This window comes from Diceros bicornis, unplaced genomic scaffold (genome assembly GCF_020826845.1).
Source record: "Diceros bicornis minor isolate mBicDic1 unplaced genomic scaffold, mDicBic1.mat.cur scaffold_625_ctg1, whole genome shotgun sequence".
Taxonomy (NCBI): Eukaryota; Metazoa; Chordata; class Mammalia; order Perissodactyla; family Rhinocerotidae; genus Diceros; species Diceros bicornis.
In genome coordinates, this window is record NW_026691497.1 from 25,662 (window position 1) to 90,666 (window position 65,005).

At 49.8% G+C, this 65,005-nt stretch overlaps 1 protein-coding gene across 1 annotated transcript; it reads left to right on the plus strand.

The window, feature by feature from the left end:
• Nucleotides 1-17,222: 17,222 nt before the first annotated feature.
• On the plus strand, nucleotides 17,223-58,542 carry LOC131403273 (myelin and lymphocyte protein-like). Its single transcript, XM_058537526.1, has 4 exons — nucleotides 17,223-17,288; nucleotides 30,032-30,199; nucleotides 56,564-56,686; nucleotides 58,480-58,542. The coding sequence occupies exons 1-4, from the start codon at nucleotides 17,223-17,225 to the stop codon at nucleotides 58,540-58,542; spliced, it is 420 nt and encodes a 139-aa protein (XP_058393509.1).
• The last annotated feature ends 6,463 nt before the right edge of the window (nucleotides 58,543-65,005 follow it).

Sequence of the window (65,005 nt, forward strand, 5' to 3'; positions counted from 1 at the left end):
AACATTGGGTGGAAAAAGGACAGGGGGTTCGTTGTGAACTGCATGTTTAGCAACACTGTCTGCCCTGCCATTTCCCGCAAAAATGACATCAGTCTCATTAGTATGGGCTGAACAACGGACAATGGCAATTTTAGAAGGGAGGTGGATAGCTTATAATAAGGCTGCAATGAAGTGTCCATTAGCAATAAGAGTTCCTGCAGAAGTTAAGAATCCACGGGATTTCCAAATTGTGCCAACAGCGTGGCAGACTCCAAAGGCAAGGCATATTTGGAGTCTGGGTAAATAGTGGCGGTTTTTCCTTTTGCTAATGTGCAGGCTCTAGTAAGAGCTATGAGTTCAGCAGCTTGGGCTGATTTTACAGTGGGCAATGAATAATCTTCAAGAGTTTCATGTGAGGAAACTATGGCATAACCAGTTATTATGTTTCCCTGGAAATTTTGTTTACAGGAACCGTCACAAAACAGAAGAAAGTCTGGATTGTCTAAAGGGGTGCCTGAAAGATCCTCTCGTGGCTTTGAGACCATTTCTATAGTTGCAAGGCAATCATGTGGAATGGAGTGGGGCTCTCCATCATTAGGAAGGGGCAGTGGAGTAGTTGGATTTGAAGTGTTACACGATGTAAGATGATGGAAGGGTTAGTAATAGAGCCTGCTCGTAGGTGGTCTGTTGCTGTGTAGAGAGGTGTTGTGTCCTATAAAGTCACAAAATAGCGGACACAGCATGGGGAACATAGAGATGAGTGCGAGAGCCTAATGTAAATGTACTGGCTTTGTCAATCAGGGTGGCAGCTGCAGCCACCGCACGAAAGCATGGGGGCATACCTGATGCCACAGGGTCTAGTTGGCATGAGAAATATGCTATAGGACGTATTTGAGAGGCATTTGAGGGTTAGCTTTTGAATGCCTTGAGATATCTCACGGGTAAGATATCTAAGCAGGTAACGTTGCTTGCACCCACTGAAGTTTAGATCTGGAAGCTTTATGGCCTTGTTCAGCCAGTGCCTTCAGAAGAATGAGAGTCTGTAAGAGCTCCCTGCTTAGTTTGATTACAGAGTAGAAGGTCATCCACGTATTGAAAAAGAGTGAAACCTTGAGTAAAGGCTACAGAATCCAAGTCAGCTTTAAGGACTTGGGAAAATATTGAGGGGAACTCACAATATCCCTGAGGTATGCGAGTCCATGTTAATTGTCTCCCTTTAAGTGTAAATGCAGAAAGAAGTTGTGAGTCAGCGTCCAGTGGGATGGAAAAGAAAGCTGAGCAGAGGTCAACTCCTGTAAAGCAGGCTGCATCAGCAGGAATTGAGGTCAGGATGACAGCTGGATTAGGGACCACAGGGCGCTGAGGAATTACAAAAGGCTTTATGGCTCTGAGGTCTTGTACAGATCTGTAGATTTGGTTCCCATCTGAGTCAAACTTGCCTTCTTTTTTTTACTGGCAAGATTGGAGTGTTACAGGGTGAGAAGTAAAAACTAGTACACCCTGTTGCAAAAGGGAGTCTATTATGGGTGCAATTCCTCACTCAGCATTTCTGGAGAGTGGATGTTGGGCTACTGATGGAAACGGTTTATTCTTTTTCCAAGTAATGTGCACGGGTTTTGCACTAAGAAACAATCCTACCTCATTTGCATGTGTAGCCCAGAGACTAACTGGGACATATTTTAAAGACTCATCCTCTTCAGAGGAATTTACATCAGGATGAGTTTTCAACATGGAAAGTAGGAGATTTGGGGTTTGGTTAGAGGGCAGGGAGATAAAAACACTTCTTTCATTACAGTTTATAGTGGCATTAAATTTACATAACAAATCTCTGCCAAAGAGGTTTGCTGGTGAACAGTCAGAGACGGGGAAGGCACGATGAGTGCTAAGGGGGCCTAAAGATACTGGGGTGGGCTGAGATATGGGCACTGAAATATTTTTCAAATATAGAAGCATTTCCAATTCAAAGGATCCACCATCTGGTCATTGAAGCAGAAGATCTCCATTTAAATATTTATTCCAATAGTGACTCAATCCAATAAGCCTTTTTAAGGAAAGGCCCAGAGGTAACTTTCCAGGCTTAGAATAAATCTTTACTATGGATGCAAGAGGTGTCCCCAGGGAGGCTGCAGATGATATGGTCCCCATGATCCAAAGAATTCATTCCCAAAGATAGAGAAAGTAAAGACCTTCATTGCACAGTTGGTAAGGATGGTGTAGTGAAAACAGTGTCTCTGGTCTCCCACAAGAGTGTGGGATGCCTCCAGTCACAGACCCACTAATCTGCGACACTGGGCAGGCGATACTGGAATGGGATTTTTCCAGCACTACCAAGCAACAAACGTTAAGATGACAAAAGCCCTTATGGAGTGGGCCCTTTATGACAAAACTCTCCTGAGAGCTTGGCATAGCCTGACAAAGAGAGTTTGGAACCCCAGTCTATTTTCCTGGCCACCAAGGTGCACCCTGGTAAATGTACCTTTGATATGGTGGAGACCAGGGAGAATATTCTCACTGGTCGAGAAGCCAAGTTCTCAGGACACAGAACAAGATGGAAGGGAAATCCTCATCCAGTTTTTTTTTCTTATATGCACAATGACAGCTTTAGCTAAGCCTTGGGTCTCTTGGAGCCAGAATGATACCTAGGGGCGAGGTGCCACAGGGTTGGGGATTGTTTGTGCTTTACAGAGTATCTCGTCATTGCACGGACATTTTCTTGAAGTTGGCAGGGGACCTGTGTCATCTACCCTGTTGTATGACCAACTGATTCTTTCACAGGAGACTTCTTGAGGTGGCAAGCACCCTAATGGCTTTTAACTGCTCGACCTGTGCCTACCAAATTTGTGGCCTTTTGGCTTCCAAGATGTCCTTGGCTATAGCTTCTCACTTCATGTGCATGTTAACCCACAGCAAAGTTTGTCTAAATAGACACCAGGAGGAAAAAGATCTTTAAAACCAAGAGTACTCTACCATATTTACCAGAGTCACTAAAAGCACAAGAAACTAGTTTCCCAAATATTTTCTCTTGCCAATCTAAATTTAGAAAAGGAAAAAAATTCTCACCACTTGCTTCCACTTGACCCCCTCAGACAGAGATTCCGGGAGGCTGACGTGGTAAGAAATGTTATCTTTTGACAGCTTTCATCAGGTGACCCAGGATCTCCTCATCTGCAGTAGTCCCAAGGAGAAAGCATTTCTTCCAGCCAGAAAAGGCAACTTGCCACCCAGTGGGGATTTTGCCAGACTACACCAAAACTGTTGGGGAAGAGGGAGAATTCCCCCCACCCCACTCTTTCCCTTAAGCTTCTTATGGCTGGCCAAATAATTAAAAAGGCATGTTAGTAGGAGAAAGTAAAACAAAATTTAATAACATGTATACATGGGAGAGACCCAGGGAAACTGAGTAACTTGACAAAATGGCAGAGGTTCTCATCTTAAACACTAGCTTCTGCTAAATACCAAGGAGGGTGTTGGGGGTTGGGGAAGCCAGCTGTGAGAAATTACCAGAAAGCACAGTAAACAAGAGTGAGGTTAATATGCAGATTTAAATTCTTGTCTTCGGCACTGATAAGAATTTCTAGAGATGAGGTCATCCCCCCTTCTTCCTGGTACAGAGAGAGATACCTTTACAAATGGAGATTTCCCTTATGAATGTAAATGTCTCCTAAAAAGGATAACTTCTACTTTTATTTGGTTTTCAGAGCTTTGATAAGAATGGGCTTAGCAAGGACCCTCCATGTCTATCCATACCCAGAGTTATCTATGGTGATGGCCTGTCCTGGGGACAGGCCTTCTATCTTAAATTCTTTTAGGTAGTTTTGGGGAAGGTCAAATGTTCTTTCTGAGTTTTCTGAGCTTTTATTGTCTTCAGCTCAAAATAATCCACATACCAGAGTGGTGCATCTTGGGGTGGCCTGCCCTGAACCCCATCAGGAGGAAGGGGCTTCTGGAGTGGGCATGTCAGGGAAGGTCTCTCTAAGAGGAGATCATGTGACTGAGTCCTCCAGGAAGAGGTGTTCCAGGTGGAGAGAGCACAAAGGCCGTGACATGAGGACAGGATCCTCAGTCTGAGGAGTGGAGAGGAGGGGTGGTGAGACCTGAACAGCCCAAACAACTGAGATGAGGTTGGGTGGGCAGGGGGGAACCACACAGTGCTGCGCAGGAGAGGTCATCAGAAGGTGGTCAGCACAGGCTGGAAGTGACCTGAGCATAGCTTGAGAAGTCTCCTCCAGACTAGGAAGGAGGCTGTGCAGTGGACATAGGCAGGGAGGCCTCAGGCTTGGACCAGGGGGGTGAGGGAGCAGGAGAGAATGGACAGATGGGTGAGATCTTTTGGAGACTCCATGGGCTTTGGTGCAAATCTGATGAGTGGAAATTATGCTGCTTGATGGGTGTCTGCAGGCCTGGTTTAGAGCAGGAGAGAGGTGACTTCTGGCTTCAATCTCACTTCTCCTTTATAGGACTCAATATGCCCTACTTTCCCACCACCCTGACAGTCCCCATGGCCCCCATATTTGAGCCAATCTCCTCATTCAGTGACATAAATGTACTCCTTATCACTGCCTCCCTCACTCAGAAGTGAAGACCTGAGCCAGTGGTTTTCAGGTTGTAAGTAGCATCAAATTATGGTAAGAAAAGTATTCCAATTTCAATTTTTTTAAAGAAATCATTCTTTTTATTTTATTATTAGTTCAAATGAAACCCAAAAAGTACAAAATAGTGTGTGGGGAAAAATAACGTTTCTTTCCCCCTATCTCCCCCCCAACCACCCACTGGGCCTCTCAGGAGGCAACTGCTGCTACCAAGTGCTTGTGCATGTGTCCAAAATATCCCAGGCATCTAACAGCAGGTTCTAGAGCAGTGGGGGAAGTCTGGACAATTCAGGGAATGTTGCTGGGACAATGATCCATCATCTGCAAAAATGAAATTGGATCTCTACCTTCACCACACACAAATGTCAGTTCTATGTGGATTGAAGTCCTAAAGGAGAAAAGAAAAACGATGATCTTGGGATAGGGAGGAATTTCTCAAGACACGGAAAACGCAAACCATAAGAGAGAAGCCTGTTATAGTCAGCCATTAACAACAAACAAACTTCTGTCCCAGGAGTCACAGACTGGGAAAAGACATTTGCAAAACAGAAAGCTGTCATAGGACTAGTACTTGAAAATATAAAGAACATCTATAAATATCATCTCAGATCCCTTGGATGAGCAAAATTTAAAGAACTTGACAATGCTAGGTGTTGAAGACATGGAGTAATAGGATCCCTAGCCTGGAGAGGGAGAGTCAGATCACCCCACTCCACAGGGAGCTGCAGATGAGGCTATACCATGAGGGCCAGCGGGTCTCATCCTTTTCATGCTGTCATTTTGGCTACATCTCCTCACTTTCTCAGGCCCCGATGGAGGCCCTGGTTTGGCCACAGAATCTTCTGAAATGTTATCCTGCTATTTGGTTTTCATGGTATCTATTTTCAAGCTCCTTTCTATATATGGAGAATGATGCTGTTTTTCCTTTTATAAAGGTGACAAAGTTTCACTTAGAAAGTAACACTCTTGGTCAGAGGATTCTGGGAAGATAGTGGAGTAGGAAGCACCAAGAATCTGTCTCCCCACCTGGACAACAACTGCAGTGGCAGAATCTGTCTGATGTTACTATTTTGGAACTCTAGAATCATGAAGGCTTGCAACTTCCAATGGAAGACTTGGGTAAGACTTCAATACCCCACTCACAATAATGGATAAAACAACAAGACAGAAGATAAGTAAAGAAATAGAGGACTTAAATGGTACAATAAACTAAACAGATCTAACAGGCATATACAGAGCACTCTATCCAACAACAACAGAATACACATTCTTCTCACATGCACATGGGACATTGTCCAGGATAGACCATATGTTAGGCCACAAGTTAAATCTCAATAGATTTAAAGAGATAGATATTATACAAAGTATCTTCTCTGATCAAAACAGGATGAATTTAGAAATCAGTAACAGAAGGAAAAGTGGAAAATTTATAAAATTGTGGAAATTAAACAGTACACTTTTAAACAATCAGTAGATCAAAGAAGTCACAAAGGAAACTAGAAAATACTTAGAGATGAATGAAAACTGAAACACAACATACCAAAAGTTATAGAGTGCAGTGAAAGAAGCCCTGAAGGGGAAATGTATAGCTCTATACAGTTACATGACAAAAGAAGATCTCAAATCAACAACCTACCTTTACAACCTAAGGAACTAGAAAAAGAAGAACAAACTAAACTCAAAGTTAGCAGAAAGTAAGAAATAATAAAGATTAGAGCAGAGATAAATGATATAGAGAATAAAAACACAATAGAAAAAAATCAATGAAATCAAAAGTAGCTCTTCAAAAAAATCAACAAAATTGACAAACCTTCAGCTAGATGGACTGAGAAAAAAAAGAGAGATGACTCAAAATACAAAAATCAGAAACGAAAGGGGGGACATTTCTACCAACTCTACAGAAATAGAAAGGATTATAAGAGAGTATTATGAACAATTCTACACCAACAAATTGGATAACCTAGATGAAATGGACAAATTTCTAGAAACACAGAATCTACCAAGACAGAATCATGAAGAAATAGGACATCTGAATAGAGCTGTGACTAGTAAGGAGATTTGATCAGTAATCAAAAATATCTCAAAAAAGAAAAACCCTGGATGTGATGGCTTCACTGGTGAATTCTACTAAACATTTAAAGAAGAACTACAACCAAGTCTTCTCAAATTTTCCAAAAAATTGAAGACAAGGGAATACTTCCAAACCCATTCCATGAGGTCAGCATTCCCCTGATTATCAAACCAGACAAAGACACCATGAGAAAACTATAGACAGACATCCCTTATGAACATTAATGGAAAAATCCTCAATGAAACACTAACAAACAGAATTCAGCAGCATATTAAAAGGATTATACACCATGATGAAGTGGGATTTATTCCTGGAATGCAAGGATGGTTCAACATCTGAAAGTCAATCCACGTAATACACTACATTAACAGAATGAAGGAAAAAAGAAAAACACATGATGATCTCAGTTGATGCAGAGAGAGCATTTGACAAAATTCTACACACTTTTAATGTAAAAATGCTCAACAATCTAGGAATAGAAGGAAACTACCTCCACATAATAAACACCATCTATGAAAACCCCACAGTGAACATCTTACTCAATGGTAAAACACTGAAACCATTTCCCCTCTAAGATCAGGAACAAGGTAAGAATGCCAGGTTTAACACTTTTATTCAATCTAGTACTAGAAGATCTAGCCAGAGCATTTAGGCAAGAAATAGAAATAAAAGACATTCAAATTGGAAAAGAATAAGTAAAATTATCTCTGTTCATAGACAACATAATCTTATATGTAAACAACTCTAAAGATTCCACCAAAAAATTGTTAGAACTAATAAGTCAATTCATCAAAGTAGCAGGATACAAAGTGAACACACAGAAATCAGTTGCATTTCTATACACTAACAATGAACTATCTGAAAAGAAAATTACAAAAATAATTTCATTTACAATAGCATCAGAAAGAATAAAATACTTAGGAATTAACTTAATCAAGGAGGTGAAAGACTTGTACAATGAAAACTGCAAAACATTGCTGAATGAAATTCAAGAAGATAGAAATAACTGGAAACATATCCCATGTTCATGGTTTGGAAGACTTGACATTAAAATGTCAATACTACCCAAAGTGATCTACAGATTCCATGCAATTCCTGCCAAAATCCCAATGATGTTTTTTGCTGATATTGAAAAACCCATTCTAAAATTCATCTGGAATCTCAAGGACCCTGAACAGCCAAAACAATCTTGAAAAAGAAGACCCAAATTGGAGGACTCCCACTTCCTGATTTGAAAACTCAGTACAAAGCTACAGTAGTCAAAGTAGCGTGGTATTGGCATAAAGACAAACATATAGACCCTTACCTAACATGATATACGAAAATTAACTCAAAATGGATCAAAGACATAAACATAAGAAATGAACTTCTTTGAAGAAAACATAGGACAAAAGCTTCATGACAGTGGATTTGGCAATGATTTCTTGGATAGGACACCAATGGTGCAGGCAATCAAAGAAAAAAAATGGGCAAATTGGACTTTATGAAAATTAAAAACTTTTGTACATCAAGAGACACTATCACAGAATAAAAAGGCAGCCCACAGACTGGGAGAAAATATTTGCAAATCATATACCTGATGAGGAATTAATAGCCAGAATATAGAGAGGATTTCTATAACTCAACAATGAAAAAGCAAACAACCCTATTCAAAATGAGCAAAGGATTTGAATAGACATTTCTCCAAATAAGATTTTCAAAAGACTAATAAGCACATGAAAAGATGCTCAGCATCACTAATCATTAGGAAAATGCAAATTGAAACCAAAATGAGAAACTACCTCACACTAGTATAAAAACAAAACAAAACAGAAAATAAGTGTTGGTGAGGATGTGGAGAAATTGGAATCCTTGTGCCCTGTAGGTGGGAATGTAAAATGGTGTAGCCAGTATGGAAAACACTACAGTGGTTCCTAAAAAAATTAAAATTAGAACTACCACATGACCCAAAAAATCCACTTGTGGGTCTATACCAAAAGAATTGAAACCAGTGTCTTGAAGAGATATTTGTACACCGATGTTCATAGTAGCATTATTCACAGTAGCTAAAATGTGGAAGGAACTCAAGGTCCATCCACATATAAATGGATAAACAAAATGTGGTCTACACCTACAATGGAATATTATTCAGCCTTAAGAAGGAAGAAAATTCTGATACCTGCTACAACACGGATGAACCTAGAGGACATTATGCTAAGTGAAATAAGCCAGTCACAAAAAGACAAATACTGTGTCATTCCACTTACATGACGTACTTAGAGTAGTCAAAATCATAGAGACAGAAAGTAGAATGCGGGTTGCCAGGGTCTAGAAGGAGGGGAGAATGAGCAGTTATTTTTTAATAGGTACAGAATTTCAGTTTTACAAGATGGAAAGAGTTATGGGATGGATGGTGGTGATGGTTGCACGACAATGTGAATGTGTTTAATACCACTGAACTGTACCCTTAAAAATGGTTAAGATGGCAAACTTTATGTTAAGTGTATTTTACCACAATAAAAAAAAAAGTGTCTTTTTTAAGTAGAGTTGTTGGGCAATTAATGAGACAATATACGTAAAATAGTGAGCACATGGAAACACTTGAGTAGAAGGGATCACATATTGTCCATATAATTAGTTAGCAACAGCGCATTCCCACATCTTATCACCAGAAAGATGTCAGCCTCTTTTGTGAACTACAAGAGATCCCTGGAGAGGGAAAGAGAATTTGCAACCTAGCAGGTCCTGCCCTGGCTGTAGACAAGGCGCCTGGGGGCTGGGAGGGGCTCCCACAGATGGTAGTGAGGGGAGGGGGCAATGGCAGGAAGGTGTGAACAGGATGTGGGGGGTGGGGAAGCAGAAGGGTAAGGAGCAGGGGAAGGTAGTCATGCTCCCCCTCCTCTACCTCCCAGGGCAGGACTCAGAGGCCAGCGGGGTGCAGTTGTAGGTGGGTGAGAGGACCCAGCCCCCCTGAGTGGGCGGTGCTGGAGTAGGAGGCAAGAGGTTTCCATGGAGGCAACATGGAGCCTTCTGGGCTGAAGGCAGCTACTCAGGACCCCAGGGAACCAGGCCTGACCCAGAGCAGAGCCCGAGGGGCTGCCAGTGGCAATTCTGCTTCTATCCCTACTTCACAGCTTAGTGGGCCCTCATTTACCCCCACTGGCCCAAAGCGTCACTCAAGGGTGAAATGTCCAGAGCAGGCTGGCCGGGTGACTAAGGCCTGACGAGGCAGGGGAGGAGGCACCCAGCTGCCACCCTGGGTGTCACCTGGTCCACGTTATGACGTGGTACCAGCTGATGGCACAGTGGGAGCAATGCAGGTGAACCACGGAAGAAGCGAGTCCCCCAAGGGCAGGTTCCTACTGGAGCTGAGACTTTATTTGCTGGTGAAGATTCTGGGACTTTCTGGAATTGGTTTTCCTTCCCTAGCATTGCAAGGTCATGAGGACCCCATCTAAGAGCTCAAAGTCAGGCAGGGGTGACTCTCACAAGGGTCATTCTCTGGTTTAGTTCTCAGCTGCCGACTGTGGGGTTGGCTCCCACGGCCTTCCCATCTTCTGAGTTACAGGAATTCACGGTTGGTGGCTCCTGCAGTGGCCAGAACAGAAACTTCCACTTGCTGAAAGAGGAAGAGACAGAAACATCCTCAGGCCCAGGTGGTGACCGCCAGGAAATGAGCTGGGATGCTGGTTTGTGAGTGAGAGCCAGAATGTTCTCTAATGGAATCTGTGTTCAAGTAGGGGAGTAGACTTTTCTTCTGAGAGTGAAAAGGCACTAACGCATGTCATGGTGATGAGTCCCGGGGGAATTCTGTGAGCATCTGTTAATAGCAGATTCCACGTGTTGAAGTTTCCCTCATGGCAGGCTCTGCAAAGGGCACTCGACACACATTGTCTCTTTGAATCCACGAATAGCCTGTGAGAGGGGGATGACTATTGCCATTTTATAGAGGAGAAAACCGGGGCACAGAAATCCAGTAATCTGTCTGAAGTTGCACAGCGAGTAAGCAGCAGAAGGGAGATTTTTAATCCAGGTCCTAAGTTCACTCTCTATAGTCTGAGGGCTCTCAAGGTCTCTGTTGTATATTCAACATGGGGCCAGAGGGAGGGTGAGGATTGTGATAACATCAGAGGCGCAGCCCTGACCCAGTGTGTAGCTGTCTCTGTGGAAGGCGATGTGCAGAAGAGAAAGCCAGAAGCGAACGTTCAGAATGACCAGATGCCCCAATGCTCAGCTCCTTCCTTCGGGAAGGAACCCAAGGCAAGAGGGCTGTCACAGCCGATGACCTGAGGGAGCCCAAGGGAGCAAAGAGCTCGGGGCGTCCATCAGCCGGGCCCCCAGGCAGGCCTCCTTGTCCCTGGTCCCAGGTGTGTGACCAACTCTGACAGTCACACCTCCAGCCTGACTCTGAGAGGTTGGGGCCACTTAGGGGAAGGGAGAAGAAAAATGACATTTCAGAAGTGGGGAGCTCTGACATCCAAGGTCTCCTGCCCCAGCTAGCTGGCTCTGCCTCCTGCGGGAGTCCCGGCATGGCAGAGCAGAGGGACCTCCACTGGTCAGCAGGCTGGAGCCACCAGGTGCTTTCCTTTAATGTGTTTTCCAATTACAAGTTCTGTATTCCATGTCCACCATTTAAGGGAAAGTGACATCTCTTTCCCACCCTTAGCCCCACCTCTCCCTCATCCACCAATCCTCATCCCCAGAGAGAACCACTGTGAAAAGTGTGGCTTCTGTCCTCCCAGGTACTTATTTATCTATGCATTTACACGCACATTTTCTTAAAAGAGAAACATGGATTATACCTTATGTAGTGGCCTCCAATTTCCTCTCAAAAAGATGTTCTCCTGGCCATCCTCCTGTGTCACCACATGGATCTCCACTACCCCTTTTCCAGTGCTGGCGTGGTCTCCCACAGTATGGACAGAGACCTCGTGTGTCTGGGTGACTTGTCCTATGCTGAGTGGATGTGGCCACAAAGCCTCTTGAGAATGGGTTGTCCTTTCCCTCAGAGTTCCTCCCTCTGAGCGACTGATCAGAGGTGGGGGAGCTGGGGAGAGGATGTCGTGTCTCAGAGAACATGGTCGTGCCAGGATCCTGGTATCTCTGATGTCTAAGGGGTTTAGGGGAGACGTTGGATCTGAGAGGTTATGGGGTCTGGGAAGCGATGGTTTGGGAAAATGGTGGGGTCTGGGAGGTCTTGGGTCTCCAAGGTGATGGGTTTGTGAGGAGATGAGTCTGGGAGGTGATGGGGTCTGGGAGGTGATGCAGAGGTGGTGGGGTCCGAATCATCTCCCATGATGCAATGGGCAGCTCTGCACAGTCAGGTCTGCTCCCAAACCAGCCTAGTTTGTCAGATGAGGGTTCAGCCCTCCTCCCCACAGGCTGTGGTTGCCATCCACCCTCTTCCACCAGGCTGTTTCCTGCACACCTCTGGGGTGCACCTCTCTGGAGCTTCATCCTCTATAACCTGGGTGAGGCAGTCATGAGTCCCCTCTCTTCCTTCCAAGGGTTTGGCTGCTCTGAGTCATAGACCAAGACCCAGGGAAGCCAAGAGCTTTTCCATCCTCTTCCTTTAGGACACACTTTATGTCACAGTTGGCAAGCTTAGGAAACCAATAGACACAGCCCCCATGGACTCTGAGGTTTCCTCAGCTTTCCAGAAGCCTGCCTGCATGCTTCACTTTCCCTCCCTCCTTCCTTCTCTCCCTTTCCTCCACTCTCTCTCCTTGTCCTTCAACACTCACTCACTGCTCCTCCCATGGACCAGGCACTGTGTTCAGCACTAAGCACTGAGAGATGAATCAGCAAGTCCCTACTACTCTCCATAAGAACATGGCATTCTTCTTTGTACCAAGTTCCGTACTCCATTTGGTTGAGGTTCTATGATTTTATTGTGTTTTCTGATCTCATGCTGTTCCAGATCTCCAGGCTCCCTGGGCCAATTCAGAGACCACTGGGCTGGTCCCTGGACCCCTGTTTCTTTTGGCAGTGTTCCAAGCTCTTGGCACTGACCAAGCATCCCGAGGACTGAAGACACGTGGGCACCTGCTGGACTCCCCTCTCTTCCCCCAGAGAGGACCTCACACTGGCCTTGGCAAGGGCCTTGATGGCCCCCACCCTGGAAAGCTGGCAGGAACAGTGGCCTCACTTCCACCACCGAGGGTCCCATATGCCGATCCCTCTCTGACCTGGTTACCTGTGCTCTGACAGCTTGGGTCTCTGAATGAATGGACAAATCTTGAGGCTGAATGAATGGACAAGTTACTAGGTGGAAATAGAAGGTCAGAGAGGTAACAAGTCTGCCTCCCCATGAGTTCTAAAAGATCGTATGCAGAGACAAAAATAGTTGCTTTGATTTGGAAGAATCAGGGGGCATTAGTACAATTTCCTTTTCTACATTTCTAAGTGTAAGTATATTATCTCCAACAGAAACCAGAAATGCTAAGAAAAAGAATAGACAGCCAGACAGGGCCCATTGGTGCAGTAGGTGGGAGGGTAAATGTTCCCCTCACTCTCTCAATGACTGGAGGGCAGGTGGCTTCTCTAGAAGGTGGGCTCCTGGTCATCCATGAGGGGTCAGTTCCCATGCGGAGGCCTTTTGAGGAAGCCCAGGTAGAAGGATGAGTTTGAGAGTGAAAGGCTGGGGCCAAGGCTGTTCCAGGATGCATCTGCTAAATTCTGATATTCACTCAACAACTGCTTCCCCGTCTAAGAAGCTTGCTGTGTGGCAAAGGCTCTCTGAAGGGTGTTGTAGATGAAACCTGGAAGGAAAGTGCTTAACGCGGGAGCAGGCAGCCCGGCCCCAACCTGCTGAGGCTGCATTCCGAGGACCCACTGGCCCAGCCCTGCTCTGTGCCTCTCATGTTTTGGGCAACTTGGGCCAAATTCCTGGTGCACCTCACTGGGCAGGTCGTGAGCTCTCAGGCAGAGGTGCAGGGTCTGGTCCCTCTCTGGGGCAGACGGAATGAGCCCATTACTCTCAGGGCCAAAGAGGGGAAATGACTAAGCGTGATGGATGCTTTATAGTCTTTGAATTTTGCCTCTTTCTCCTGAACCCAGCCTGCCCTTGCCTTTCCAGCTCTGCCCCAGGAGCCCCCCTGCTCCCCACAGAAATCAAAGGCTCTCGGCCTCTGGGACTCATCCATGCTGCTCCCCTGGCCTGGCATGTCCCTTCTCCCTCTTCTCTGCACAGGCCCTCCTCAGACTGCCCTGTGGGCATCAGCCCTGTCTTCTTCCAGAACTCGCTGTCTGTGCCCATTTCCTTCTGCTCTGGGCTCCCGTGGCTGCCCACGTTCTCCCTCTCGCCCCTCCCAGAGTGCCTCTGACTCTCCTGATGGATTTCCTTATTTACACTGCAGCCCTGCAGTGTGGGGAGCAGGGCCCAGTGCTCCTCCAGGAGATGGCCCGGGGCCTGGTGCAGGCTGCTCCTCTGTAGGGAAGGATCTCTCTCCTCCCCCTAGTTAACCACTGCTCACCCACTCAGGGGTCACCTCCTCCCACAAGCTCCCTGACCCCTAGGCCAAGCCAGGCTGCACAGGTGGATGCTCTTGGACCAGACGTCGTTACACATTTATTATGCGGGTGTGTAATTGATCCCTGTCTCCTTCCCCCCATGATAAGCTTCAAAAAGACAGAAGTCATGTCTGCCCTGCTCCCACTACCCGGCACTTACTGCACTGGCACTGATGGGGCATCGAGGGCTGGGGCCTCTATTACTGCTACATCTTCAGTGCACCCAAGAGGTGCTCAGAAATGGGGGCCTGTCCCCACCCCGACCTGGGTGTGGGATGACTGGCCGTGTGCCGCCTCTCAGCCTCTGGCTGCAGAGACGGGAAAGGGCCCAGTGCAGGCCCAGCCCAGGTGTCTACTGACTCTGATGTGCTGTCCCTTCTGGATGGAGCTGGCCTGGGAGCAGGGACTCTGTCTCCCCTACTCGCAGAACAACGCCACCATCATGTCCCTGAGACACCAGACAGTGCCACCCCCCTGCCGCGTGCTCAGGTCTCGAGCCTGTGATGGCTTTCTCGGGGGGTGGGTGCCGTGTGTCCCTGGGACTAGAGACATGAGCCTAGAAGAGGTTGGGAACAAGCGAGAACAGTCACATGTGGTGGCTCATTGTCACTGGGGGCAGCAGGGCGCAGGTGCCCCGTCGGCCCATCACAGGACAGCTCCTGGTAAGCAATCACTCATCGCCTCTGGTTTCAAGTGAGTGGATTTTATGCAGTAGAGACGGAGGCAGTGGGGACAGTCTGCCTTCTGGAGTCAAGAGGTCTGGGTTTCCTCCATGTGGCCTGGGCACATTCCCTTCCCATCTGAGCCTGTAGGGTGGGGTGACAGCTACCAGAAAGGCTCTGTGGGGTTAATGAGGTCATGCGGGCAAAGTGCCTATGGTGGGTCTGGGCACTTAGTAGGCCCTCAGCACTGCTGTCTCCCCTCTGCCCTCCTAGAGTCAAGGAGTGGGGACCATCATTAGTCCATCGTCCCAGCAGGTGCCCTTGTTGCTTCCTGCCAGGAGTGGAAATCCAGGGCTGCGGGAGACTGTTAAATAGATACAATCCCTCCAGGTCAGCACTGGCCCAGGGTAGCTCTCTGAACTTGGGCCTTCACCAAGCTTCCCCATCCATAAATGGGGATAATGACCTCCGACCTTGTGTCCCCAGTCAGGGGAGGGAAGGTCCAGAGCCCTGTCAGCCTGGCAGAGATGCCTCAGGGATCCAGTGCCCAGAGCCACGTTTGAGATGACCACGAAGGCTGGATTTGGGTGGCTGCCGATGGTCTGTACGGAACATGGCATTTGATTGCAATTGTCCATCTTCAGCACGGTTCTTTTTCTTCATTTCTGTATTGTTTGAATTTTTTGCCTGGGGAATTCAGCAACACAGGTTTGAAACAGCAGAAAATCCAACCAAGACACATACAAAAAACTTCAAGGCCGGGTGAAGAGATTATTAAGAGTTGACAAGACCTTTGTGTTTTGTTTTTTTTTTTGGTGAGGAAGACTAGGCCTGAGCTAACATTCTATGCCAATCCTCCTGTTTTTTTTTTTTGCTGAGGAAGACTGGCCCTGGGCTATCATCCATGTCCATCTTTCTCTATTTTATATGGGACGCCGCCACAGCATACCTTTGTGTGTTTTAACAGGTGAATACTGACAGAGAAATTGACGAACAGCTGTGGATGGATTTGCTTGAGGGTTATCTCACTTCTTGCCACTCGTGGCTTGTCCCCACTAGGGCCTCCTCAGGAGGAAGGAGATGGATACCCTGGGTTTCAAGCCACCAAGGCCTGCAGCCCCGAGGAGGCTCCCAGAGGTGCAGTGGGATGTTCTCATTTCAATCAGAAGGGACAGCTCATGGGCTCGGGTATTTTTTTTTATTTTAAATGTGTCCAAGAACTTACTTCTCTCCATAGGGACTGGGAAGGAAGAAGAGCTGTGTAGAGGGGAAAGGGTGAGGGTTCCACTGGAGAGAGGGGGGCTGTGCCCTGCTGTGGCTGTGGGTGAAGCCACAGAAGTGCTGGGGAGTCTGAGCTGGGGGCATGCCCTGGGCTGTGGGCAGATTTTTGGCTTTAGGACTTGTAGGAGAAAACTCAGCAATAGTGTCTAAATTAAAATAAACAGGCAAACTCCTGGAGTGTGATACTTGTTTGAAAATAAAGTGAAAAAAGAATAAAGACATTGTAGTCCAGATAACAAAACCCAGCAGCAACAGGCCATCACAGGATGTGGGGAGGAGAAGTCACTCCACCACAGAGGCGCAGGGCGGTGCCCTCTGAGAGAGGGCATAGATCTGCTCTAGGAGGCCCTTCCTGTCCCTTGGATTCCATGCAGATCCGCCCCAGCACCACCACCACTCCCCCTTGTCCCCGACTGCCAGGGCTGAGAGCAACCTCCTACCCGCAACCAGACAGACTGGAAGCTCCAGCACTGAATGGAGCCCGAGACCTCAGGTGCAGGGTTCCCTGCAGGGGTTCCGAAGGCGCGGGGAGAAGGGGTGGTGGCCAGAGCTGGTCTCAACGCCGCCCCTGCAGACCCCCAGCCTGCAGCTGCATGCTGGACGGGGACCTCGTCCCACCGGAAGCCTGGACCTGGAGGTTGCTGGTATTAGCGCACTCAGTGGAAAGATGAAGGAAACGCAACTTGAGAACAGTTAAAGCGATGGTCACCCGTGGATTGCCACGGTGGGGAGTTTTGGGAGCCTAGTCATTGATGGTTATCATTCTTAAGGGGCGGTGATCCCCTGGGAAGAGTGCAAAGCATGCGAAGCGCTTTGTCAGGGACTCTTCCTCCTCCCCACTGGAGATGGCACCGGGAGGTGGGACGCAGGAGTCATGTCTCCGCCCCGAGCTCGGCACGCCCGCTGGGCGCCCTAGGGGTGGTTCAGGGCGGCGCCCGAGGCACTCCGGCGGTTTCCTTGGGGCGCGCAGGGCTGGTTTCTGGCTTCGACGGGGTGGCCCGGGCTCCTGCCTCCTGGGCCCCGGGCGTCTCAGATCCTAACTTGCGCGGGGGGACACCAGTGCCACCTGGCTCCGCCAAGCAAAGGAGGGGTTAACGACCACCCGGATCCCCACGCGTCCCGTCCCAAGGCCGAAGCCAGGACGCCGGCATGACCCTGCCCAGCGGCAAAGATGTCTTCAGAACCTGCCCCGAAGTGCTCTTCATCTGGGAGCTTGTGAGTGGCTGGTGTGCCGGGACCGGGGAGGGGGCGGGATGGGCTGTGCCCAGCGCTATCACCGGGCTCCGCACAGCCGACAGGACCAGATCCACAAGTTGCGCGGGTCCTGGGAGCACCGGGATAGCGGGGCCAGGGTGAGGAAAGTGTCCCCCGACCCCAGTTGTTTGGCCGCTTCTAGACTAACGACAATGGGGGAAACAGTCTCCAGGACTTCGGTGGAAAAACCAAATTCACAGCATGGGGCAGATGTTGGAAGCGGGCCAGGGTCCATCCATTGCGCGCTGGTTCCAAGGCTGCGCTCCCCACCCGGTTCCCACCGGCCGCGCAGAGGAAGCCCTTATGGAGAGCGACGTCCTTGTAGAGGCGCCCAGCTCTGTCCAGGGGTAGGCTTTCATTTACAAAAATCAACAAAAGAAACCTGAACATCACTAACTGAGGTTTGGGGATTGGGTTGGTGTAGGACGAGCTGAATCCAGAGTATTCTCTTCTAGCCTTTGAACGTTTCTGGAGGGAGAAAGTATTTGGGACAACTCTGATCTGTAAATAATAAAACAGGCCACCTTTTGCTGCACCACAGTCATTCTGCCCTGTGTGTGGAGTGAGGGGAGGGAGGAGGCTGGCAAGGGCAATCCTATGCCTTGGCTGATCCTGAGCAGTGGGAAGGCCTCCCTACCTGCGGTTGATCTCTCCTGAGGTTGGAGCCACACAGCTCTGCCTGTGGGCGTGGGAAAGCACTTCCTACCCTGGGCTCCTGGTAAAGTGCTCACTGTGTCACGAAGCTTCAGACCACCCTCAGTCTAAATTCCCCAGGGGCCATAGGCCCTTACCTGAGAGGGGGTGCGCTGTGTGTATTCCATGGGTGCGGAGCCTTGCAGCCATGGAGACTCCTTTCCCTGCACCCCTGCTGCAGAAGAGTTGGTTGGAAAAGAGTACATCCAAAGTTGACTGTTTAAAAATGGGACCTCAACTTCTTACTGCCCGATGGAGGCGGGAGGGTGTGAACAGCAAAGGAGCAGGTTCTGTTATCCACGGAGGATTTGGGGAAAGGGTAAGGGGACTAAGGTTGCCTGGTGGCACCATATCACTGCATTTGTGAGAGTTGAGTTGAGTTCACACCTGCATGTATCCAGAGCTACTTCAAGTCCTGGGGCTAGAGCCAGAATCAAGGAGTGACATCTAGGAGAAACCCTGGACACCACAACCACCATTTATAGATAGGGACACCCAGGCCCAGAGTGGGGAGGGGCTTGCACCCACTGGAACATTCTTTCTGCAAATGGCTTATCTACAGGCCCACAGAGAGAGGAGAGCGCACTGTCCTGCTGGCCGAGGCCGCTTCTGCAGCCTCGGGAAGGGCTTGGCTTTGCTCTGGGATCAGGCACTTTCTTTGAGAGAAGGGCTGGGGTGGGGACTGGGACACCTTGATGTGAGATGGCCCAGCCAGTCTAGATGGGATGGGGCTGGGGCTGACTCCTGATGGATTCAGAACTGAGCCCTGGCTTCCACCTGTGACACAGCTCGTCTGGGGCTCCCTCCTGGCCTCTTAAGTACCAGGCCCTGGAAATAGTGTTTTGGACCAAAGGCCGCCAAGGGCAGGGCTGAGGAGAGAGCCCAGCAGGAGTTCTCCTCGGTGCTGATGGATGGGGACAGTGGGTGAGGGGCCCCCTCGTCCCTGAAGCACTAATGCCATGGGGAGGTGCAGGCCCACTCCTCACAGGTTTCAGACTGTTCCCGGGAGCACGGAGCAGGTCCCTGGATTCTCTGCATCACGGGGCCCTGACTTGCCTTCTAGATTCTGGTGGAAGGTTTGGTTCCTGGTCGGCTCCTGCTGGGCGCCAGCAGCATAATGACTTCCTAGGGTGACCTACTGGCCTTGGTTCTCCGCTCCAGGCTCTCGCCAGTCCCAGCTCAGTAATAGCTACTGTTCTGCCCACACTGGGGCAAACAACCCCGTGTTGATTCACTTCAATGCACCGAGGCCCTCGGGCCTGAGGAACTGTGTAGGAGCTAAAGGAAAGCCTTGCCAGCAGCCGTCACACGCGGAGAGGCACAGGCAGGGGGAGGAGGAAGGCCCAGGGCCACTCAGCCAGTCTCAGCTGACCTGAAACTCCACACCAGAGCCCCGCTCCTATTAGAAGGCAGCTGGGCTGGGAGGGGAGGGGGCAGGAGAGGAGGAGGAGGGGGAGGACCCCTGAAACTCCTGGGTCCAACGTTGAAGGAGGCCCTTAGAGGGCCCAGGGTACAGGCTTTGGGGGGGGGGTCACTCCAGGAAAAGAGCAAAGGAGGAAGGACGGAAGGTGAAGCCCACATCCCTACCCTGTTAGTAGGGGTCGGGGTGGGGGTGACAAGGGTCGTGTTGATGGTCCTGGGGATGAGGACCACAGCCCTGTGTCTGCTGAAGAGGGAGCCGTGTCCTTCAGGGTTCTGAGCTTTTCTTGTGTTTTGGTCTTAAACACAAACCCTGCTGTTCTTTCCTCTGAAGGAACGGAGCCTGTTGAGCCAGTGGAGGGCTGGGGAGGGGAGTCTGCCTCCCATCGCCTCCTCCTTTGTGATCTCCTCTCCTCTAGACCCAGGGCGGCTGGGAGCAGGATGACGGCTAAGGGGCTAGTCTCCTCTCCCCCCATGTTACTATTCTCATGGCCATTTCCAAAGCCGACCCTACACCGGGGAGATTTCATGGTGAACTGCCTGTGGGTCTGCTTGGGTACCTGACATAGGCAGGGATGTCCTGACCTGGCTCTCTTTACAGCCCAAGGTGGGGGTCTTCTGCTTGCCACGAGACAAGCCAGTAGTCAAGAGGCAAGGTGGTAGGAGAAAAAGACTTTTTATTACAGCTTGCTAGCAAGAGGGAAGATGGCCAACTAATGTCCAAAAACACCCATCTTACAGAACAAAAATTACAGGCCGGTTATATAGGGGGCTGGTCTCTGGGTGGGGGAGGCATCTGGTCTCTGGGTGGGGGCATCTATTTGATCTTCAGGTGGCGGCATATATCTGCTCTCCAGATGGGGCATCCATCTGACCTCCGGGTGGTGGCAGACATCTTGTCTTAGTTCCTGAGAGTTTTTGGTTTTACTGGATATGCATCAGAGACCAGAGTAATGCCCTATACCCTGATCTTTTACTTGTGCTTGATGATGGCTATAAGCATAGACACTCTGCTCAGGGGTCATCACATTCCTGAGGAACTCAAGAGAACAAAGTTATCAACTTATAGCAGCTGGGAGGGGCCATAAAATCCACAGAGCATGTCTGGGCTAGTTAATCAGAGGTCATTCAAAGTTACAACAGGGTTTCTTTTCTACAATGTGGTTTCCCTTATGTCAACCTTGTGTTGAGGCGGTATCAGCTCCACAACCAGCCTGTGAGAGCCGGCCCTCAGCAGTGTGGGAATGTGAGCAGGCCACTGTGCCTCAGTTTCTGCATCAACGAAATGGGCATAAGTAATAGATGAATAAAAAAGATAAATAAAAGAAGGGATACCCTTCTCGGGCAGGGTGCACGAGGCAGGGGAGAGTGAGACTTGGGAGTAGGTGGGGCTGTGGAGGGGACACGTGACCTGTCCCTGGGGTCCCCAAGTACTGCACAGACGCCACCGTCTATAGGGCTTTCCCAGTGGTTTGTCTGCTTGGAGCTACCCCTGGCTAGCCTGATGGGGTCGCCAAAGGGAAGAGGGGACATAGGAATCAGTTACCAGTACCTCCGGGACTATACCTTTCAAAAATGCTTTGACAGAGCCAGCCCTGATGACCCAGCAGTTCAAGTTTGACTTGCTCTGCTTTGGTGGCCATGGGTTCTGTTCTTGGACGTGGAACCACACCACTTGTCTGTCAGTAGCCGTGCTGTGGCAGTGGCTCACATAGAAGAACCAGAGGAACTTACAACCATACACAACTATGTACTGGGGCTTTTGGGAGGAAAAAGGAAGGAAAAAAAAAAAAAGGAGGAAGATTGTTGGGGGCCGGCCCGGTGGCGCAAGCGGTTAAGTGTGCGCGCTCCGCTGCGGCGGCCCGGGGTTCGCTGGTTCAGATCCCGGGCGCGCACCGACGCACTGCTTGGTAAACCATGCTGTGGCTGCGTGCCATATAAAGTGGAGGAAGATGGGCACCGATGTTAGCCCAGGGCCGTCTTCCTCAGCAAAAAAGGAGGAGGATTGGCGGATGTTAGCTCAGGGCTGATCTCCTCCCAAAAAAAAAAAAAAAAAAAAAAAAGGAGGAAGATTGTCAACAGATGTTAGCTTAGGGCAAAACTTCTCCTGCAAAAACAAAACAAAAACGATTTGTCATCTGTGTCAGTGCATCACTGTCTGGGCGGGCATTGGGGCAGGGAGAGGGCAGCCCCCACCCTGCCCTGCAGCTGCTTGGTGATAAGCCAGGGGACGGTTGGACTGAGGAGCCTGTCAGGAAGGAAACACCCAGCTTTTATGTCTTAGGACTCTTTCCAGAACCAGCCCCCCAGTCCTCTCTGGTCTCCATTTGGGGCGCTCCTTTGTTGCAGGCGGCATGGGGGCGCTAAGTCCTCTGTCCTTCAGGCCTGGCTTACCCAACACCTCCACCTGGAAGCCCACACTCACCCTGGTAATACCCACTACAGACCTGAACTCCCCTCCTCTCTCTTTGAATCCCAAATCTCGATCCCTCTCTTCACAAACAGACTCCAGGCCCCTTGAGTCCTGGTCTTGCCTTCAGTGTAGATGAAAGGACACTATCTAAGCTGGCCTTGGGAGGGATGATGGCACGATAGGTCCCCTGGAAGGAAGGAGTCTGCTGATGAAGTGCCAGGTGGGCAGAGCAACAGACATAGGTAAACTGAGTCAGGTGGCCTCAACACCTCTCCTGGTGTTCACCTTGGGAGTAGGCTCAGAGCTCAGACTCCCAATAATTGGGAGAGGGGAAGGGGTCCCCACGCAGGAATCTTCTGACTCCCTCCCAGACGCCTCCCCATGGCGTCAGAGTGGGGGATCCTGTGCAGATTTCCGGGCTCCCTGTCCTGGGCAGAGGTGTGAGCTGGTGTTCACCTTCGCTGGGCCCTGACACTTTCACCAGGACCTGACGCTGCCCGTGGTGGACCCAGAGCTGCTCCAGGGGGGCCTGGTGGCAGGACGGGAAGAGAGAGGACAGGAAGGGAGAGATGGGCTCCATTTATTAGTGTGTGTCTTTGGATAAGTCTGTCTCCCTGGATGTTCCTGCCTCAGTGCTGGCTGTGGCCATGGTCACTCAGCATCTGTTAGATGCATGAATGAATGAATGAATGAATGAATGAGTGGGTGAGTGAGTGAGCAGGTGAGGGAAGCCTCTCCTCTGACTTGCTGGGAGCTGAGTCCTCCCTACAAGGGCGTGGGGCTCACACAAGAACTAGAGGAGTTGGCAGAAGCCCCTCCATGTTTGCCTCCTGCTACCCCTGCCTCTCAGTCCCCCGCCTCCCTCTCAGCCCCGTTCTCTGGGGTCTCCGGGAGGCTCCAGTTGTTGGGGTCTTGGTCTTTCTCCTCTGACCTCCCTCTCCATGCATCCTCCTGCCCCCTGGTGCTTTTGTCCTCTTGACTCTACCTTGATGGCGTTTCCCTTCTCTGCCGTAGCTCATCCTCAACCCGCCTCTGCACACACACACACGCACACACACTCACACACACACACACACACATACACACACACCCTTAGAGCTGACTGCTGAGCCCCTCCCTGAGCACACAGTGGCTACGCTGGTCAGTCCCCCACAGCACATGCCCTCCTGGCATGGCAGTGACCCCTGACTGCTGGAAGAGGTCAGTGGGTGTAAACACTTCCAGCAGCAGAACCGGGGCTGCAGTCCTGGTGGCCTTGGGAGAGCACCAGAGGGCTCCGAGCTCACGGCAGCAGGGACGAGTCTCATCCAGTGTGGCCATCTTCTCTTTTCCTCCCTGGAGAGATGATTTTGCCCACCTGACCTAAGTGGCAAGACAGCTGAGTGTTGGGTGCACAGCCTGTGTCTGTGGCCATTGTCCTTTACTTCTCGAGAGTTCAAGGCTCAAACTCTCGTCACATGCACCTTCAGGCCGCACACCACGCCCTTGGAGCTGGTGGGAATCTGACTCTGGGCTCTGAGGGGCCGCACTGCCAGATGTGTGTGTGGGAAGTCCTCTGTGGGTCACGTCTTGACTTGTTACTGGAAGAGGGTCTGCTTGTGGAGACCCTGACAGAGAAAAATGGAGCCCCAGAGAAATTCCAGAGAATTTGGGCAGTTCGTCTGCACTGACCCCAATTTTCCCCAAACACTGGACAATTGTGGATGTGGAGCTCCTTCAGCCCTGCTCAAGAACGTGCTGGAGGATTCCTTTTCTCCTTTGGTGACTGAGGCTCACTGTTTATAGGAAGACTTTCTCATATTTTCATATTTTTTGTCTTTCCTTCTGTGGAGGCAGACACATTTTTCTCAACTTTCGGTTTCTGGGATATCATAAAAATTTTCTCTTTTTGATGCTTTTGAAGTTATTTTTAAATCCTGGGTCCCACCAAGGTTTGGAGGGGAGACTTGTGCATGTGGAGATCCTAGACCTCCTGAGGTTTTCACGTGGTTACAGGTGAGGCTTTGCCTCCTCACATGACAGTTGTGACAGCGAGCACTTAGAGTGCCCACAATGTGCCAGGTACTCAGGCCCAACCCCATGAGGTGGGCACCGTGTTATCAGTATTTTTCAGGTAGGGAACAGAGAGGTTAAGTAACTTGCTCATGGACAACAGGTGACCCAGCTACTAAGAGCTGCTTCAAACTCAGTAACTCTGGCTCTAAAGTCTACACCCTTAACCAACCTCACCAGCCTCCTTTGGATTAATTCAGAAAAAAAAAGAGAGAACCTTCTCTGAGTTTACATAAGAGCTCCCCCCAAGACTATAATCTGAGGAAATTTTTTTCACAAAAATCACTTGATCGGGTAGACCACAGATGTCAACTCTTTTAAGTAGTTTGAAATTTTTAGTCTCCTTTTACACATTATCCTCGGTTATTAGAGAACCACAACTCTACTCAGCGTCCAAAACTGGTCTGAATTAAAGATGAACAGTTTCCAGTCCGGAGACACCAGGGTGAGTGGGGCCTCAGATCCCCAGCTCCACCCCATTCACAGACACTGAGGCTGTGTCCCGGCGTCTAGAGGACACCCAAGGTCGAGCGAGTTTCATGTTCAAGGTAAGACAGGGATGGAAGCTTGAGGCAAGGAGAGGAGAGGAGAGAGGAGAGGAGAGGAGAAGTGAGGACGGGAGAGGGAACTTTGCAGAGCCCGGGCAGGACCTGGAGAGGCGTCTGGGCAGCATTGCTGGAGAGCCGGGCAGGGCATGGAGACAGCAGGCGTTTCTTCTTCTGACGGGAGTTATCAGAACATCATCCACAGGCTCATGTTGTGGAAACACATTCCCAGGCCTTTGGCAAAGAGCCCGGGTTGTCTGTCCCTTGTCCTGTAACTCTGCTCTCCAGTCTAGTCAGACCCTGGGCCCGAGACCTGGGCACTGGTGTTTTTCCAGGTGTCTCAGGTGATCCTAGTGTAGACTGAGGGCTGAGAGCCACAGAGTGTTAGCCCAGGTGCCACCCCCATTTCCCAGCCTGGGGACCTGGGGCCCAGAGAGAGAGCTCAACCCAGGTGACCCTGGGGCCACCTAAAGTAGAGACCTTTGTCTGAGACCCTCCTAGGCAGCTGCCCCCTCTCTGGTGTGGAGGATGGTGACCCAGGGGCAGGCAGGGGGTGGAGCGAAGTCCAGCCTGTACTGTGGACAGAGATGAAGGGAAACTGAGGCTGTACCTCCACTTGTGTGCCTGATGTCGTCAAGATGGTCGCCTCTGAGCATTTGCCGCCTGGAAGCTGGGAGCCACTTAGAGTTTTCTGTACGAAGGGAAATGCTTGACATCTCGCTACCCATTTGCTCTTGACAATATTTGGCCCGTGGCGTCCTGAGGCCAGGGTGGGTGGACTGCTCCCTGCCCAGGAGGCCTTCTCTCCTGGGGGTGGGCGCAGCGCCCGCGCTCTGCTGCTCTCTGCACACTGAGTGGGGGAGCGCGGCAGGCACGGGCTGTGTCCACGATTCACGCTGAGTCCCGGCTTTCCCCTGAGCGGGGCCTCGGAGGCCTTCACACCGGCCCCGCGGCCAGTGCTGTCTCCAGCTCTCCCTCCCTCGAGCCCCATCTCCTGCCACTCCTTGTCCCCCACCTCGTGCGCGGCTCCCCGGCCTTCTGAGCCCTCACTGTGCTTCAGCTCCTCTGGACGCGGCGTGCACTCTCTCCTCCCCCGGAGAGCTCCTTCCTGACCCTTTGGCCAGGTCAACCAGCTACGGCCACCTCTCCCCTCCAGACCCGATGGGGCCGTGCCCCAGTCCAGGCTGCTTTGCCCCCTCGGGGCTGGAGATCATCCTGCATTGTAACTGGCTGCCTCTGCATCTGTCTCCACCGGGCTGTCGGCTCCTGGGTGGGCAGTGTCTCACCCCAGTTGTTGGGTGGTGCTGGGCACGGTGCCAGAAGCTTCACACTCACATGCGTAGTTTCAGCCAGTTTGCACCAGCCCACGATGTGGGGAGACAGCTGCAAATTGCCATTTACGGATGAGGAGCTGAGGCCCAAGAGGCCGAGTCACGTGCTCCAGCCTCCTCCAGCACATTTGGAGGAGAGCCCCTCTCAAGGGCTCACGTGCGCCCCCAGCTCATGCAGACGCTGTGTGATGCAGGTGCTGCGGGGGCTGGCATGTGCCCGGGAGGACTGGAGCCTGCACATGTGCACAGCTGTCACAGCTGTTACCCCTTCCGACATGCATCTGCACTGGAATTCTCACAGCAGCGGGGTCTGTGTCCAGGGCACTGTCACAGACGTCTAGCGGGGAACACACTCTCTCTATTCTCAGCCTCGTCTTTTTTCCTTCTACCCCCATCCTCTCTCAGGGTTGTTCTGCACCCCCTCCCAGATGGTCCCCTGTGCAGGTCACCCTGCATTTCTCCCCTGGGCACCTGCTGGGCAGGGCTGTGAGGGGGAGAGGGCAGGCCCACTGCCCATCTCCTGGGAGCAAAACCCCCGGGTTTAATCATTTCATCTCTGCTGAGGACATTCGCTTCACATGATGTGTCACTTAAAATATGTTTCTGGAACCGATGGGGCCTGGTGGCATGTTTGCTATGAGAACGTCCCTGGGACCAGAGGTTTCTCAGCTCTTTCCCGTTGGAGGCTCCAGAGAGATGAGACACATTCACTCACTGTCCCCATATGGAGGGTCGGAATGGCCAGTGGGGTGTGCTGTGAGGGTAGAGATATTTTGTAAAAGTCCCCTTGAGGGAGAATTTCTCACCTTGAAAGATGTCAGGCTAAATGAAAGAAGCCCGTTACAAAAGTCCACCTTTTATTCTGTGATTCAACTCATGTGAAAGTTGAGAACAGGGGGATCTAGAGAGACAGGAAGTAGATCAGTGGTCCCTTAGGGATGGGAGGGGAGGGGAGCCATAGCTAAAGGGCGCAGGGTTTCTTTTGAGGTGATGAGAATGTCCTAAATTGTCTCTGGAGATGATGGTTGCACAGATCTCTGAATATCCTAAAACCATTGAGTTGTCACTTTAAATGTGTGAGCTGAGTAGTATGTGAATTATCTCTCGTGAAAGCTGTCTAAAAGAGAGAATCCCTACCATCTTACTATGAAATTTAGTGCTATAGATAAAACATACAAAGAAACAAAGTCAGCATGATTTTTAAAAGGACCTTTTCAGCCGGTCCTTTGGCATAGTGGTTAAATTCAGCACTCTCCACTTCAGTGTCCTGGGGGTGCGGGTTCGGATCCTGGGCACAGACCTATATCACTCGTCAGCTATGCTGTGGCGGTGACCCACATACAAAATCGAGGAAGATTGGCATAGATGTTAGCCCAGGGCGAAACTTTTACAGCAAAAAAAAAAAAAAAAAAAAGCTTGGCAAGGTGGTGCACCCAGAAGCAGGACAGGGTCCTCAGGTACCAGGGGGCAGGGCTGGGATGGGGCACAGGGGGGCTTTGCTCCTGTGGACAGAGATTCTTCCATAGACCCCGGGAATCTGCGTAAGAGTGTGTGTGTGAGTGTGTGTGTGTGAGAGAGAGAGAGAGAGAGAGAGAGAGAGAGAGCGAGCATTCCTAGGGAGCTGCCACACAGTCTTCATCACACTGTGAGAGCACACGCCCACAGCAGATGGAGAGTCGGGATTGACCTGGAAGCTTCCCTCTGCACTGGGTGCCGGAAGCTCAGGCCAGAGCTGGGGCCACACTCGCTAGTGCACACTCAGGACTCTGCGGCAACACTCAGTGTGGTGACTGTGCTCTGACTTCCCTCACTTTTCCTGCCTTTGATTCCTGACTGAGCCACAAGGGAGGAATTGAGCTGAAGGAGGTGCAGTGAGCTGAGTCTGCAGACCAGGCTCTGAGAGCCGTCGTCTCAGATTTTACCATTTCCAGGGACCACCTGTGCATTCATTTACCTCCTATGTATTCTACAGTTAATTTTTTCTAAACTACCACTATCACTGCCTTAAAAATAAAACCATGCCCTTCGCCAGATCACCTTTGCTGCCCGTTCTTGGAGCTCCTGTTCTAGCGGAGTCCGGACACCAGGCTCCACCTGAGCCCTTCTCCCTGCCTTAGTCAGAAAAACTGAAGACAATGACAAAGAGAACCATTTTCCCAATGTGGCATTCAGTGTCCCTCAATGCCATGTCCATTGGCCACATACAAGCACCTCGTCCCACTGGGTCCCACGCAGGATTGCATTCTGGGGGGATCCCCCCTCCACGTGCAAGGCCAGCTGTTCCTTTGGGATTTAGCCCATCAGTCACGTGTTTAGGCACAGCCCTCTCACAGGAGACCCTGAGGGCCAGGTAGCCAACTCGCACACTGACACACACTGGACAGGCCTTCCCTGTGTCCCACACCCCAGATCAGCCGTGAGCAGGGGGACCCTCACCCCCTCCCTCACCTGGTCAGGGGCAGTGCCATTTTGTAACTAACCAGATACACCTGTCTTGTGCTGAATGCTGCAAAGGAGAACACAGGGCTCCCTGAGAACATGTGAACGGGGACCTAACTCAGATTGGTCCTCTTTGGATGGTCACCGGTTCACCAGACGAAGGGCAGATAGGAGAATTGTGTCCCAGGCCCTTGCCTCTGACCACAAGACGGACATGCAATCCTCCCTCTTCTCCATGCCACACTCTTGTGCCTCCTAAATCCAAGTCGGTCTCAGCCATCAGTACACACATGTCCGTTGTCAGTGCCCGTTATGGAAAAGGCCAAGTAAGCTGTTTGATCTTAAAGGCGACTATGGATGAGTTGACACACACATCTTATTCTATGGCAGTCTGAGGATTTGTATTTAATGATTTTGCTCCAATTACCGTAAGTTGTAAAGTGTGTCCCACTGCCTCTGTCATGTGCCTTCCTTCAGGCAATCTCATATTCATCAGTAGAGGAAGTCTTCTGCTCAGAGATGCCTGTATCTAATTCATGAGGCCCAACTTGGTTTTGATAACTCCAGATGCTTCATTGCACTGATTTTTCTACCCAGATGTGATTCTCTCCTGATGCTTCTCAGCTAAGAGGCTCAGAGAACACCTGTGAGGACATTGGTCTGTCTTACCCAGCAGGTGGGCAGCAGGTACAGGAGACGAGGACAAGGTACCACTTGAGTTCACACCACAGGGGATGTAGGACTGGGGGGGCAGCCTGTCCTCAGCCCCCAGATGCTCGGGAGGATGGTGCCCAGGGTCACAGTACCTTGGAAACTCTGACTAAAGAGCCATCTCCACCCACGTCCCAGCCCACTCCTTATCCGGGTGGGGACAGTGGATGGGGCTGAGCTGATGTCACTGGGATGAAGAGGGACAAGGAGAAGGGAGAGAAGTGCAGAGAATCCCAGCTTGGAGTGTGCTTGTCCACAGGGGGAGCGGGACTGTGGCACTGAGGGGTGTCATGACCCCACGTCTGTCCTTACACTCTCCTTTGATTGGGGCTCACTGACCCTGTGAGCATCAACTGGGGTGTCTTCTGGGTAATGACGGGGGAGTGCTTCTCTCATGCCCATCCTCGGCCACCCGAGGAGATGGGGCTGACCTGGGCCCTCTCTCCAGCCCCAGCTCCAGCACTCAGAGCACGTCCTGGACTTGGGGATTTAAGGGGCCAATTTTTAAAAAAAATTCTAGTGACATAGTGTGACTAGTTTGTTTTGCCAATAAAGACCAAAAGAATCTTCAGGTCACTACCATTTCATACAAGCAAGGATATTTTTCTATCAAAAATACTAGGAAGATATAATCTCATAATTAGTCTTCTAATGATAATACTGGATGGCATAAGTCCTTTCTTGGGATGATGAATTGCTTAACTTCCATGTGCCTTAGTTTCCCTATCTGACAAATGGGTCAGTACCTTGCTCATAGGGTTGTGTGAGGACTAACTGAGTTAATATTTGTAGAGTGCTTAGGACAGTGCCTGGCATATAAATATGATCTAAGTGCTTGTTAAATTAAAAATAAAAGATTGTGTTTAAATAGCGAATAAAGGCAGGCAAGCAGAGGATTGGGAAAGACTGAGACTGGAGATCCAGCCTAGATCCTTGGGGGGATGAAAGAGTCATTTTTGGTGAGAAAAATGCCCACCGCTGTTCTCTGCCTCCTTCCTGTTTTTCTGCGCCTTGTGCCCCAGCGTGACTTCTGTGTCTGGCCCTTCCTGGGCGTGGGCTCTCCTGGTCCGAAGCTCACTCCTGCCCTCCTTCCCTCTGCAGGTCTTTGGGGGCCTGGTGTGGATCCTCATCGCCTCGTCCCTGGTGCCCCTCCCCCTGTACCAGGGCTGGGTGATGTTCGTGTCTGTGTTCTGCTTCATAAGCACCGCTGTCCTGTTCTTCCTCTACATAATTGGCGCCCATGATGAGGAGGCTTCCTGGGAAACCCTGGTGAGTCCCAGCCCGGGATGTTTGTGGGGATGGGTAGTATTGGACCCTCTGCGCTGGGAGGCTGGCTTCTCCAGCGCTGGGTGAGGCTGCCTTGTAGACGTCTCCCACCCGCGTTCCAAGGCTGGGCTGGCCAGGCCTTCAGCTCCGAGTGTGCACAGCAGCCCAGGGCTCCTGCAGCAAGGTCAGGAGGAGGTGAGGGCAGAGGGTGGCTGTCGCTGTCTGATCCCGTTGGGGCTGCTCTGCCTCCTCCTGCAGGACGGCCTTTTCATGGATAACCAGCAGCCCACCCCCCTCCCATCCCGCCTGCACCTGCCAGGGCCTGTCGGCACCTCCTGTCGTCCAGGAGGGCTGGGTTCCATCTCGGGGGAGCAGGGTCCTGGGGACTGGCCTTGGCTGCCCGTGTGAGGCCCTGCTTACTGCCCAGCTCCCAGTCACAGCCTTCTAAAGCCGGCTCACCAGAGAGGGGCTTGGTGGGGGAGAGAGATGGCCTGTGGTCTCTATTCTGCATAAATTCTCTCTTGAGGCCCATGAAGAGGGTGAAACTTATACATGGACTTCTGCCCCTTATGTCCCCTGGAAGGGGTGGGGGCCATTTGGCCGGGCCTCTTAGTCTCAGAAAGTCTCCTACTTACACTTGTGAAATCACTTCCACATTACAGCTATTCAAAACCCCATTCTAGTACTTTTTTGCTTGTAAACATACCTGCAGCCCTCTGCCTCCCCCCCAAAAAGCGAACAACAACAAAACAACAATGGAAAAGGCATGGGCCTCTCTCACCTACACTTGTGACTGAGGCCACATCTGAACCAGGTCTGTGACCATGGATGACACTTCTCAGGTCCAGAACAAATTTCTACCTATTCAATCCCAATTGTGTCCCTTGCTTGATCCCACCTGAAGAGAAAGCAGTGTCCCTTCTCCATTGAAGTCCTTACTCTGGCCCCCAAACCAGCATGATAAAACTCAGCAGGGCAAACAATCTCTGTGAGGAGGATGTTGGGGGGTATAGTGATGGTGGATGGAGTGGGGGAGTCAAAGGAAGTAGCAGAAGATGACCAAGGGACCTGATCCATGCTGGGCAGGGACAGGTGAACTGGATGGGCCCTGCTGGGGCCACAGCTGTCTCATGTCTCCACGTCTGGGCTCCCCATCTCTCTGATGGCCTTTTCTGACCCTGCAGGATAGAGTCTACCACTCTTTCGCTGCCCTGTTTTATCTCAGCGCCTCCATCCTGGAATGTTTGGCTGCTAAGATCATGGAATATGACTACTACTTCACGTATGAAGAATACCTTGAAAACGTCTTTGCTGCGGTGAGTTTCCCAGTCAACCTGCCCCTGTTCACAGCTCCCACTGCCCACTGACAGAGGGTCTGCTGGAACTCTCTTATCTTTTCTTAGTTCACTAACTTTTGTATGAAAGAGACCTTCTCTTCATTTCTGAAGAAACAAAGCCCTGGAGAAGGAAAAGGAAGTGCTAAGACTCACTTTGTTATCTGGTCAGTGCTGCGCTGCCCAGGCCTGGGCTGGCCAGGGGGTCCGTGTCTGGGTGGGCTTTGTGGGGGCAGATGTGTGAGGAGACATGAGTGCTGAGTGCCCGGCACTGCCTGAGCTCTCCGTGAACAATCATACTGAACCCTCACAACAGCCCTGGGATGTAGGCGCTGTTATCATCCCCATTTCACAGATGGAGAGCCAGGGCACCAAGAGCATGGATAACCTGCTCCAGATCACCGGGAATTGGTGGGGCTGGTGTCCAGGCCAGGTGCTCTGTCACCCACACTCAGCACCAGTTTGGAGCAGTGAGTCTGCCCACTTGGGTCTCCTGGCTCTCCCTGAGTGGTCTTCCGTGGAAGCACACAGTTGGGCAGGGAGCACTGAGGCCTGGGCTAGAAAATCGAGTGGCCAGTGTCTCCCCAGGCCCTGACTCTGGGACTGAGACTTGGAGAGGCCCTTCTGGGCCCAGTGAGTCCAGACCCCCAGCTGTGGGTGTTTGCTGCTGTGATTAGGCCTTCAGCTCTTCATGATGGTGTCTCCTGCCCCACAGCTCTGAGAACCTGTGGGAGGAGGAGGGCCTGGAGGTCACGTCTCCACCAATTCCCTGTGCAGGTCCCTGGTGCTCTCTGGGCCTCAGCTGTTCATCTATGAAATGAGACGGTAATTCCTGTGCGTTTCCCTCGAGGACTGCAGAGATATTAAACAGCTTCCTCCCGACGCCTCACCGGGAGCACTGGGTGGAACAGGAGCTTGAACCTAATTCACCCCATCAGCAGAACAAATGCGGGTGCCAACTGTTTGGGGGACACACTGTGTGCAGGTCTCTGAGCTCTAAAAGCAACATTCTCCACTTTGGGGCCAGACCCATTGGTGGGTGTGGTCATGACCTGGATTTTCTTTTTAATGGGATGCCTTGGAATGATAGGATAAGAGAATGTATTGTTTCATAAAACTTTTTTCCAGAGCTGTGCATGAATGGGCTTGTACCAGTGTGCTAACTCACCATATCAAATATATTTCTAGCCATGTGTGTTATTTGAAAAATAAGACAAAGTTTCAGAACTAGAAATCCTCAGATTTCTAGAGGTCACTCTATGAATTACGGAAATCCCAAGGTTGAACGTAGTGATGGATCACAAGACTTCAGCTCCAGGAGCCAAAGCTGCGCCGTCCCCCCATTTTGGAGAGGACAGAGCAGAGGCTGAGAGAAAACCCACAGGACGGGCACTCTTCGTCTCTGGGCAAAAATTCCTCAAAGCCTTGTCTGCTGGTCCCTGTGGGCCCGTCCCCTGCCCCGAGGAAGAAACATGCTCCTCTTAAGCTCTCAGCCTACTCCCCAGGTTATCAACATGGCCACCTCATGGTCCCTGCATCCCTCAAGTGTCCCACAGTGTAGCAATGTCTCCCGCATTGGCTCATCTCCCATGATGGCTGGTTTCCAAACAGTGGGACAGCCAGGCAGTCCCTAGGATGCCCTTTCTTCTCTTGGGAGGCTGGTAATCTGCCTCCTCCGCCATCCTTCAAATGACTCTGTTTCTTCTCCCTCACCTCTCCTCCTCATCAACGTTTAGGGGCTACGCTTCCGTGACCCTTGAAAATGCCCATAAACACAAGCCATCCCTGTGCCTGCTCGCTCCTTGCCCCTACATGGGGCGAACCCATCACGCTCATTGGCCACAGGTGATGAGTAAGCCCAGTTATATAATAACAAATTTAAGAGAACTATGCTCCCCCATTCCAACCCCAGTAACCTTCTCTCTGAACAGATTCAGCAAGGCATTTGACAACAACAACTTCCATAAAATTATTGCAGACAACGGTAATGAAATGTAGATGGAATGTGGCTAGTGGGTCAGCACTCGATGGAACAACCCAGATGGGCAGAATTAATGCCTCTGCCCGCTGGACAGATCTCTAGCTGAGAACCACTGGAATCTACTGTGTTCTGGCTTCTCCTTTACTTTTTATCGAAATGCAACATACATTCAGAGAAGTGAGCAGGATGCAAGTGCACAGCTTGATGAGTTTCCATAAAGTGAACTCCTCTGTGCAACAATCATCTGCATTAAGAAATAGAACATCATGAACAGCTCCCACAAATCCCCTTCTTGTCCTGCCCCCATCACTGTGCACCCACACCAAGGATGACCACGGTCCTGATTTCTAGCTGCCTCGTTCAGTTTTGCCTGCTTTTGAACCTCATGTGAATGGAATTACAGTGTGTGTATTCCTTTATGTCTGGCTTCTTTCTCTCCACCGTAGGTGTGTGAGGCTCAGCCCCACTGTTGGGTGGAGATGTAGAATGTTTATTCTCATTGCTGTGGAGTATTCCATTCATGACTACACCAGCGTCTCTTTATCCAGTCCACCATTGATCGTGTCCCCCCGTTTGTTAGTTGAGGTGGAGAAACATGAGCATGCCCAGGCACAGTCAGGAGTGCCAGAATCAAGAATCACGGTGTTCTCAGCAGGCAGGGGCGCTGGGCTGAAACCACCAAGGAGAAATATGAGCCCGGTTCACTGTGAAGTCTCGCCTTTCTATTCACAATATCAATTGTGTCAGTGCACAGGGGAGAAGGAGTCACGATTACTCGGGATTTAACCCCAGACCCTGCCCAACCATCACATGCCCTTCCCGTGGTCTCGGGGATGGCCAGTCCGGGGTGTGGGAGGCGTCTCAAGACCTTCTCTCACACACCCCTGGCCTTTGGAAGCGTCTGGCCTCCTCTCACCCTCTGTGGTTCCTGATGGGAACCTGCCTCAAAAGCTGAGCTTCTCCCCCTCCTTTGCTGGCAGCACAGTGTCTGCACCAAAGGGATCCCTGGGATTGGTGGGAGCTGACTGAGGGTAGCTGGAAGTTTCTGCAGAAATCTGGAGGTTTCTGGATCCTAACAGTGGTGGGCAATAGTGACAGCCACTTAGGGAGAGGGGCTTCTGAAAGCCTAAGGATGTCCGTTCATGTCCCTGGCTGTCAATGTCCCCAAGGTGCCATTTCTTGCCCTCACTTGGGAAATAAGTCTCTGTTTCCTGTTCCTCTGGGGCCTTCTGAGGTGCCTCTCCCAAGAGTTCTCACTGGGTCTGGAACTGCTCAGACAGTAAACTGCTCCCACCTGATGGGGAGAGGTGTTTTTCGGGGAGCTGCTCACACATGCGTGACTGCTCCTTTCAGCCAGTGTACTTCAGAGTTCCCGGATGAGTTCTCTTAAATTGTTATTAAATAACTCGGCTTACTCATCGCCTCTGGCCAATGAGGGTGAAGGGTTCACCCGTGTGTGGGGCAGGGAGAGAGCAGGCACGGGGACGGCTGGTGTTTATGGGCATTTTCAAGAGTCACCGAAGCATAGCCCCCTAAATGTTGTGCCTGCGTTGGAAACTCTTAACTCTACGCCCAAGGTCACAGAACCAGGGGCAGATACTGTACTTTGGCAGACAAGCCTTTAGGAATAGATGGTGCCCAAGTGAACACAGCACGCAAGGGGCTTGACAGGCACAAAGTGATGACTTGCCACCTTTCCAGGGTCCTTGTTCCCAGCACCAAAACAGCTGACTGGGTCTTCCCAACAGCTTTCTCAGTCAGCCCCCACCTTTTTGTGTAAGATCGAAATCCTCCTCCCTGTCCCTTTCCCTCAGTCCTGTGAGCTTGGGTCCCTTGCCCTGTGAAACTAAGAATCCTAGAAGAAAGTTCTGAAAGGGGTCTGAGGATGTCCAGGCAGCATGGAGACCTTAACCAGAACCAGCAAACCCGTGTGTTCATATTCTCCTCACCGAGGCTGCTGGGATCACAGCTGGTGGACTCTGGTCTTGCTTGTGTGGAGGAAGGCAGTTTCCCATGGAGAACACTTGATACTCACCTGTGAGCAACCCTTGAGGGGCCTCTGAGGGCCCCGGTTCCTGTTGGGTGGTGCCAACATGTTGATGTGAGGTGACAGATAGTTGACCTTGCACGTCATGTCCAGTGGATCATTAGGTACCCTTGAGCTCTCTGCCGACAGCATTCTGGGGCCATATCTGGGCTCAGCAAGAAAGGATGTCTGTGTGAGTGATAGGAAGCAGAGGTGGTCCACACGCTCTAGGTCTGTCGTCCCGAGGGCCATGTGAGCAGCCAGCCCAATGTGGGAGGCCCAAGACTTGCCCTCTCCCCATGTGTGCCAACTAATTGTCATTTATCTTTGTTTCAGGTGTTTTCATGCCTTGCCACTCTGCTGTATGTGCTCCATGCATGTTGTTCTTGCTGCAGATAGACTGAAGTTTAGCTGAAAACGCAGATGGTGTTAACTAATCGGCCTGCCTTCCAGCATAACTTCTTTTTTATTCTGGTGAGGAAGACCAGCCCTGAGCTAACACCTGTTGCCAATCCACCTCTTTTTTGCTGAGGAAGATTGGCCCTGGGCTAATTTCCCTGGCCATCTTCCTGTACTTTATATGGGATGCCTGCCACAGCATGGCTTGATGACCGGTTCATAGGTCTGCGCCCAGGATCCGAACCCTCAACCCTGGGCAATCAGAAGCAGAGCACACGAACTTAACCACTTTGCCGCCGGGCGTGCTACAGCCTAACTTTTTTTTTTTTATAATTTTATTTATTTATTTTTTCCCCCAAAGCCGCAGTAGATAGTTGTATGTCATAGCTGCACATCCTTCTAGTTGCTGTACGTGGGACGCAGCCTCAGCATGGCTGGAGAAGCGGTGCGTCAGTGCAGCAGCAGAGCGCGCGCACTTAACCACTAAGCCACGGGGCCGGCCCGGGGCTTCATATATTTTTTTTTTTATTGATGTTTTAATGGTTTCTAACATTGTGAAATTTTGGGTTGTACATTTTTGATTGTCCATCACCATATATATGACTCCCTTCACCCCTTGTGCCCACCCCCCACCCCCTCCCCCACCCCCACTGCCCCTGGTAACCACAGTCCAGTTTTCTCTGTCCATGTGTTGGTTTATATTCCACATATGAGTGAGATCATACAGTGTTTGTCTTTCTCTTTCTGGCTTATTTCACTTAACATAATATGCTCCAGGCCCATCCATGTTGTTGCAAATGGAACGAATTTGTCTTTTTTTATGGCTGAGTAGTATTCCATTGTGTATATATACCACATTTTCTTAATCCAATCGTCAGTCGAGGGACACTTAGGTTGCTTCCACTTCTTGGCTATGGTGAATAATGCTGCAATGAACATAGGGGTGCATAAGCCTCTTTGGATTGTTGATTTCAGGTTCGTTGGATAGATTCCCAGTAGTGGGATGGCTGGATCATAGGGCATCTCTATTTTTAATTCTTTGAGGAATCTCCATACCGTTTTCCATAGAGGTGCAGCCTAACTTTTTAGAATGCAGAAATGCTCTCAATGGTGGAATAAGAAACCAAAAGAAGAGCAAAACTGTGTGTCTCGTGGGTGTTATGTTGTCTCTCCCATATACCTTCATGTCGGGGTTAGGGGCTTGCTGCATTTAACCTCTAACTATTGAGCTGTCTTTCAGGGTCATTTCCTATTTGTGAAAGGGGGCAGTGGGGTGGGAAGCGGGGGCTGTGATCTGTAAGACCACGAAACAAAGATCCCTGCTGACCCCTGGACAGGATGTTGAGAACTCTCTACTGGAATTTTCCACAGGCTCTTTTGAGCACCCATCCTGTGGCGTGTTTCTGAGTCTTCATGGATGTTCTACATGTCATAAGGATAAAACTTGCCCAACAAATATTTGCAGATGTCCATGCTGGAAGATGATAAACCTTTGAAATACTCTGTAAAGTGCCTTTACGTTCAATACTTTTGTGGGGTGTTTTTTGCGTTTTGTTACTTCCGCAGTATCAGGATCACAGTCATTTCAGTTTCTTTCTGGGGAATCCTTTGGCTTAGATGGAATCTCTAGAGGCAGCATCAAATGGCAGTTCAGATGACAGCTGTCTGTGCTCGGCCACTGCACTCAGGGAGCCCGGTGCTCGGTCTCCCACCCTCCCAGCTACCAGGGGCGTCAGATGGCTTCACCCTCTCTGGAAACTTGCCAAGTACCAGCCTGGGGGTCCCTTCTTTTTACTACAAGACAAAGCGGTCAGTGTTCAGTTAGAAAGTCCTCAAGCCACAAGAAAACCAGGTGCAGAAGTTTCTTGTCACTCTGTGAAGCTGATCAGAATGTTCTGGGCGGCGGGCTGTGTGGTCTGTTCCAATTAGTGATGTGGATAATAAACTGTTTTTAGGGTTTCCTTGGGCTGCTCCAGAGGAGAGGAAGGGGACCAGACTACAGAGTGACAGGAAGTGAGGTGACAGTGATGAGGCCATGTTTCGGGGTGAGATGTCCGGGTGAAAGGAGAGGAGATAATAGGAAGGGGCCTCAGTTAGGAATCCTGAAAGTCAGCTCCTGGTGTCAAGTGCTCCTTCATCCTTCCCTCAGAGAACCCGTGACATTCCAGAGCTGGACACTAGAACAGGGGCCTCAGAACCCGGTCAGCCCTCAGCCTGGAGGCGGACGGGCAGGGTCTGGCTGACCTCTGGGGAGCAGCTGTGAGGGCAAAGCTTCAAGCCTCAGGCAGAAGTTTCACTAGGTGACATTTTCCTTCCCGTCCACCCTGGGGACCCATGACTAACTTGGGTCTCAGCGGTATCTCCAGGAGGTCCTCTGTTATCCCAGGATAATTATACTAGAAAACGGCCACTTTTAGTGAGTGCACTTAAAACAAAATTTAAGTTAAAAACTTCATAGTAAATTAGGAGGAAAAGGTTTGATTGGGGCTTTATCCTGAAAAATTAAAGTGCAAATTAAGAAATGGTAGGAAGTTTGTCATGTATTTAACAAAATGTGCAACACAGTGTTGACTGAGGGAAGTCTTGATACAGGCTCAAGACAAGGTTGACATGAGGGAAGCCATTGTAGAAAAGAAACTCTATCGTAACTTTGAATGACCTCTGACAAACTAACCCAACTGGATATGCACCCTCCAGGAGATCTAATTGCTGTGTTGATTTTACGACCCCTGCTTGTGCATGTACCTCCCAGCTGCGATAAGATGATAACTTTGTTCCTTTGAGTTCCTTAGGAATGTGGTGACCCCCAAACAGAGAGTCTATGCTGATATCCATCATCAATGAAAACTGAAAGGTCTGGTGTGGCCACTCCCAGTCTGTAAGACCAGAAGATCAACATTCCAAACCCCCTCCCCTAGAACCCACCAGCCTATATAACTGCTGTAAGACTATATGCCCCGGAAGATGTTTTTTTTTTCAGACATTAGTTGGCCCTCTTCCCTCTTGCTAGCAAGCTGTAATAAAAAAGTCCTTTTTCTCCTACCACCTTGCCTCTTGACTATTGGCATGTCTTGTGGTGGGCAGACGAATCCCCTTTTGGGCAGTAACAGTCTCACTCTTTCAACTGCCTGATCACATTCCAGGTAGCCAGCACTGTGATGCTGATAGAGGTGCATTGTTGAACCTCATCAAAAAAAAAGAAACCAAAGAGTTAGTTGAATTTCCTAAGAGTTTCTCACTGTTTTGAAATTTTAATCATTCTCTTTAAAGGAACTTTAATATGGTCTTTCACTGTTTTCTCTTTTTCAGTTGCAAATTGGTCTAAGGATAAAACCCTTGTTAGTCCAAGGCTTTGCAGATGATGCTCTGACATGACTCTCCTTCCTCCCATCCTGAGTCATTGTGAAATTTGCCATTTCATTTGGCCATTGATTTGCATCCTATTCACCTTGGATGTTACTGGGATGGGCAGCATCAAGAAATTCCCTCCCTTGGTCTTGCTTTTTCTTCACCCAGACCACCCTTCCTCCCCCACCCCACCCTGGTCCAGATCCTTTGCTTACGCATCTCATTGCTCAGCTCTGTCTGTATCTAGCTCCTTAGGAAGGGTTTGTAAGTACCAGTGCTGGCTGATGGGCAGGCCTCCTGCTAGGGGCTCTGCTCCCCTGGAAGCCCACGTGCCTGTGGAGGAAGGGGCTGGGGAAGGGGGCATTTAAGAAGCCTGCTGGGCAATAGCCAAAGGTATCAGACCACAGAAAGGGTATTGATGGAGCACATACTGTGTGCTGGGACCATTGGTCCCTGGTGATGGAGGATGGTGTCTGGCCCCCAAAACTTCTTGTGGCCAGTGAAGGGAGAGGAAGACTATCCTCTACCCATTCTGAGTCCTTCCTGGCTGGGCTACAAATTAAATTGACATGAGACCGAATAGCAGGCGAAAATCAAAGTTTAATAACATGTATACATGGGAAAAACCGGGGAAACTGAGTTTCTCAACAAATGGCGGAGAGTTTCACCTTAAATAGATTTAGATAAAGACAAAGGAGGATGTTGGGGGTGGAGAGGGAGACAGGAGGCAGACAGAAATCACAGTAATAAGAGTGTACAGATTTAAGTCCTCTCCTTCTGTACTGATAAGAGTTTCTAGAGATAAGGTCATCCCCCCTCTTCCCAGTACAGAGAGAGCGATAACTTTACAAATGGAGATTTCCCTTACAAATGTAAATTATCCATACCCAGAGTTAAATTCATTTAGGCAGTTAGTGGGGGAGGTCAAATGTCGCTCAGGGAAAATAATCAAGGTAAAGAGACATATTTTGGGGTGGCCAATTTTGATCTCCCACACCAGCCTGCCTCACTTCTCTGCCTCTGGGTCTTGGGTAGGTGGGAACCTCTGGGGCATAGCTTGGTGCCACTCCAGGGGCAGATGGGACATTCCTTACACGTTGCCTGCTTGGTGGCCCTGACTTGGACCAAAGATCAAGTAGCACCAACACCCAAACACAACAGCCCAAGGGACCCATGTCTGCACCTGTGTCACCATCCTCCTGCCATTTTTGGAGCTCTTGCCTTGGGTCAGGCACTGTGTAAGCACCTTCCATCTCTATAGCCTCCTGTCATCCTCCCCGTGGCCACAGGAGATGGCCACGACCGTCCTTTTACAGGTGAGGAAACAGACTCACTCAGCTGGGAGACCTGGAGCTGGACTTAGGGCTGCTCCTTCTGTCCCTGGGGCCCTGTGCCCGCTTACTGCCCAGGGTGCCCAGACCTGTCCTCATGCGGGTCTGTCCCCTGACCTCTCAGGAAGTGATAGTCAGAGGAGACCCTGTAGTGGCCCTGATGCCAGTGGGCAGGGGCTTCAGAGGGGGATGAGGCCGGGCATTTGGGACAGCCCCAGACCCCTGGCCGGGTCTGCAGCAGGCCACATGGCCGAGTCCAGGTCCTTATTGAAAGGGGCTGGCTGCTCTCAGCTGCAGTCACCACAATGCCAGTTCAGGCAGCTGCCGAGTTCCACTTTGCAGACCCCACAAAGCCAGAGGGCCCCCCAGTGCAGCTGTGCTTTGTAAAGAAGATGAGTAACTGGGGGTTTTTAAGCTCCTGGAACAAAGAGCTAAATGCCCCCTGGGCCTGAGAAAGGATGAAGAAGAAGCTGATGTCTCTGATGTGACCAAGAGCCACAGCTTGCAGGACAGGACAGACCACGGTCCCCACAAACATGTGCTGAGGGTGGCATCAGGGGAGGCCACAGCAGAGGCAGCTGTGGGTCACGTCCACCCGGGACATGTGGGAGGCTCTCTCCTGTGACTTCCGTGGCTGTGGCCTCCTTGCTACGTGGGGCTCTGGGGCCCCTCCTGGGGGCATTCTCCTGGTGGCCTTCCCAGTGCAGGGCAGGGGGGCCCGGGAGGGGCTTCATCCACACACAGTCCTCCTCTGGGAACCAGCCCCCTGACCCCTGTTCTGCTCACAGTTGATCCGCACTGGATCTGCCCTTCTCCGGAGAGGACACAGTTTATAGGAGATGAGTTTCATTGACATTCTAGAACCAAACTCTAAAAAGCACCTCTTATCACAACACCTCCCCCTCCCCGCCTCTGGCAAACTCAAATCTGATCTCTGTTTCTATGAGTTTGTTTCTCTTTTTAGATTGCACACATAAGTGAGATCACACAGTATTTGTTGCTCTCTATTTAACTTATCATAAAGGAAATCACTATCCTGAAGATATTCATCTGCACCCTCACGTTCAATGCAGCATTTTTCACAATAGCCAAGACCTAGAAACAACCAAAGTGTCCGTGGATGGATGAATGGATAAAGAAAATGTGGTGTATCTATACATACAGTGGAATACTGTTCAGCTATGAAAAGAAGAGCATCCTGCCCTTTGTGACAACATGGATGGACCTCAGGGCATTGTGCCCTCCTGTTTTAAGATACTCCACTGTTTTCTGCCACCTACACTGAGGCTGAACAGAGACAGGGGCTGAATTAGCAACCTGCACTGATGACATGGCCAGGGGGTGAAAACAGCCACCCTGTGAGTGTGAGGATACAGTGTCCAGACTCTGCGGCCCATGGGGAGATGCTGTGGTCTTCAGTGTTTGGGTTAGAACTGATGACAATCTCGTGGATCACACAGGACACACATCCACCAGAATTACAGTGAGGAGCACGGCTGTCCTCGAGCATCATGCTCAAATCACACAGTGCACTCTGCCTACAGTGTACCATGAATGTTAATGATCAGGATGATGATGGTGATGAGGATGACAATGTCATCCACCTGCCTCATCCCTGCCCAGCTGGTATATCACATCTTCCAGGGAGGGGAGCTGTCCTCATACTTAGCCAGCTCCCGCTTCTGATACCCTGGCTCTCCACACACCCAGCCTCTGCTCCTTAGGCCTGCAAGCACCCGCTCCCCCTCACCACCACCTCCCAGGCAGAGGCCCTGTCGAGTTCTCTGCAGATGCTCCCCTACACCCACCCCAACAGGCTAGAGTGAGGCTAGCAGGACTGAGGGGCTCTGTGCAGCCCCCAGGATGGGCTGTGGCAGAGGGAGGAGGAAGGGAATTGGCCCCGAGGGCCCCTCCTAGGACTCATTCCTGTCACCCAGGCCAGGAAGGGACAGCCAGCAGGGGCAGTGCAGGGGGACAGACAGCATATTTCCAGGACCTCTCACTTCTATAAGCAGGGCTGGGGCCCCCGTCTCGGCCTGTGCCCTGCCCTGGGCAAACAATGACAGGAATGCACGACGAGACAGTGTGCCCAGCGCCGGCCTGTCGGTCAGATGCTCTGCTAGGGCTGCCCTGCCCTTCACCCCACTCACCTGAGTCCTGCAGTTTTCTGGCCCCTGATGCTAACAGGTGAAGGATGCTTGATCCATTCGGGGGTCTCCCCACAGGGTGCCCTCCATGATCTGTCGTTGCCCCCTGCTGTAATGAAAGGGACAGGTGTTTTGGCCTCACTAGGCAGGAAGGTGGGGGGAGGGGGTGATGAAGGGATCAAGAAAGCCCCTCACCATCTGCTCAGCTTTGTTCCCTTCTGTGTTACACGTGAGGGTCCCCAGTGGCCGGCGTGGCTTCTCAGTGTGACTGAAGCTAAGAGCTCCCCACACATTCTCTGCTCTCACCTCACAACAGTCCTACAACAATCCTGTTATCATTTCCACCATGTGGATGCGGAAGCAGGTTCTTGACACTGAACAATGTCCATCTGAGGGCGCTGCTAAGTGCCTGAGGCAGACCTTGAACCAGGGCAGGCCGACCCAGAGCCCAGGCAGGGACGGAGCCGTCCCTGCGGAAGGGTCACATAGACTAATGTGTCCCCAATGTTCCCTGCCTCCCTTGAGCACTTGTCTCCCCCACTCCCCCAACACAGGCCTGGCTGGATACAGGTCCTCAGCTGCCCCCGTTCACCTTTGGAACTCAAAAGGGCCACTGCTCCTGAAGATGCTTGCATTTTAGGAGGAGATGCTTAACAATCTTCAAGGAAGGCTTTCATGGTGGTGTTTCAGGCACCAGTATCCTGCTCTTTCCACCCTGAAAGTATCCACCTCTTTCCTCTCAATGAGTATGTTCTGCCTGCTGGGGTGGGAGAATAAACCCACAGGGAATGGACCCCCCAATCTGTGAGGAGCAGGAAGAGGCCCCCTGCTTGCTTAAGCAAACTCTATCTCTTCAGGTCCGGAGAAGTTACTTCCCAGACAGCTGTGAGAAAGATGTGGCTGCAGAGGCCGTCAGGGTCTGTGAGGTGTCAGGTGGCTGGGAGAGGGGCACGGGAGAAGGATGTACAAAGGCCCCCTTCTTTCTTGGGCAGCACCACATGGACACATGTGGGTTTGGTGTCCTGATTTCTGGCTCCCTCTGGGCCTCCACATCAGCATTTGGACCAAGACAACGTGCAAGACCCCTCTCCTGCCACCTGCCCAGAGAGTGGGCACCAGGGACCCTTCCTTCCTCCCTGGTCAAGGAGAGACGGTTCTCTGTCTTTCTGTCCTCCTACCCACTGTGCCGAGAACACTCTGACTTGCAGAGCTGGTGCATCTGGCCACCGCCCTCCCTGCCTCCAACCTCAGCAGGCCCTCAGCCAGTAGTGGAGGTCCACCCATTACCTAATTTGAAACTCATGGTCTCCTCAAGTCGCCATTTGTCTCTCTCTCCAGCACAGCGAGTGCCCTCATCTCCTACTTCTAAAAATTAAAAGAAGCAGCCCATGAGAGGAACTTCCCCTGTCTTGTCCCTCCTGGGCTCCTTCTTCCTGCCCCGTCCCTCCCACACTACAGACCTACCTCCACCCTCCCATCACATGGAGCCCCTCCACCTGCCCTTGGCCAATGCCCCCCCACAGTCTCGGACCTCAGGGCTCCTTCCAACATTCCCCCAGCCCCAACCTTCAGTGGCCGCCCTGCTCCCTGCTGGGGCTCCCCTAACAGCATATTCTCAAATATCTGCCTCCTCAAGACAATGCCAACACCAACACCAACCAAAACAGGTCAACAAAGAAACAGCAAAGACCAAAATACAGGAAACTAACAACAACCCAAATCAAACCAAACCAAAAAGAAGTCCCTCCCTGAATCCTGCTCTTCTCCCCTCACAGCCAGACTTCCGAGTCAGCTCCACGCCTGCTCAGAGACGAGCCACTTAATGTGCCATGACTCCTGTTCTTTCTTTTAGGTTTCATTGTTGTTGCAGTTTTATTTTTCATACAGTTAATAATAGTCTGTGATTTTTTGTTTTGTGTTTACTTTTAAGGGTAGGAGTTTATTTTTTCTACCTGCATATCATTAATTCAGCCCAGAAATTCTACTGTACTGTGGCTGTTTTCTCAGTCTCTCAAGATTGTCAGACATGTCGGATATTCTATCAGTTCCCTCTTCCTGAAGCAGTGTCTCCCAGAGCCTTCCAGTCTGTGTAGGGCGCCCTCAACACCTGGTGCCCAGCCGTCCCCTCATCATCCCTCTGCATGCTCCCTCCTCTCTCCCACGTTGCTCTGCAGTTTTCTGTGGTCCATACAGTCCTTGCGCCTTGTTTGGTTCACTCCTTCATTTGGGGAGACACGTGCTCTAGCAAATTCCTAGGAAATAGTTTAATGGGAATTGAGGTGATTGCTTTTTAGACTGTTCCTGTGTGAAAATGTTTTATTCTACCTTCACACTTGATTAAGAGTTTAGCTGGGTATAGAATTTGGGTTAAAAATAATTTCCCTTCAATATATGGGAAGCATTGCTCTATTGCAGTCTAGATTCCAGAGTTGCGTTTTTTTGGATGATTTCCCCTCCTCCTCTGTTTTTTCGTGTACTTTTTCAGAACTTCTATTATTTGGGTATTAGAATTTCTTTTTTTTTTTTTTATAATTTTATTTATTTATTTTTTCCCCCAAAGCCCCAGTAGATAGTTGTATGCCATAGCTGCACATCCTTCCAGTCGCTGTACATGGGACACGGCCTCAGCATGGCGGTAGAAGCGGTGCGTCGTTGCGCGCCCGGGGTTCCGAACCCGGGCCGCCAGCAGCGGAGTTCGCGCACTTAACAGCTAAGCCACGGGGCCGGCCCCGGGTATTAGAATTTCTGAACTGATTCTATAAGCTTCTTTGCTTTCCTACTTTCCATCTCTGTCATTTTGCTCAACTTTCTAGGTGGTCCCTCACATTTATCATCTAACCCTTCTATTGCATTTTTCATTTTTACTGTTGCCTTTTTTTTTTTAAATTTTCAAGAGCTTTCTTTTGTGGTCTGATTTTCCTTTTTTTTTTTTTCTGTAAAAGATTCACTCTGAGCTAACATCTGTTGCCAATCTTCCTCTTTTTTTCACTTGAGGAAGATTGGGCCTGAGCTTATGTTTGTGCCAATCTTCCTGTACTTTGTATGTGGGTCACTGCCACAGCATGGCTGACAAGTGGTACAGATCCACACCCAGGATCCGAACCCGAGAACCCAGGCCACTGAAGTGGAGCACAACAAACCTAACTACTATGCCATGGGGCTGGCCCCATCCGATTTTCCTTTTTAAGGCGTTCTTCACTTGCTTCATGGATCTATTACCTTCTTTTGTTCTCTGAGGCTATTAATAATTTTGTGGATGCTTTTTTCTCCCTTTATACTCTCTTTTTCTTCCAAGTTGCCTTTTCTGTTCATGTGGCCTCTCTATTTCATATTAGAGACACTCTTGTGATGTTTATTAGTCTTTAGTTGTTAGCACATATTTTTAAACCAACTTTATTGACATATAATTCACATGTAAGAAATTGCACCCATTATGCACATACATTTTGATAAGTTTGATCAATATATACACCCATGTAACAATGATCACAATCAACATATAGAACATTTTCCTCACACAGAAAAGTTCCCCTGGGCCCCTTCCATTCAATCCCTACCACTCCCATCCCTCAGCCCCAGGCAACCACTAATCTGCTTTCTGTCACTACAGATGAGATTTGTCATTTCTAGAGGTTCATATAAATGGAATCTCACAGAATGTACACTTTTGTACCTGGCTTCTTCTGCTCAGCATGGTATGTATGAAATTCATCCATGTTGCTGAGTTCTCAGCAGTTCATTCCTTTTATTGCTCTATTTTCGTAATATCCCATTGTATGAATATGTCATAATTTGTTCATCCATTCATCTGTTGATGGACGTTTGGCTTGGTTCAGCTTCAGATATTATGAGTAAAACTTTGTCTTTGTGTGGACATATGTTTTCTTTATTCTTGGGTAAAAACCTAGTAGTTGAAAGGCTAGGTCATGTGGTTGGGGAATATTTAGGTTTATAGGGAAACCATTTTAGAAAACAAAATGGTTGTGCCATTTTACACTCCCACAGAAATTATGAGAGTTCCAGTTCCTCCACATCCTCACCAATACTTTTTTTTTTTAAATGTATCCTTTATTGCTTTTATAATTACATTCGTTGTTACCTTTTTTTTTGTGAGGAAGATCAGCCCTGAGCTAACATCTGATGCCAATCCTCCTCTTTTTGCTGAGGAAGACTGGCCCTGGGCTAACATCCGTGCCCATCTTCCTCCACTTTATATGGGATGCCGCCACAGCATGGCTTGACAAACAGAGCATCGGTGCTCGCCCGGGATCTGAACCAGCAAATCCCGGGCCACCGCAGCAGAGCGCGTGCACTTAACCACTTGTGCCACCGGGCCAGCCCCCTCACCAATACTTGTTATTGTCAGTCTTTTCAAATTTTAGCCATTCCTGTGGGTGCATAGTGGTATCTCATGGAGATTTTAATATGCATTTCCTTAATAACTAATGATGTCACACAACTTCCCCTGTGCTCATTGACCATTTGTACATCTTCCTCTATGAAGGGTGTGTTGAAATCTTTTGTATGTTTTCTATTGGACTCTCTCTCTCTCTCTCTCTATGTGTGTGTGTGTATCAGCTAAACATTTGATTCTCATTATTTGCAGTAGTTATGTTCTATAAAGTCTCCACAAACATTGACTTTTATATTCAGGGTTATGATCCACTTTGAGTTAATTTTTGTGTGTAGTCTAAAGTAAGGTCAAGATTTATCTTTTTTCCATATGAATATCCAAGTGTTCCAGCACCGCATGTTGAAAAGACTATCTTTTTCCTCATTTAATTACCTTGAAGCCTTTGTCAAAAATCAGTTGATTATGGGGAGAGCCCCGTGGCATAGTGGTTAAAGTTCGGCATGCTCCTCTTTGAAAGCACAGGCTTGCAGGCCCTGATCCTGGGCGCAGACCTGCACCACTCCTCAGCCATGCTGTGGTGGCAACCCATATACAAAATAGAGGAAGATTGGCACAGATGTTAGCTCAGGGCCAGTCATCCTCAGCCAAAAAAATAAATAAATAAAATCAGTCGATTATACATGTGTAGGTTTATTTCTAGATCTCCTATGTGTACCATTGATCTCTGTGTCTATCCTTTTGCCAACACCACACTGTTTAGATTATTGTAGGTTTCTAATAAATCTTGAAATCAGGTATTGTAAGCCCACTGCTTTCTTCTTTTTCAAAGTTGTTTTCACCCTTCTAGGTCCTTTACATTTCCATGCAAATTTTTTGTCAATTTTAGCGAAAAAGCCTGATGGGTCTATGATTGGGATTGCTTTGAATCTACAGATCCATTTGGGGAGAACTGACATCTTTTTTTTTTTTAAATTTTTTGTTTATTGCAGTAACATTCGTTTATAACATTGTATAAATTTCAGGTGTACATCATTATGCTTCTATTTCTGCATAGATTACATCATGTTCACCACCCAAATACTAATTACAACCCATCACCACACACCTGTGCCGAATTTGGGGATAACTGACATCTTAATACTATTGCATTTTCTAATCTTGAAATGTGGGAGAAGTCAAGATGGCAGTGTAGGCGGACTCAGAACTCATCTCCTCCTGCAGACACAGCCAATTTACAACTACTCTTGGAAAAATTACCCCTGAGAGAGAACTGAAAACAGGACATGAGGACATCCTGCAACAAACGACAATCCTAAGTGAGGCAGAAGAGACAGAAATTCCCTTCTGGAGAGAAAAAATGCCACCTTCACAAGCCACCAGCTTCACGGCTGCCTGGGAGCAGCCCAAAGGTACACAGCCCTTCCTGGAGGAGCGGGACACTGAGCCAGGGAGCGCCTCTGCTGTAGGCGTTTTTTGGACCCAGCACAATAGAGACGAGTGGCATAATATTTGACTTTGCTTACTACTAAAACATTGGGGAGTATCCCCAGAAAAGCTGGCTCACAAAGAAATTAAAACCGATTCTTAAAGGGCCCATGCACAAACTCACCCATTTCAGAAAACAACCTAAAATCACCAGAAAGAAAGGTGCACAGCTCTTTGGGGAAAAGAGACTCACCTGATAGGCTCTGAGCGCATCTCGGTGAGAGGTGAGACCTCTCCAGGGACTAGGACATTGGTGGTGGCCATTGTTGTGACCTGGTGTGGGCATGCTGACACAGACGCCATTGGAGTTCTCCATGGCGCCTGCTAGCCCAGGGTCTGTCCCACCCACTAGAGCACCGATTTAATCCAGCTCAGCCAGGGCAAGCAGCCCACCGTAGGGACTGGCCCCAACCGACAACAAGCCCTCGGGCTTGTGGGCCTGCTAAGGGAGCTGCCTGGATTTTCCACAGGCTGGTGACTGGGTCCACCTCTGGGCAGGGTGTGTGCAAGGAGGGGGTGGAGAGTGTAGGGCAGTGGTGGAGAGTGTGGAGCTCCCGCCGTGGAGAGACTGGGTCTACATCAGGAGGTCGGGGCATGCACACAGGGCAGGACTGTGTTGACTGTGTGTGTGGACCTGGGGGTGGCAGGGCTTGTCAGCTGCAGAAGACTCATGCTTCTCAAAGAGCAACATAGGGGGTTGGCCCCACCTTCCAAAGCCTGAAACAATTGGGTGCTCCTGTGCCTGAGGCGAGCCCCACCTGACTGTAATCCTCAGAGTTGACAAGGGACCTAAAGGCTAGAGGCTTATAGCAATTGTAAGCCCCTGAGCCTAACAACCTGCCACGCTGGGGCCTACTCACTTAATAGAACATGGCAACAGGATTTTGCTATTAGACCTTGCAGCCAACTGTGCTGGGACACCCCACACCCGATAAAGAGACTGAAGGGCCCACAACAACTACAAGCAGCTGAGCATTACAACAGCTGACCTGGGGCATAGCTCAGCCTCTGTGGGCACCTATGGGACAAACAACCACGCCACAACAGAAGAACACACGTAACCCATACAGGGATCACTCCTGGAACATTTGGAACTGAGGGAAGCACACTGCAAGGCTTCATAAAGCATCATTTATATAAGGTCAACTCTCCAAGAGCAGGAGACGTAGCTGACCTACCTAATACATAGACACAAGCACAGGGAAAGAGGCAAAATGAGGAGACAAAGGAATATGTTCCAAGTTAAGGGAACAGGACAAAACCCCAGAAAAGGAACTAAGTGAAACAGAAACGAGCAACCTACGTGACAGAGAGTTCAAACAAAGAGTGTTAAGGATGCTCACTGATCTGGGGAGAAGAATGGATGAACTCAGTGAGAACGTCAACAAAGAAATGGAAGATATAAAAACGAACCAATGAGAAATGAAGAATACAATACTGGAAATGAAAAATTCACTAGAGGGACTCAAAAGCAGAGTAGAGGATACAGAAGAACGGATTTGCGAGCTGGATGACAGACTAGAAGAAATTACCCAAGCTGAACAGAATTAAGAAGAGTGAGGACAGCGTAAGGCACCTCTTGGACAACATCAAGTGCACTAACATTCGTGTTATAGGTGTCCCAGAAGGAGATGAGCGAGACAAAGGGGCAGAGAATATATTTGAAGAAATAATAGTTGAAAACTTCCCTAACCTAAGGAAGGAAACAGACATCCAGGTAGAGGAAGCACAGAGAGCACCAAAGAAGATGAACCCAAAGAGGCCCATACCAAGACACATTATAATTAAAATGTCCAGAATAAAAGATAAAGAGAGGGCTGGCCCCACGGCTTAGCGGTTAAGTGCGCGCACTCTGCTACTGGCGGCCCGGGTTCAGATCCCGGGCGCGCACCGACACACTGCTTCTCCAGCCATGCTGAGGCCACGTCCCACATACAGCAACTAGAAGGATGTGCAACTATGACATACAACTATCTACTGGGGCTCTGGAGAAAACAAAAGGAGGAGGATTGGCAATAGATGTTAGCTCAGAGTCGGTCTTCCTCAGCAAAAAGAGGAGGATTAGCATGGATGTTAGCTCAGGGCTGATCTTCCTCACAATAAATAAATAAATAAATAAATAAATAAATAAACTTTTTAAAGATAAAGAGAGAATCCTAAAAGCCACAAGAGAAAGACAAGTTACATACAAAGGAAACCCCATAAGGCTATCAGCTGACTTCTCAGCAGAAACCTTACAGGCTAGAAGAGAGTGGCATGATATATTTAAAGTGCTTAAAGGAAAAAACCTACAGCCAAGAATACTTTACCCGGCAAGGTTATCATTCAAAATGGAAGGAGAGATAAAAAGTTTCCCAGACAAGCAAAAATTAAAGGAGTTTGTCACCAAGAAACCAGTACTACAAGAAATGCTAAAGGGACTTATTTAAGGGGAAAAGAGAAGACCACAAATAGGAAAAATTATCTATTTCCATGATAAGAGGGTAATGGATACAAATGCAAAAAAAAGAGGTTAGATATGATATCAAAAACATAAAATGTGGGAGGAGGGAAGTTAAAGAGTAGAGCTTTCAGACAGAGGTCAAACTAAAGAGACCATCAACTTAATATAGATTGCTATACACATAGATTACTGTATATGAACCCCATGGTAATCACAAACCAGAAACCTAGAATAAATACACAAAAAACTAAGAGAAAGAAACCCAAACATAATACTAAAGAAAGCCAACAACCCGCAAGGGAAGAGAGCAAGAGAAGAAAGGAACAGAGAAGAACTACCAAAACACCGAGAAAAAAAGTTAAAAAATGGCAATAAGTATGTACTTATCAATAGCTACTTTAAATGTCAATGGACTAAATGCTCCAGTTAAAAGGCATAGGGTGGCTGATTGGATAAAAAAACAAAACACATATATATGCTGCATACAGGAGACACACTTCAGACCTAAAGACACTCACAAACTGAAAGTGAAGGGATGGAAGAAGATACTCCACCCAAACGGCAATGAAAAGAAAGCTGGAGTAGCAATACTTATATCAGACAAAATAGACTTTAAAACAAAAACTGTAAAAAGAGACAAAGAAGGGCACTACATAATGATCAAGGGAACAATCCAACAAGAAGATATAACACTTGTAAATATCTATGCACTCAACGTAGGAGCATTTAAATATATAAAGCAATTATTAACAGACATAAAAAGAGAAATAGACAGTAACACAATAATAGTAGTAGACTTTAACACTCCACTTACACCAATGGATAGATCATCGAAACAGAAGATCAATAAGGAAACATTAGCCTTAAGTGACACACTAGAACAGATGGACCTAGTAGATGTATACAGAACATTCCATCCAAAAACCGAAGAATACACATTCTTTTCAAATGCACATGGAATATTCTCCAGGATTGATCACATATTAGGCCACAAAACAAGTCTACATAAATTTAAGAAGATTGAAATAATACCAAGCATCTTTTCTGACCACGATGGTATGAAACAAGAAATTAACTATAGGAAGAAAATCAGAAAAGCCAAAAATATGTGGAGATTAAACAAAATGCTACTGAGCAATGATTGGGTCAATGAAGAAATCAAAGGAGAAATCAAAAAATACCTGGAGACAAATGAAATTGAAAATATGACATGCCAGAATTTATGGGATACAACAAAAGCAGTTCTGAGAGAAGTTTATAGCAATACAGGCCTATCTCAACAAACAAGAAAAATCTTTTTTTATTTTTATTTTTTTAATAATTTTATTTATTTATTTATTTTTCCCTCAAAGCCCCAGTAGATAGTTGTATGTCATAGCTGCACATCCTTCTAGTTGCTGTATGTGGGACACGGCCTCAGCATGGTCGGACAAGTGGTGCATTGGTGCGCGACCGGGATCCGAACCCTGGCCGCCAGCAGCGAAGCATGCGCACTTAACCGCTAAGCCATGGGGCTGGCCCAAGAAAAATCTTAAATAAGCAATTTAACAATGCACCTAAAGGAACTGGAAAAAGAAGAACAAACAAAGCCCAAAATCAGTAGAAGAAGGAAAACAATAAAAATCAGAGCAGAAATAAATGAAATAGAGACTAAAAAAACAATAGAAAAAATTAATAACACCAAGAGCTGGTTCTTTGAAAAGATAAACAAAATTGACAAACCTTTAGCTAGACTCACCAAGAAAAAAAGAGAGAAGGCTCAAATAAGTAAAATCAGAAATGAAAGAGGAGAAATTACAATGGACACCTCAGAAATACAAAAGATTATAAGAGAATACTATGAAAAGCTATATGCCAACAAATTAGAGAATCTGGAAGAAATGGATAAATTTTTAGAATCATACAACCTTCCAAAACTGGATCAAGAAGAAGTAGAGAATTTGAATAGACCAATCACCAGTAAGGAGATCGAAATAGTAATCAAAAAACTCCCCAAAAATAAAAGTCCAGGACCAGACAGCTTCTCTGGTGAATTCTACCAAACATTCAAAGAAGATTTAATACCTATCCTTCTCAAACTCTTCCAAATCGTTTTGGAGGGGGGGAAGCTCCCTAACTCTTTCTACGAAGCCAACATTACCCTGATACCAAAACCAGACAAGGATAACACAAAAAAAGAAAATTACAGGCCAATATCACTGATGAACATCAATGCAAAAATCCTCAACAAAATACTAGCAAATCACATACACCAATACATTAAAAAGATTATACACCATGATCAGGTGGGATTTATTCCAGGGCTGCAGGGATGGTTCAATATTCGCAAATCAATCAACATTATACACCACATTAATAAAATGAAGAATAAGAATCACATGATCATCTCAATAGATGCAGAGAAAGCATTTGACAGGATACATCATCCATTTATGATAAAAACTCTGAATAAAATGGGTACAGAAGGAAAGTACCTCAACATAATAACAGCCACACATGACAAATCCACAGCTAATATCATTCTCAATGGTGAAAAACTGAAAGCTAGCCCTCTAAGAACAGGAACCAGACAAGGATGCTCACTCTCACCACTCCTATTTAACACAGTATTGGAAGTCCTAGCCAGAGCAATCAGGCAAGAGAAAGAAATAAAAGGGATCCAAATTGGAAAGGAAGAAGTGAAACTGTCACTATTTGCAGATGACATGATTTTATATATAGAAAACCCTAAAGAATCCAACAAAAAAATTTTAGAAGTAATAAATGAATATGGTTAAGTTGCAGGATACACAATCAACACACAAAAATCAGTTGCATTTCTATACACTAACAACGAAGTAGCCGAAAGAGAAATTAAGAATACAATCCCATTTACAATTGCAACAAAAAGAATAAAATACCTAGGAATAAATGTAACCAAAGAGGTGAAAGATCTGTACACTGAAAACTATAAAACATTTATGAAAGAAATTGAAGAGGATACAAAGAAATGGAAAGATATTCCGTGCTCTTGGATTGGGGTTAAGATGTTCATACATCCTAAAGCAATTTATAGATTCAATGCAATCCCAATCAAAGTTCCAACAACATTTTTCACAGAAATAGAACAAAGAATCCTGAAATTTATGTGGAACAACAAAAGACCCCAAATAGCTAAAGGAATCCTGAGAAAAAGGAACAAAGCTGGAGGTATCACACTCCCTGATTTCAAAATATACTACGAAGCTATAGTAACCAAAACTTCATGATACGGGCACAAAAACAGACACACAGATCAATGGAATAGAATCGAAAGCCCAGAAATAAATCCACACATCTATGGACAGCTAATCTTTGACGAAGGAGCCCAGAACATACAATGGAGAAAGGAAATTCTCTTCAACAAATGGTGTTGGGAAAACTGGATAGCCACATGCAAAAGAATGAAAGTAGACCATTGCCTTACACCATACACAAAAATTAACTCAAAATGGGTTAGAGACTTGAATGTAAGACCTGAAACCATGAAAATTCTAGAAGAAAACATAGGTAGTACGCTCTTCAACATTGGTCTTAGCAACATATTTTCAAGCACCATGTCTGACTGGGCAAGAGAAACAATAGAAAAAATAAACAAATGGGACTACATCAAACTCAAAAGCTTCTGCACAGCAAAGGAAACCATCAACAAAACGAAAAGACAACCTAACAATTGGGAGAAGATATTTGCAAACCATACATCTGATAAGGGGTTAATCTCAAAAATATACAAAGAATTTATGCATCTCAACAACAAAAAACTAAAAACCCAATTAAAAAATGGGCAAAAGACCTGAACAGACATTTCTCCAAAGAAGATATACAGTTGGCCAACAGACACATGAAAAGATGTTCAACATCATTAACTATCAGGGAAATGCAAATCAAAACTACAATGAGATATCACGTCACACCTGTCACAATGGCTATAATTAACAAGGCAGGAAACAACAAGTGTTGGAGAGGATGTGGAGAGAAGGGAACTCTCATACACTGCTGGTGGGAGTGCAAACTGGTGCAGCCACTATAAAAAACAGTATGGAGATTCCTCAAAAATTAAGGATAGAACTACCATATGATCCAGCTATTCCACTGCTGGGTATTTATCCAAAGAACTTGAAAACACCAATGCGTAAAGATACATGCACCCCTGTGTTCATTGCAGCGTTATTCACAATAGCCAAGACTTGGAAGCAACCTAAGTGCCCATCAAGGGACGAATGGATAAAGAAGCTGTGGTATATATACACAATGGAATACCACTCAGCCATAAGATACAATGAAATCCAGCCATTTGTGACAACATGGATGGACATTGAGGGTATTATGCAAAGTGAAATAAGTCAGAGGGAGAAGGTCAAATACTGTATGATCTCACTCATTAAGTAGTAGATAAAAACAACAACAAACAAGCACATAGAGATTGGATTGGTGGTCACCAGAGGGGAAGGGGGGAGGGAGGAGGGCAAAAGGGATAATTAGGCACATGTGTGTGGTGATGGATTATAATTAGTATTTGGCTGGTGAACATGAGAACATGATGTAATCCATGCAGAAATAGAAGTATAATGATGTACACCTGAAATTTATACAATGTTATAAACCAATAAAAAAAAAAGGAAAAAAAATAAAGGCTTCATGGAAGATGAGTTAAAACCTTTCTGGCAGGAACGCTTCATAAGCGGCTTCACGTCACAGCACACGGTGACTGGCGGTCCCTCTTTCAGTGTGACAGCCTTACCCCATCAGTCTTTTCTCTAATGCTTTCTTTCATCTACAGATGAGTTTCCCTGAATTGGTTATTTCATTTTGGGTTGCGAAATGTTGATTCACTTGTTATGACATTCCTTCCAGAACTGATCATTTAATGACCGCAGGACAGTCTTTTTGAGTTGAAGAACACTGCTGAGAGTTAACACAGAGACTCAGAAATGGAAATCTAGGGTTAGATGAACCTGACTGAGTCAGCTCTTCCACGTGTTAGCTAAGCCTCAGTTTCCTCATCTGTGAATTGGAGGTAATGATAGTAGCAGCCTTACGAAACTAGCTGTGGAAATGAAATGAGACAACATGTGTACACTGTGAGGACAGTGCCAGCACACGGTAGGTCTTCACAAGGCTCATGGTTAAGAGCATTGCAGTTAATGTGGCCTGGGTTCAAATGCTGGCTCACCCCTTTATTCATTGACCTTAACCTTGAGCTTCCATTTCCTCAAAATTGACAAGGTTAAATGAGATAAATGAGAGAAGGGCTTAGCGTAGAGCTTGGCACAGAATAAGCACCCAATCAATGTTGGCAGGTGTTAATATTATTATTGCTAAATATTACTCCACTATTCTTGGTTACATAGATGTTTCATTTGAACCACTGCCAAAAAAAAAGGCAGGAGATTCAGGAGCCAGCTCATCTCTTCTCTCACTCTTCTCGGCTATATAGTCAGAGTGGGAAATGCTCACCTGTCTACGTGCCACGTGGCGAGGCCTCTGCTCTGCCTTTCCAGGACAGCCTGTACCACGGGGCCACTGCCATCCTGTATATGAGTGCGGCCGTCTTACAGGTGCACGCCACGATCGTCTCTGAGACCGAGAACCCGAGCAACTACTTCGTCAACAGCACAGCCTCGGTGAGGGCCGGAGAACACCACCACCACGGAGGGAGGGTATTGCCTGAGGCTGAATTCTGTCTCATGCGGAACAGACAGCCTGACCTGACCATCAGGCTGAGGGAGCCTGGAGGATGGAGGAGGGGTGTGTGTGTGAGCGTGTCTGTGCCCGTGTAAACAGGTGTGCCCAGCTCACGGAGCACCAAGCCCAAGTTCAGGGGACACTCTCGTCTTCTGTTTTCACACCTCAGCTTTGCGCCCTCTTCCATCCACTACACTGCCCTCAGGATATTTTTTTCCAAAACAAACGGGAACGCCTTTCTCTCTCCTACTGAAGGTCTTCAATGGCTCCCACTGCTTGTGGCATGGAGCCCAAAGTCCTCAGCATGGTGAACTGCGTGTCCTGCAGTGAGCGAGGTCCACAGGAGGAAGGTGGTGGCTGATGGACCCGAGGCAGGTGGTCCAGACGAATCGTGGGAGGAGCAGGACCCCGAGACCTCAGGCCCACTGGGACCAGAGACTCAAGGCCAGCTCTGCCTCCCCTTTCCAGGCTCTGCCCAGCGGCCTCTTTTCTGTTTGTGGAACGGCGCCCTCACGTGGCAGGGAGCTCACAGCCAGGAGATTCCTCCTCTGGAGCAGCCTAACCCTCCTCCTTAATCCCACCTTGAAAACTTCCCGGGAAGCACTCTCATTCACAGGCTGGGTCTGAAACCATCCCTGAACAGTCACTGTGAACAGAAAGGTCGAGTCTTGTGCAGTCTGGGGGCTCTTGCAGGGATCGGGTAGCAGGAGGAAGGGGTCCAGCATGGGGTGCTGTCTCCAGCATGAGAATGGGGTGGAGGCAGCACTGTGACCCACTGGGGGGCCACAAGGTAGTTGAGCTGCCTTCCTGGCCTGTCTGCCTCCTTTCCGTCCTCATCAAGTCTTTCTAACTGCCCTAAACTGACACGTCCTGCCATGGCCCCCCCGGCCTCCAGGGCCTCGCCCAGCACCACCCCGACCTCCCCTCCTGCTGCTCGCCCTCGGTCAGCTGTTCCGGCCACACTGTCCTCCTGCTGCCCCCTGAACACACAGACACGCTGTGGCCTCAGCCTTGGCAAGGACGCCCTCCTCCAGGAGGCAGCTGCCTCGCCCCTTCTGTTCTTTTCTCAGGTGTCACCTTCTCAGTGTGGTCCTCCCTGTCCCCCCCAGCTTCCCCGTCCCCCCTCCTGCTTTATTTCCTCCTGGGCACCTGTCCCCGGCTAACCTACTGCCCCGCTGGTTTACCTGGTTTATTTTCTGCTTCTGCCACTGAAATGTAAGCTCCATGAGGACAGAAGGTTTTGAACGTTTGATCGCTGTTGTAGCCACCGTCATTTTTGAAGTAGAGCAGGTCCCTAAAAGATATCTGTTGAATGAATGAATGAATGAATGAGATCACAGTGTGAGTGGGCAGCGGGGCAGAGTGAGGCTGGAGCGGGCAGCCGGGCCGGAAGGCGTGTTGGGGCGATGGCCTCTGCCCTGAGAGGCGGGAGGCATCACAGGGTTTTACTGCATGATGCGGCCACGAGCGCACGTGTCCTCTGCGGTGGATTGAGGGGGCGGAGGGCAGAAGAGGACAGGCCGAGGCCACGAGGAGTCCTGGCGAGGGACGAGGGCGGCTGAGACGAGGGAGAGGTGGACACACCGGGAGACGGTCAGGCAGGACGATCAGGCGACTCTGGGGGGCTCTGGCCGCGGCAGGTGGGGAGGAGGAGGTGGGTGGGGCTGAGGGCCCTGGGGGGGGGCGCAGGTGGCGGCGTCTCTAACACGGTCCTTCTCCCGTCCTCTCCCAGTTCCTCGCCTTTATCACCACCCTGCTGTACACCCTCCACGCCTTCAGCAACTACTACCACTGAAGAGGCTGGGAGCCGCGCCGACGCGAGAGAGGCTCCATAAAACCCGGATTATTGGCTCCCAAAAGCAGTGATCAACATTCGCCATCTGGATGATAAACAGAAGATCAACAAGAACAGGGATTATCAGACCATCTTTTCAGACTCAAAGATGAAGTCACACTCTGGCATATCTGTTTGGACATTTTAGTTTATAATGAATATGAAAAACTTGTGTTTTTGTCTTTTTTTTTTTTTGCCTGGAAAAGTAACTGTGTCTTGGAATTATCTGACAATGAAACTCTATCTTCTGGAAAACTAATATCCGAAGCCCTCACTGTTGAGAATTCCAGACCTCCCACCGTCTGGCCTCTCTGGGGATTCCTCCTCAGCAGTGAGGTTCCCAATAGTGGGTTTATGGGACCATTCAGTCTCATTTTCTTAAATCGACATGGTGCCGTCAACGCCTCCAGATCCAAAGAAGATCCACAGACCTTGTTCCTGCTCCGCGGTTCCGCCTCTGCTCTGGAGAGTGGTCCAGACCGGCTCCCCCTCCCGGGGAGGCTGACAGGGACGAGCACACTGCCCGCCCCCCGTTCCACTTCCTTCCCTTCACTCCTCGGCTGTGGGATCCAAGGGAAATCTGCGTAAAATCAACTTTGGGGTAGATTTGCGGGGAAAATAAGTGATTGACTCTACAAAATTGTCAGACAGGAAGACCTGGGGAGGGGAGGAGGGTCCAGGGAGAGGAGGGTGTAACCCGCTTCTCCACAAGTCAGGCCTCTCAGAAAACTGCGGGGCTGCTGGATGCCTGTGTCAGGCCTCCAAGTCCCCACCCCGTAAGGACTGGAGGCTCCTTGCCCCTCAGAAAAGACCATCAGGGAAGGCGGCAGCACGTTACGTGCAAGGATTCTCCTCTGGGCTCCTGTCACACCAGTGGGACATCTCAGGAGGCCGGAAAGGACCCCGCCCCAGGGTCCGTGTTCTCCCGTGTGTACCCACTCCCCTCCATCCCCTGAGTGGTGTCGGCTGGGGGCCTGGACCACTCGGGGGCCTCATGCCTGAAGGGCTCACACGGACCTGGACACGCAAAGGCGTCTGCACTGTGGGGCCATTCTCAAGGAAAAGGCTGGCGTTGTGCACACGGAAACGCAGCATCGAGGCGCTTGGTTTCACAGGAAGTGTTTTTCAACAGAAAGCTGTGCTCTGATGTTTCTCCACCTGCGGGGGCTCCAGCCCTTTGTCCCCGGTGTCTGTGCTGGGGCTCCTGCCCAGGCCAGTCGGGCACAGCCCCGTAACCGCACGTGCCTGCTGTCGTATTGAAATGAAATGAATTGTTACGTGGAAGGGACTTGTCTCACCGACTCTGGGGCTTACAGTTGTGTGTCAGCTTTTTCCTGCTCCTGGTGGGGGAGGGGCACAGGCGTCACCGAAGAGAAACTCTAGCCTCTGTCCTTGACGGCTCACCGTCTAATCGCCCCGAGATCTTGAAAATCCACTGTTTATCTCTCACCTTATTGCCTGGCAGCCGTCTGGGAGGATCCCTGTTCAAGATTTACTGAGTAGCCACATCCAAATAAAGGTGTTGAGACGGTAGAAAGTATTGAGTTGGTGCTTTTGTGACGGCACAGCTGGAACTGGCCACCAGGTCATAGGTCCTGACAGCAACTCCACCACAGCGCCCTGTGGAGGGTTTGAAGGCCCAGCCCACCCGCCTTGCTTGTGGGGCAGCGGCACTGGGAGGCTGAGTGTGTCCCCAGGGCTTGGGCTTGTGGTGTCACTTCAGTAAGGACCGTTTGGGTGTAAGTTACAGAAAACAATCCCACGCAGCTTAGGCAAAGATGGGGATACACTGGAGGGACCTGGAAGGTGAGGAGGCCTCGGTGGGCGGGGAGTGGACCCCTGCCGGCCTCTGCCTCCTGTTCCTGCTCCTCTGCACAGGGTGCTGTCCTGCTCTCCCCACACTGCAAGCTCCCCACCCACTGTAGGACACTGTGGACCAGCCCTGAGCCCGGGCCCCGCGTCACCTGCAACTGCTGCAGTTCCCAGCTCACCGCCCCCTCCCCGCCTTGGGGGCGGCTCCCCTCTCTGTCCAGGGCCTCCCCAGGCTCCCGTCTTCTGCAGGGAGACCCGAGGGGCCACATGGTCCTCAGAGGCCCCAGCAGGGGTGCACCCCCCTGGGCCGGGGCTCAGGCTTTGCTGGCTCTTCTCCTTTACCTCATCTGCACCCCACTCCCCACGGGGCTCCTGGGACCCTGCACCCAAGTCCTGCCTCAGGGTCGGCCTTGGGGGAACTCAGACTATGACATCTCACAGCTGTGTCCTGAGCACCGAGCATGTGCTTGGCCCTGGGGTCACAGGGCGTTGGGACGCAGGGTCCACAAGCCATGCCCCACGCCCCAGGCTGAGCAAGCTGGTGGCAGGTTTGGTCTGCGGCTTTGTCCAGGACACCCAGAGGTTCTGCTTTGGCCGATATCTGGGCTATGATCTTTTACAAAAATAGGAAAAAATTATAAAATGTTAAAATTTGAAAAACAAACACCGTCCTCACCTCTGGGGTCGGCCACAGCGGGACTGGAGAATCCCTCAGCTGACGGGGTGTTTGTCCCCTCCTCCTGCCCCTGAATCTGCCCTGACATTCGTGTGAGGAATTGGAAGGGGAGCCCGTCTCAGTGAGAACTGGACGCTGACCGTGGAGGCCACGTGCAGGCTCAAGATCAATGTGATGGGCGGTGAGGGAGCAGCGCCGACTCCCCCAGATCTGCAGAGCTCAAGTCCCGTGTTCTGCTGCTGGATTCTCCCTCTGCTGCATCTGGTCCTTCCTGGGCCCTAGAGCCCCCTTGCTCCCCACACACCTGTCCCTCTGTCACCCATCTCCAAGGCTGCATGTTAACCCTCTCTCCAAGCCTGGGCATCACACAGCAGCTGGCCCATCACCTCTCAGCGGTTCATGGCTGGGGGGAACGGGGTGACATTTCCATGGTGACTCAGGTCCACCCTTAACTCCCTTAACTTCCTTAACTCCCAGGAACATTTACTGACTCAGTGGACCAGGGCCTCACTGCCTTGAGGTTTATCTCTGTGTGCGAGTCTGGAACTGGACTGTAAGCCCCTCCGTCTCCCATGTGTGTGTGTGTGTCCTCAGAGAAAGGGTGTCGTGTTAGTGATTAAGCCCCTGGGGTGAGTCAAGGCCCCACCTTGATGCTTATTTTATTCTAACGCATCCAGCAGGGGCATCCAAGAAGCACACTGGTTTCTGCCCACACACAGTGTCACATTGACCCAAGTCCCCTGACCTTCCACCTTTGCTCCAGAGCCTGTGGCTGCATCTCACAGGGGATTGGAACAGGAGGGGCATCTCTGACCCCTCCTTCCCCTCCCTGCTCTGTCCCCACAGAGCCCCATCCCTGCTCCCCAGGCCTCTCCACCAGGCCCTGCTCCCTGTCTCAGCCCACTCAGAGGCACCTCATCCTCACCCTACAGAAGAGGAAATGTCACAATTGCACATCCAGAACGCTGCACGTTCAAATCTTAACTGTCAACCTCGGTATTTCTCCACATTTTCTTCCTTGTCTTGACCCTTAGCCATAAGGAGAAGTTTTCAAAGCATAGAAAAACGTGGCCCAATTTATCAAAACATGCAGAATGTGGTCCCAGGAATGTTAACTAGCCCTGAGCCAGGCTCTTTTCCCACTTTCACATCAGCTGTAGGTTGATGAATTAAGCGGGTGTGACAGTCAGGGCCCTGACACCCATTTCTGGCTTCTCCTTTGCTAACACGGTCCTTCTGCTCCCAAGGGCGGCAATGTGCCCAGGCTTCCTCCCAGCCCAGGCTCAATTCTGGCCACTGAGAGAGAAACAGAGACCTGCTCCAGGGGAGGGCGGGGTGGGGGGTCTGGGAGACCTGTTGCTTTCCTGATAAAGGGCTCAGACAGAACTGGCTGTCTTAGATGGCGTTTCCTGGACCCAGACTCTGAGACCGAGGCTGTGTGTGCAGGCTTACTGGGGAGGGCTAGTGGAAGATGCACCTGGGACAGGCGAGGGAGGCAGGACTAGGCAGAGGGGGGAGCTGGCCCACGGTGAGGTGGCAGCAGAGGCCTCGGCTGATGAGCTGATGGCCCCTGCAGAGTGTCCCTGCCTGAGTCAAGAGGGCAGAGCCTGTGTCCCCCACATCAGCCATCATTGCTTCCAAGGTGGGGGTATAATGTGTCAGTGCTGACTGCTCTCCCCAGCAGCTGGGGGCCCAACAGCCTGAAGAGGTGACCTGGGCAGGCCCCACCACACACGCTACACTGCCACCTCCTCTTGCTGCCTTGAACAAGGACGTCATGGCCGGGGCTACTGCCAAGGAGATGGCACGGCCGGCCGGACACTGATGCCTCTTGGACCAACACCAGCCCCCTCTCTCCTCGGACTTCTCCTTATGTGAGAAAGAGGACTGTCTGTGTAATCCCTTGTGGTCAGCTCCCTGATGCAGCAGCTGAAGACACTGCTTCCTGAGAGGCGGACTCCTTCCCACCTTCCCCTCCCCCTCCAAAGCCTGGCCTCCCTCAGGCCCGACCCCAGAGACTCTATCTCCTGAAGGATCTGGAGTCCATCTTCTCCCTACTGCCTCCCAGGCCCCCATCACTGGGAATCACAGAACCTGCGTCCCCAGAGCCAGGCACCGCCTCCAGGAAGACCTGCCCAGGCCCCCAGCCACGGATCAGATTCTCAGATAAAGTCTAAATCCCTTGGGAAGTGGCCCCCAGCCCCTAAATGCAGGTCTGACCCCGGCCCCATGTCCAACTCCACCCCTGCCCTGCTCCACCTTGCCCTCACCCGGCCCTGTGTGTCAGGAGGGCTGCTGGGGCAGCTCAGCCTGCTGCTGTGTCCCTGCATGTGGTGACATTCCACTCCCTCCTCCCAGGAACAGGAAGGCCCTGACCCTCGTCTACAGGAAAACTCCGCTTTATCTTTCAGGACGTCTCTCTCATCCCCTGGAGTTAATCCTGCCTCCTCGGGCGGCCTCTGCCCCTCGGGCTTGTGTTGCTGTCCCCTGTGCTGCCCCCTGTGCTATGAGGTCTCCCCGCTAGACCAGGAGGTGTCAAGGGCAGGGGTCTGGCTCTTGGATGATTTTATCGACTTTGTCCTTCCCCAACTCCACCAGGCCCCGCCAACCTGAGCTCTGAGTGCTCTATCCCAGCACCAGTGACAGGGATGGGGACTTGCAAAGGCCACAGCCAGCCTGCAGGGAAATCGCAGAGGTGACTCCTGAGCCCTCCAGGTCCTCAGTTCCATCCCATGCTCTGACATCCTGGGGACAATGGGTGTTCTCTGCCTTGTTCCTTTTCCTCCTGGACTTCCCCGTGGCAGTTCAGCCTCTTTCACTCCAGAATCTCATCTGTGATGAGGAAGGGCCCAGCGGCCACCCCCAGGTCCAGTGCAGCTCTGGGGGCCTTGCGGGGCCCTGCTGCGGGCAGCACATGGATGGCTGGAGCTCCCCGGGCTGACGCTCGCTCCCCAGTCCGCCCCTGTCCCTGGGCCAGCACGGAGCAGGGCTAATAAACAGACACTAAGCGTCCCGGGAGCCCCGAGGGCCCGCGTGTCAGGAAGCTCTCCTGAGGGAGCTGCTGAAACCAGGCCTCCAGGACATCAGGGCCGAACTGACAGGTGTGAGGATTTGGGGCCAGGAGGGGCCACTGTGGCCTTCGAGTGCGATTGGCCGGGGTCCTCGTCACTCCTCGTGAGGAGGAGGTTGGCAGCCACGGCAGCTCTTTTTAGGCCCCTCCTTCCTGGTGCCTTTGTTTCTGTACCTGGAGACCCACATCCCACTCCAGGAAGAAGGGAGGGCAGGGCCGCCTCCCTGGGGCAACTCCCCCCAGCTCCCTGCCCGGCCCGAGGGGGCGATGGTGGAGGGCAGCGAGGAGAGCGCAGAGGAGGCTGCTTCTGCCTCTTCCAGCCGTGTGACCTCAGGCAGGGCTGTCGCTGCTTGAAGACACATGTCTTATCCATGACCTGGGAGGCGTGGGTGTCCCCACCCTGTAACACCAGGTGCAGGCACATCACGATGGAGATGTGTCAGGCGGGGTTATGCCAGGGTGAGGTTGGCAGAGGCACCTGTAGGTCCAGGCACAGTCAGGTTCAGGTGTAATTCCGCCAAGGTGTAGCAACGTCACGGTGCATTTACGTCAAGACGCAGCTGTGCAAGATTTAGAGACGTCGGGGCAGCTCTGTCAAGGTGCTGAGAGGTGAAGGGGCAGCTACATCAGGACGCAGTTACGTTAAGCCGCATTTACGTCAGGTCATCTCAGGGTGCAGTTAGGGTCGGGGCGGCTGCGAGGTCCATGTGAAGCCGGGTCAGCAGTGAGTGTGGGAGCCTGTGAGGTGTGAGCATCACTGACTTGTATGATCCAACCTGGCAGGAGCGCGCGAGGGCAGCCCTGAGTAATGTCCCCTCCTTCGGCAGTGCTAGGAAACAACCTCACTGCCCTCAAGATGATGGGAG

What these genes read in the sequence shown, in the direction of transcription:
- LOC131403273 (XM_058537526.1), top strand. Translation starts at nt 17,223, where the DNA reads ATGACCCTGCCCAGCGGCAAAGATGTCTTCAGAACCTGCCCCGAAGTG. An exon ending in AGGCTTCCTGGGAAACCCTG is followed by an intron (nt 30,200 to 56,563) that starts GTGAGTCCCAGC and finishes CTGCCTTTCCAG; the next exon opens with GACAGCCTGTACCACGGGGC. An exon ending in TCGTCAACAGCACAGCCTCG is followed by an intron (nt 56,687 to 58,479) that starts GTGAGGGCCGGA and finishes GTCCTCTCCCAG; the next exon opens with TTCCTCGCCTTTATCACCAC.